General features: G+C 38.1%; 1 protein-coding gene across 2 annotated transcripts; it reads right to left on the bottom strand.

The window, feature by feature from the left end:
• Window positions 1–19,083: 19,083 nt before the first annotated feature.
• Window positions 19,084–63,035, bottom strand: RAB18 (RAB18, member RAS oncogene family). Of its 2 annotated transcripts, XM_043967161.1 has the most exons (7): window positions 62,784–63,028; window positions 56,400–56,455; window positions 35,306–35,367; window positions 23,143–23,215; window positions 21,534–21,652; window positions 21,394–21,460; window positions 19,084–20,403 (listed from the first exon to the last, which is right to left on the bottom strand). In XM_043967161.1, exons 1-7 carry the CDS (start codon window positions 62,849–62,851, stop codon window positions 20,231–20,233), a joined length of 618 nt encoding a protein of 205 aa, XP_043823096.1. In that variant the 5' UTR covers window positions 62,852–63,028; the 3' UTR covers window positions 19,084–20,230. The 2 variants fall into 2 exon arrangements, with proteins under 2 accessions (XP_043823096.1, XP_043823097.1); XM_043967162.1 differs by lacking the exon at window positions 21,394–21,460 and having other exon boundaries at window positions 62,784–63,035.
• Window positions 63,036–72,089: the final 9,054 nt, after the last annotated feature.

Genomic DNA, 72,089 nt, shown 5'->3' with positions numbered 1-72,089 from the left:
GAAAATGATTAAGAATATATAAATTATCATTTAATTACATGTCTACTGCCCACTTCTTTATGGAAAAAAACATGCACATATATTTTAAGCAACCTTGATAAAGGTATTAGAGGATATAGGCTGATTTTTCCTAATGATATTCTATGGCAGATTGCTTCTTTATGCTCATGTAATCAATTGAAAGATGAAGGGAATGCATGCTTACTGTTTATTGACTATAAGAAAGTACAAGGTGCTGTCTTTCACCCAAAGTGTCTACTGTGTTAAAAATGTTTAAAAACTTATGTTACATGTGTTAAAACCACAAAAGATTCCTTGAGAGATGAAATGGAGATGATTTTATTTAATGATCCTCTGGTTATTTATAGCCAATAGGGAACAAAAACTAAGACATGAGCATGTCAAAGGTGTTCATATTGTTTTAGAGGAAGTCCAGTCCAGTTTTCAAAAGGAAAAGGGATTCCCTATGGATGGTGGGGACCTCTAGATCAGTGGTGTGTCAAACTCAAATGGAAATGGGAGCCACTACACCATATATAAGGATTCCTGTGAACCATATGTTAAGTTTTAAAATAAAATATTGTCTATAAAGTATTGAATTTTTATTTATTTATTTTGTGAACCATTTCCCAATTTCATTTGAAACCTCTCTTTAAATGATCTTTTTTTTTTTTTTTTTTTTTTGCAGATTACATTGTGGTAAACGCTGTAAAATCTTGCCAGGGTTGGAGGCATATATATGCCTGTAATCTCTGCTATTCAGGAGGCTGGGGCTGGTGGAATGTTTGTACTCAGGAGTTCTGAGCTGCAGTAGGGCTAAGGCCAAAAATAGGGTGTCCTCACTAAGTCTAACATCAATATGGTGAACCCCAGGAATAGGGAGCCCCACCAAGTTGCCAAAAGAGCAGTAAACTGGCCCAGCTCAGAAACAGAGCAGATCAAAGTTTCTGTGCCAGTCAAAAGTCAAATGGACTCTATTGAACTCCCAGCCTGGGTGAGACAGGGAGATTTAATTAAAAAAAAAAATCTTAGAATATCCTAAATGTGATCCATAATTACTCAGAAGTGTTCAGGACAGCTACCCACACAGGAAAGACAAGTGGACAAAAAATGCTTATTATCCAGGCTATAAGATATAGTGCTGGACAGAGAAGCCATAGAGCTGACATATCTTAAAGAGACACTGCAGGCTGGAATAAAACAAGAAGACAAAAAGGCTGGTTTGCCTTTAAGAAATTGCCTGATGTTTTTTTTTTTTTTAATTTTGGTCAGGCAATTGGGGTTAAGTGACTTGCCCAGGGTCACACAGTTAGTAAGTGTTAAGTGTCTGAGACCGGATTTAAACTCAGGTCCTCCTGACTCTAGGGCCAGTGCTCTATCCACTGCGCCACCTAGCTGCCCTGCCTGATGCTTTTAATGACCACAAGCTGCTCCATGAAACAAAGGATCATTTTTTTAATACCAATAGTCTTCCAATGTGGCTGTGAATTATGGAATAGTAGTCTCCAAAGAGTTAGGTAGAAAATGAAGAGATGGCTGGACTGGGCAGCAACTTTTAAGTGGAGATTCTGGGGGGAGCTTTCCACTTTACTTTCCAATCTGAAGGGCTCTAGGGGCAGAGGGTACTGTTGACATGTGAATACCAGGGCTAATAGTATCTTTTTTTTTAGGGCTAATAGTATCTTGCAGGATGATGAGTTTCCTAGAGATGTGATGGAGAAGTCCAAAGAAGTGCAGCAAAGTGGGAAAAGACAATAGTCCAAGGAATTAATGCTAAAAATTCTTTAATGAAACCTTAATCAGGAAATACTTGCCTAATTGTGTTACAGATATATTTTCCTTATCTTGTCATCAAATTGTTTCCAAACCACTACAAGAGTTTGACATTAGAGTGTAAACTACTTCCCAACCAATGGTCAGACACATGTACATATTCTCATTAGCAGTGTACACACTGCACTAGAATAGCTCTTTCAATCCCCTCTTACACTGTTATCACACATTCAAATTATAAATGTTTGTGTTCTTATAGTACCTGCCTATTTATTATTATGAAACAAAGTCCCTTGGATCAATACACATTTGCATCACTTTTACTAGAATGGTATTATTATATATTTAACAAGTATTAAATATAAAAATGAATTTTTTGTAGAAATATATACATACGTATTTTAGGGGGCAGCTAGGTGGCACAGTGGATAAAGCACTGGCCCTCGATTCAGGAGGACCTGAGTTCAAATCCAGCCTCAGACACTTGACACTTACTAGCTCTGTGACCCTAGGCAAGTCACTTAACCCTCATTGCCCTGCAAAAAAAGAAAAAAGAAAGAAAAGAAAAATATATGTATATATATATGTATATATATATATATATATTTCTAATTAGAGGGACAGCTAGGTGGTACAGTGGATAGAGCACTGGCCTTGGATTCAGGAGGACCTGAGTTCAAATCCGGCATCAGACACTTAACACTTACTAGCTGTGTGACCCGGGCAAGTCACTTAACCCCAATTGCCTCACACACACACAAAAATTAGAGCAGCCCCAATGGATCATTAAATACAAACAGGAAATGTACAAAGAATGTCGAAAAATATGTTAATGAGCAATCTTAAAATATTCATTCAGATTTAGCACACTGCTATCAGAAAATTGGCAAAGGTCATTTGATGGGTCACAGTTCCCAAATCCAACATCCAAAATATCTGTATTACAAGCATGAAAAGGAAGAAATATTGTGAAGAACACACTAAATGTGATCATTTATTTCATAGAGGTAATGAATGTCTTTAACTGAGATATGTAATTTGTGGAGAAGTTCTTACAAATAGAAGCTTAAAATGTTCTCTTTTGTCTTGACATTTTTCAATCAAAACATGAAAGCTATGTTTATAAACCTATTGATTTTTTTTTTTTTTTTGGTGAGACAATTGGGGTTAAGTGATTTGCACAGGGTCACACAGCTAGTTAAGTGTCAAGTGTCTGAGGCAGGTCCTCCTGACTCCAGGGCCAGTGCTCTATCCACTGCGCTACCTAGTTGCCCCTAAACCTATTGATTTTTTAGGTGAGAAAAACAAGCTCTGAAAACACACAATATTGATTTATTTATTTTTGTGAACAAGAAAGTAGAAAAGCAATCAAAATGTCATATTTAGTAAGTTACCAAACTGCAAAAAAATGGAGAAACTCGTTATCACAGAAAATTTAATTTTGCCATGTGCCAAAGCAATTGTCAAGTGTACATTTGTACATTAGAGATAAAAGTCATTTCTACAATTCAATGTCTCATTGGATACGTGATATATTCAATGAAGTTGAATCTATTGCAGAGTTTTAAAAGTTATGTTTACACTTTTCAATTAGATGAAATAACTGATGTTTGTAACCTATCGATTTTAAATTTATTTCTAAGATAGCTACATAATGGTAAAGTGGAAGACTATGCTATTTTGTCATCACTTAACAGGATGTGCAATGGGGAAGATTTTTAAATCTAACAATTCATACTTTGAAGGCAAACAAATCAAATTGGTTCTTTTGTGGTATTTATAGAGGTAGCAAAACTGATGATTGAGAAATTTAGGGGTGTTGTTTCACATATTAAAAAAATTAACATAAATGTAGTATAGTCACACTGCAGCATACACAAGAAGTTTTGGCATCAAAGTATGATGCCAACCAGAACAACTTAAAAGTATATTAGATGATGCTGTCAAAATTATTACTTTTATAAAATCCAAACCCACTAAGTCTCAATTGTTTACCATTTTATATAGAGAGATGGGCAGCAAGCAGTTACATTTCTAATGAATAGAGATGGTAGGTGGTTCTTCCATGGTAGAATTATTACTCATCTATCAGAACTGAGAGCAGAGTTAAGGTCTTCTTCACTGGCCATCTTTTTTTTTTTTTTTTAACGGGGCAATGGGGGTTAAGTGACTTGCCCAGGGTCACACAGCTAGTAGTGTCTGAGGCCAGATTTGAACTCAGGTACTCCTGAATCCAGGGCCAGTGTTTTATCCACTGCGCCATCTAGCCGCCCCATTCACTGGCCATCTTATTCATAGAGTGAGTATACTAGTGATATGACATGGCAACAAAAATGAGTATATTTAGAAGATACCTTTTCAAAAATTAAAAAATTCAACACATCATTACAGGATGCAAATACAAACCCATTCAATGTTTAGGACAAAGTAAAAAAAGTATGATTGAGCAACTAAAAATTTGGAACTGCCCAACTGAGAACCATACCATCATTACATAATTTCTCATTAGAAAATGTATTGTCATTGGATTGGGCTATCAAAAAAGATGTTGAAATTTCAATGAATATTTTCCTGGAATTTTCAATAAATTAAACTGAACTCCTAATCCATTTGATATGTCTTTTACTTCTCTGGCTGATGAACTGGCAATGGATAAAAAAGAAATTTTAATTGACACATCAATGGATTTTGAACCACAAACAATATTTGAAAATGACAGCCATGTACATTTTTTGGCTAAAAACAAAAATTAATTTCCATTTCTCAGCAAGAGAGCTTATGAAAATTCTCCTACTATTTTCTGCCTCATATTCAACAAAATTTGTAAGCATGAGGTCTTGTTGGGTTACCTTTTTTTTTTTTTTGGTGAGGCAATTGGGGTTAAGTGACTTGCCCAGGGTCACACAGCTAGTAATGTCAAGTGACTGAGGCCAGATTTGAACTCAGGTCCTCCTGAATCCAGGGCCAGTGTTTTATCCACTGTGCCACCTAGCTGCCCCTGGGTTACTTTTAAAAATTCTTTCAGAATGTCCCAGGTCTTAAAAATATTTGTCATTCTTTTATAGAATTTTATAATGTTATAATGAACAGTATAGGCAGAATTAAAGTTTATGTTTTATGATTTAAATTACATAATAGAAATATTCATTTGTAGCTTTGAGGCAAAAGTTATCATTAGAGTTATTGTTAACTCTTTAAGGAATAAACCTAAAAGAATATTATGAGTAATATATCAAATTATCTGGGGGGAGGGGTTCACAGAACATTTTGTTCTTGTTGAAAAGGGTTTACCAAAAAAAAAAAGGGGGGGGGGTTACAGAACCAAAAATGCTGGGAACCAATGAGCCATGTTCTCCACCCAACTTTGCCTTATTTAAAGTATTCAAGCATATAAAAGAATGTCATATGAAAGAGGGCAGGAGGAGGAGGAATGAGTGAAAGTTGAAAATCTAAGCTTGATGTCAGGAAAAACATCCTAAGAATGAGATCTGCTCCCCAAGTGCAATGGACTACTTAAGAAAGGATGAGTTTCCCCTCAATGGAGCTGTTCACACAGAGACTCGATGACAGCTTGTTAGGGAAATTATGGTGTGGTTTCCTCATTCAGTATGGCTAGACTAGAGACTGAAGGTCTCTTCCAACTTCAGTCATTCTGTGATTCTAAGCAGAATTTATCATTCATATTTTCACTCTATACTTAGGTATCATACCTCTGCCTCTGTGTGACCTCGAGCAGGTCACATCTTCTCTGGGCCTGTTTTTTCATCTGAAAAATTAGGAGATTGGAATATATTATGTGGAGATTCCCTTCCATCACAAAATTTCTGACTGTATGGTGTGGTTTTTTTTTCCTTTCAAATAGATCCCATTTTAGGTGGGGTGCCTAGCTTTCTGGATGACCTAAATTTAGAACAATTTGATGTGTATTTTATAATTGGCAATTATTTTATATTTATAATATTGTAATAGAATTTATTTTTAAAGAAAATAACCCTTATCCTCTCCATAGTCCTACATGATATGCTTTTTTTTTTTTTTTTTAGTGAGGCAATTGGGGTTAAGTGACTTGCCCAGGGTCACACAGCTAGTAAGTGTTAAGTGTCTGAGGCCGGATTTGAACTCAGGTCCTCCTGAATTCAGGGCCAGTGCTTTATCCACTGCGCCACCTAGCTGCCCCTATGATATGCTTTTTAATGCAGTCTGAGCTCATGTTAGCCTTTTTTAGTGGCCACATCAACTTGTTTTAGTCCACCATAATATTTATGGTTTTTTTTTTTTAATTTTTGGTTGGGCAATGAAGGTTAAGTGACTTGCCCAAGGTCACACGGCTAGTAAGTGTCAAGTGTCTGAGGCCAGATTTGAACTCAGGTCCTCCTGACTCCAGGGCCAGTGCTCTATCCACTGTGCCACCTAGCTGTCCCCCACCATAATATTTAAATCTCTAAATTGCTATCTAGTCATACCTCTCCAATGTTGTGTTTATGAAGTTGATTTTTGAAACCCAAGAGCTGACTTTATGTTTATCCTCAACTTTCATTTTATAGGCAACCGTGGTAAAGTGGATAAAGAGTTCACTTCTATGCCAGAAAAACCTGAGTTTCAGTGACTACCTCAGATCCACATTGGCTTTTGACCCCAGAGCAAACGTGTTCTAGGCAACTCTCTCACACTGTAAGTTGCAGATAAGATGCTGACCTGCTTTGGAAGAGGGAGTTTTCTCATTTGGGAGTTCCCTATATGAATGAAATAATAGATTGAGTCCTTATCTTCTAAACAAGACACTCTATCTCTTGGCTCCAGGCATTTTCAGCATTTTCTTTGGCTGTCCTCCAAGCTCATAATGTTCTCTCACCTCGACTGCCTCCTGCGCTTCCTTCAAGTCCCAACTAAAATTTCATCGTCGATAGGAAGCCTCTTCCAACCCCTCTTAATTCTAGTGTCCACCCTCTTTTAATTGTTGTCGCCGTTGTTCAGTCTTTTCAGTCATGTCTTGCTGTTTGTGACCCTTTTGAGCACCTCGCACTGAATCTTGTGTGGAGTAGGTGCTTAACAAATGCTTTTTTTTTTTTGGTGAGGCAATGAGGGTTAAGTGACTTGCCCAGGATCACATAGCTAGTGTCAAGTGTCTGAGGTCACATTTGAACTCAGGTCCCCCTGAATCCAAGGCTTGTGCTTTATCCACAGCGCCACCTAGCTGCCCTCTTAACAAATGCTTTTTGATTGATTGGTGCCATAATTTTGGTTTCATCCTACATTGGCCGTCCTTGTTTCCATCTTCTGTCTTTTAAAAAATCTAAATGGGTGAATGAGTCTCCTGTGCATTTGCAACTTCCTTGTAGACAAGTTCCCCCTTTCCTTTTCATTAAAATGATTTGTTTCTTCATAATTTCATTCCAGAAAGCACCCTCTCACTCCAGGGCTTCCTCTATCTACTTGAATTTTAGGCCATGGCATTCTACCTATTCATTCTCTGAACCCTTCAAAATCTGCTCTCCAAAAATCTACAGCACATATCAAATCAGACACGGCCTTCAGCCTTCTTATACTTCTCTATCACAATAGTACAAGTTGAAGTGACCACTTCAGTTAATTTCAACAAACATTTATCAAGTGCCTACTGTAGTTAGTGGCCAGTGAGCCAACTCAAAGTTGGGAAGACCTGGTGTCATATCCTGCCACTTCAGACTAGTCACATTAACTCACCAACCCCAGTTCTTTTATTTGTAAATGGAGTTGGACTATAAGACCTGAGATCTCATACACCTATAAATCTATAGTTAGGAAATACACATATACATATGTGTGTATGTATATATGTATGTGTGTGTATAATGCAAGAAAATAATGGGGTTTGGGGACTCTCAAAGACCCCCTCACTCGAGGGCCTAACGGCCTGACCTTTTCAAACTGGCCCAGAGTCAGCCAAGTGGAACCTGCGACTGTGAATGGGAATTAAAACCACCCCCACCTGAAAGCCTTGTTCTGGCCAGAGGATCTGTTCTTCGGGCTCTGCCCTCAGCACCTTCTGATCATGGATCACTCTCAAATCCAGTGAACCAATAGATTTGAATGATGCTACTCAATTAGCTTTAAGTAGTGTGTAAGGGCCGCATCTCTTGCTTCCCTCAGAGAGCTTATGCTCACTGATCTCTCTCTTGGCCCGGGAACTTGGTGAGAGCACAGGTAGCCCACTATGGCTTCCCATTATCTCTCTCTCCTCCCCTAGATCCTAGCTAGGCTTTCCTAACTTTCAGGGCCATGTGCACTCCCTTTACTAACATTTAATATGCTTTAATAAGTGCTTAATGCCCCAAACTGGTACAGGAACCTCTAATTTCTAAGTAACAAATATATTCTAAATCCCAGCTAAATTCCCTAACACTTGGAACAATTATAGGGTGACCACAAATAGTTTTACTCCCCACTATAGATAGATGGATAGATGGATGGATGGATGGATGGATGGATGGATGGATGGATGGATGGATGGATGGATGGATGGATGGATGGATGGATGGATGGATGGATAGATGGAGATAGACAGAGACAGATAGATAGACAGACAGACAGACAGACAGACAGACAGACAGATAGATAGATAGATAGATAGATAGATAGATAGATAGATAGATAGATAGATAGATAGATAGATGTTATACAACTGGGGAAATTAGGAGATGGCAGTTGAATTCCTTAAAGTGAGCCAAGAATACCAAAAGGCATAGATGAGGACAGAGAGTATTTCAAACATGGGGCACAGTCTGTACAAGGGCAGAGACAGCCAATAAGCCAGGCATATTGGAATATGTCAATTATGAGAGAAACCAGTGTGCCCATCTTTTCACAATCATTCAAATTGTGATTTTCCCTTTTGCTCCTTTGTTGACCCCTAAATTGTTTTAATGTGCATTTCGCTATCAGTGATATGGAGCATTTTTTTTTTTTTTGTGGCAGGTGATCACTTGGATTTCTTTGAGAACTTCCTGTTCATAGCCTTTGACCATTTATCTTTTGGAGAATGGCTATCATTTTAATACATTTATGGGCTCCTTACATATCTTAGATATTAGGCCTTTACTAGAGAAGCATTCCGCAAAATTTTTACAGTTGTTTCCCTTCTGATCTTAGCTATATTTTGTGGCAGAGAAATGTTTACATTATCAGTTTGTGAACCTCTCCCCTATTTCTAGTTGTAAAAGATTCCCCCCCCCCAAGCTCCTCTAATTTATGTGGCCTTTTTTGGGACATGTTTTCATTTGAAGAGTATTGTGGTAGATAGTACAACATGTTGGTCTAAACCTAATTTCTGCCAGACTCTTTTCTAGTCTCCCTGCTATCTGTTGCTAAATGGTGGGTCTTTACCCCAGAGTCTTTGGATTTTTTTCACTCTAAGGACCCGCTATACCTGATACTAGTAAACCACCTTCCTCCCTTCCTACTTGTTTTCATTATTTCCCATGAGAATCAAAATATTTTAATGAATTAATTTTTTCTAGCTTGCTAAAGTAATCACGTTAGTTCAGTAGTAACAATTTATAATAATTATTATAATAGCTTATATTCATATATGCCATTTAAGTTTTAAGTTTTGTTAAACTTCACAAACATTTCATTTGATCCTTAAAACAACTCTGGGAGGTAGGTGTGGTTATTATTCCCATTCTAAAAATAAACTGAGGAACACAGAGGTATTGTCTAGCCCGGTGTCACACAATTAAGGGCCTGGAGCTGGATTTGAATTCAGGTCTTTCTGACTCCAGGCCTAGTAATCTATCCGTTGTGCTATTCAGCTGCCTGGGTGTTGATATATCATGGAATACATAATTTTAGGCAGTAGTCATTTTTATCTTGCTGGTATGGCTCAACACGAGCAATGAATACCTTTCCATTTACATAGGCAAGTATTTCTAGTGTTTTGAAGTTGCATCCACATAACTCCTATGTCATGGTAAGTGGACCCCTAAATATTTTATACTTTCTTTTAGATGAAATCTTTCTATCCCTTCCAGCTGGGCTTTGCTGGTAATATACAAGCTGATGATCTGTGCGGGTTTATTTTATAACTTGCTATTTTGCTGAAGTTACTGTTTCAATTAATTTTTATCTCTTTAGGTTCTTTATGTAGATCATATCATCTGCAAAATAATTTTGCCTACCACTGAAATTTGAGCAAGGGAGTGGCATGCTCAGACATGCTTTCAGAGAATCACTAATTACATAAAGGATGACTTGGAGAATGGAGGCTAGGAGATCAATTAGAAAGCTACTGCTTTCTTGTCTTTCTAGATGAGATATTATGAGAGCCGGAATTAAGGTGGTACCTGTGTGAGTGGAGAGAAGAAAGATGTGAGATGTGGAGGTGAAACTGACAAGATCTGGCAACTGATTTGATAAGAGAGGGAAATGGGAGTCGATTGAGGATACCTTCTACATCACAAACCTGAGTCACAAGAAGAATGGTGGGGCCCTTGACAAAAACAGAGTTAGGAAGGGTTTATGGGGAAAATGAGTTCTATTTGGAAAAACGGAACTTGAAATATGTCAGAGACAACAAGGTAGAAATGTCCAATAGAGAGCTGGGATTGTGATACTGAACCTCAAAAGAGAAGGCTGGATAATGGAGATTTGGGAACTATCTTCAAAGTGATAATAGCTGAACCCATGGAAACTGATGAGTTCAACAAGAGTGTGGTAAGGGGAGAAGACCCAGGACAAGAGTCCTAGAGCAGGGTTCTTAAACTTTTTCCATTCATGACCCCTTTTTGCCCAAGAAATTTTTACAAGGTCGTATTTAAACTCAGGTTCTCCCTACTTCAGGCCCAGTGCTCTATCCACTGCTCCAGGAATTAATGTTGGCAAGAAGGGCAACCTTATCCCTTGCAAATGGAACAGATAAGAGAGCAGGGGATGAGGAGGAGAGGTATTGAAGAGTGGGAAAGAGGGAATTTGAAAGGGATGACCCCTGGGGCAGCTAGGTGGCACAGTAGATAAAGCACTGGCCCTGAATTCAGGAGGACCTGAGTTCAAATCCAGCCTCAGACACTTGACACTTACTAGCTGTGTGACCCTGGGCAAGTCACTTAACCCCCATTGCCCCCCCCCAAAAAAAGGGATGACCTCAATTTTTAAAAATGAAATGAGGTGAAATTCACTACTGAGAGAGGGGACAAACTATGTAGATGACTTGGGGGCACAAGATATTTGGGTCAGATATGGGAAGCTCAAGTTGTCAGGCAAGAGTAATAACAATAACCATCATAGCATTTGTATAGCACTTTTAAGACTTGCAATTTATTGTACAAATATTGTTTCATATATGCCTGGAAAGTAGGTGCTATGATTACTTTCATTTTATAGATGAGGAAAATAAGGTAGAGGTTAAGTGACTTGCCCAGGGTCAAACAGCTAGTGTGTAAAAAGCTAGATTTAAACTCAGATATCAAAGTCAGGTAAACAGACTCCAGGGTCCAGCATTAAAGATGATCTTGGGGCAGCTAGGTGGCACAGTGGATAAAGTACCAGCTCTGGAGTCAGGAAGACCTGAGTTCAAATCCAGCCTCAGACACTTGAGACTTACTAGCTATGTGACCCTGGGCAAGTCACTTAACCCTCATTGCCCTGCAAAAAAAAAGATGATATTGTTGAGATTAGATAATAAATTAGTGGTGAACCAATCAACATGATAGTATGACTTCCTTCTCCATGAAGATTCAGCAACACCTGACCAGTAGTAATACAGGCATGGCATTTAGTGAGGTATAAATGACAAGAGGAAAAGAGGTAAGAGCTTCTAGGGTAAAAGATAATTTAATTATAAGATCAAGATTTTCACGAAAGGAAAATGAGACTAGATTAAGGGTGATAGCCTGGGGAAACAAATTTCCTGGCTGGAGAATGAAGGCTGAAGTGAGAATGGAGAATAAGTTCCTGTCATTTCCACCTGCCAACCTGTCCTTCAAGATTGCTTAATAAGGTCCAAAGTACTTCTCCCCTTTGATTCCTACATATTTTCAAGGATGAAATTATTATTAAGTTAAGCAAATAAATTATTAGCTACTCTGCTTTTTGAGGAAGACAAAGATTCTAGTGTATGTATAAATAACTGATATCCCTTATCAATACCACATCATGCCTTCATGCTAGGTTTGATTTTCTTTCCCCACAAAACAAACTCTGGTGACAGACAGTAAGTGCTTGTTTCTGCCTTTGTTGAACTTGATCCAAATGTTTTTCACCAAGTTCACTCTTCTGATTCCTGTCCTTTCTCACAAGCATATAATCATTCTTTAAAAATGTTATTCCCCTCACTCCAACCAATTTAGTTGTTCTGAAGTTTATATCAATATTTTTACAATTCACTCACATTTACATATCTCTTTAAAGATTTATAAGTTCTTTCCACACAACAACCCTGTGAAGTAGGCAGTGTATTAAACCCACTTTACAAATGGGGCAACTGAGCCTGAGAGGTTAAGTATCAGGGCCAGGCCTCCAACTACTCTTGGACCATACTCACACACTCAACTTCTATCATTACTGCCAAATTATAATAACAAGAAAATAGATTTTGGAGTGGCAGAATTCACTTTTTAAAGGTAAAGATTATAAGGATGGGGGGAGGGGGCGGCTTATTTCAGAGAAAGGGAAACCAGGGCCTAGAGACGTGAGGTGATTTGCCCAAGGTTAGTTATACAGTGGTAGAAATGAGATTTTACCACTGGTCTTCTGAGTTCTAGTCAATACGCCAAAGTCTCAGTTATCTGTGAGTTTCGCTCCTTCGAAGAACATCTGTTCAATACACCATGTATTTACTGGCGTAGTTCACATCCATCAACACTAGGTCCAGACGTGGTGTCATTGTTGGGCAATATCATGCCTTCTGACTAAGGACATAGTTAAGAGTGGCAGAGCCAGACTCTGATGAAGAACACAATAACAGAATTGTCTTCTAATGTAAAACACTTGGAGAAAAGAGTCTATTAGAATTAAAATGTATTCAATATCCAGGAATCAAAATCACTGACCAATTTAGTTTTAAAGTTTAGTGGAAAATGAAATGCAATTTGGATTCCGTTATTTTAACTGTTTCCAGAAAATAGCAATCCTTTTCTCTCCCCATCCCCAGAAAAAAACTAAATCCCTCCCTGCAACCTAATTTCCAAGCCCCCAAATACCCTTCAAAAGAAGGGAGAATAAAACTTTGGAATGAAAAATATCTCATAAAGTTAAGTTTTTAAAAGTGTTATTGGCACCTCCATTGTTTAGGTATCACTACTACTCACCGCCCCCCCCCCAAAAAAAAGCTATAACCACAGAAAAAAAACCACCCCCTTCTCCTAAATACAGGATCAATTATGCTTTCATTTTCCCCACATTCAGCACAGTCAACCACTGTGAATGCTGGACTGTAACCTGACACTGAAGGCTGTTGTGAGGTCTGCTTGTTGACATCAGCATCAGCCAGCCAGTTCAGAACAACAGAAAGACTTAGATCAAATAAAAAAGGCGTTACCCTGCTCATCTCTTGCCAAGAAAGACTCCAAGGGAATAAGTGACAAGGGAGCAGAGGCTGGCAAAAGAACGTACAGCCGGTATGAGTTAGAGGAGTCAGAGTTCTCTTCTCTTCCATGCTGCCCTCCCAACAGGCCAGGAGTCTGGGCTCCCCAGGTTACTTAAGAGTTGCTGCCACCTCATGGAAAGATGAAAAACGTCCCAAAATAAATCGGCAGTCATGTCTTAAATCTTTGCCTTTAAAAAAAAATGCAGTTCTTAAGAGGACAAAAAAACAGTTCTTAGGAGAACCGTTCTGAATTGTGATTTCTCTTTTCTAAAGCAATTATGAGTTAATGAGTTATTTTTTGAAAAATTCAAAACAACTTTGTGATTAATCCAAAAGGAATAAAATAAAGTAGTTTTTACAAGGTTCATTATTAAACATCTTCACTCTCAAAACATATCTCCCAAAACACAACTACTTATAGAAACCGCATAATGTGTTTAGGACCTCAAACTACAGCTCACGGCCTAATGAAATCTCATTTGTTGACACCAGATGCAGGGTTCTGGGGTGTGCCACAAATTTGTAGCCAACTAGACCTTTTAGAGACAAGCCAGCTCTATTCCAACACTACTTCTTACCTCCCCTCCTCCCTGCTTGCAAACATATTGTTTGAATAGTTTCTGGATTTTTTATTTTTATTTTATGTGTGTGTGTGTGTGTGTGTGTGTACACTCTCCACACTCTCTGAAATTTTGACAGAAGCTGTGGCTCCGGCAGTGGAGATGTGTTGGCTCACAATCTCATGAGTGATGAGGTCACTGCCAGGAAGCCTGTATCTCTAACTGGCAATGCATGGCAATGTGTTTCTCTGCTCCGTGTCTGAGTTTGATGCACAGGAGCCACCCACAAAGTCCTAAGCCTATGGCACTGCTTTCCACACTTGGCCAGAGAAAGGGCATTCATTGCTTGCAAGTGCAAATGAGTTTGACATGTTTTTCAGATGCATGCAAAACTACTTTGGGTAAATCTATCTCTGAAAAGTGAATCATGCTCCCTTTTAAGTCATCTATACTGGACTAATGTCTGAGAGCAAATCTGTTCTATTTAGTCTTGATACTTCACATTCCAGTTCAAATTAAATATCCTCTGATTATTCCAAGTGCAAGACGAAAACTCAATGTGGGTCCAATTTTCTTCTTCCAAACCACTCTAGAACCTTCTAAAACTCTTGTGTGTGTGTGTTATGGGCTTCACCACCTACCATGGTTCTATAGTTTTAATTCAAAGTAGTAATGAGCAAAAAAGTAGGAAAATGCTAATGAGATACAAATGTTAAATAGACACCGGAGAGGGCAGCTAGGTGGCACAGTGGATAGAGCACCGGCCCTGGAGTCAGGAGTACCTGAGTTCAAATAGAGCCTCAGACATTTGACACTTACGAGCTGTGTGACCGTGGGCAAGTCACTTAACCCCAATTGCCTCACTTAAAAAAAAAAAAAATTAAAAAAAAAAAGACACCGGAGGAGGGAACATCAGAACAATCGAGCATGTGCCTACTGTGAGAAAATAATTGATAATAGATTTCTTGGGGGACACAGGGACCCAGTCTTAGTCAGCTTTCTCTTCACCCCAACTTGAGAGAACTTTAGCTGGTCTCTTTCAGAGATCAGACTAACTCTGTAGATAGAAACCACACCTATTTAAAAGCGCCTTTGCCCTCAGGAGGTTTGTCTTAGCCCTAGACCCAGGTGTCAGCATGGCACAGCTCATTTTAATATGAACCACCCTCAGGTCACGTCAACCAACAGAACTGAACGATTCTAGCCAATTAGCTTTGAGGAGTGTGTAAGAGCCGCCTCTATGAAAGGAGGAAGGCGTCTGAACCCCAAGAAGTTTGCTCTCTGGTGCCTGGGACCTGCTTGAATGAGCCACAAGTTCTCTTCTCTCCTGCCTGGCAAAATTTGCTGGGTATGTAACTAGTGAGGAAGGTAGGCAGACACGAAGCCAATACTTGGTGCAATAACCTTTCATTTATAAGTAGCAATATATTAGAAAAACCCCAGCCAAGTTCCCCAATCATTTAGGTCACAGGCTAGTCCCACAATATTTTAAACAACACACTACCCCAAGGGTTGTCAAGTCAGGAAGCATTTATCTCTTGAATACCCACTGGCTATTCCTTCACTGTGCTACATGTCATCTATATAATATAGAGGAGACCCACAAACATGGAATACAAGTGCTAGATTGTCCGGTTCAGCAACATAGTATAATAGAAGTGAGAAAAACAATGGATCACTGGGATCAAAGGAAGATCACTAGGAAGTCTCTCACTGGAGACTTTTTAGACAGATTACAAATAGACTTGTTTTACTTCATTTTTGAGCAATGTTTTCAACCTCAGTTTCCCACAGACTTTAAAGGAAGTGTGACAACACACATACAGGTCTTGGATCTTGTATTTTCTTCTTTTTCTTTTCTTTTTTTTTTTCAGGGCAATGAGGGTTAAGTGACTTGCCCAAGGTCACACAGCTAGTAAATGTCAAGTGTCTGAGGCCGGATTTGAACTCAGGTCCTTCTGAATCCAGGACCAGCGCTTTATCCACTGTGCCACCTAGCTGCCCCTGGATCTTGTATTTTCTATGTAAAATGGGAATAGTGAATTCACTGGGTTATCCTGAAGCCTGTTTTATAGGTATTAAATTGCTATATAAATATAACTAATCATCATACTTTTGCAAGAGGGTCCAGTTAAGTCACAGAGATCCCATCAAAGGTTGGAAAGAACTGTACACTTATCATGTAATTACAGAGGATATTAACAGATCCTTTTGGATACAGTGCAAATGAAATGGCTTTTCTGAATTCAAAGTCCACCCAGCCCCTTCAATCCCTCAAATCCAAACTAACACATTCTTTATTGGCACCCCTATCTCCAATCCCATACCAGTAAATTCTTAGCTGTCTGGATTCCAAAACTACCACAGAGGTCTTAGATCCCAAAATGGGCTCTCTGTTCATTTTTATGGAACTCCTGTCACCTTTTCTAGCTCCTGGTTACTAAGAAAATCTTGTTTTGTCTTTAAGACATCATCTGTCACCCTTAAGCCAGCCCAGTTAGGGTACTTCTCCCCAAGACATTGTACTTGAATTCCAACTGAGATTTGACGGTTTCTCAGTGGCCCTTACATGAGGACATTTTCTTTCACCACTAACTTTTGTTACTGAGCACAGGATTCCTATCCCACTGCCTTTTTCTAGGTCTGTCATCTATCCCAGAGGGCAGTCTTTGGTGGGTGAAGGCACTATTTCAAATCACCTGTGAAAAGCTAATTAGTTCCTTAATCCACTTTCCACCTGCTTTTTCTTGTTTTTAGCTTTTGCCTTCAGTGAAAGATGTCAAATTATCTTGGATGCCAATGATGCCACATCTTATGACATGGTAGGAAAAAGCAATGAAATGAGAAATCAGAACTGGGTGTTACTCCCAGCTCTGTAACTTTGGATAAGTCACAAACTTCTTGAACTTCTTTCTTCATCTCTAAAATGAGGGAGGGAATGGGAAGAGACAATTTCCAAGGTCCTTTTCACAAGGTGACGAGTTTGATCCTTAGGTCAACCGGCTGAGACAGACTTGAGACAATATTTGTACCAGACACTAACCTAGGATATCAAAGTATCTTAATTAGCAAGCATGCCAGAAAGAAGGGGAATCAATACAGGCTTCAGTCCAGTAGCAGATTATCCCAAGGCTAGCTTCATCAAGAGTAATGTTACTTCAATCAATTAAAATTATTCATTATAAATATCAATAAAAATTGGTAAATACTTATATGTAGTTCCACAAAGTCAAATTATAAACTTAGTATATAGGAATTACTTATTCTCCTACTTCATTATAGCTTTGTTGTGCTGCAAACTGAGATACTACAACCGTAGCCTGACTTTTTTATTACAGACTCCTACAAAATAACCTCAGTGTGATTATGAAGTCAAGCCACTTATACAGTTACAAGATTTTACTTGGGATTTTTTGTGGGGCACCATACATCCACTCATTTTAAACTAATAATGTCCATAGTTTTGAAAAAGAGACATTCAGATTTGAGTCTGAAAATCATCTGAAATTAAGTTAAGCACCTAATTCCAAGCCTTCAACTTGAAACTCAATGGAAAGTCTGATCACATGATAGGTCACTACACTGACTCCCAAAGAATACAGCAGAAGCTCTTGGGGTTTCTTGCCAAGCTGGAAAGACTAAGTACAAGCCTATTGCCATACTGTGTTTCTGGGGTTGGAGGGAAGACCTCAAACTGGGGCTCTATGGGGTTTTTATCCATGATGGGGATGTAATCGACTTTTAACAGATGCCTACAAGGGTAAATTTAAAAATAAGTTCTGAGTTGTCTAGAAAATGAGACCAGGCAAGCTGTTTTATGCTCTAGGTGCTCCAGGTTCCTCATACTTCTATGAGTTGGAACAAATCAACTTTTGGGGGCTTCAGTTTCCTTACCTACAAAATGAGATGGTTTTTGCTAACTTCTTAGGTCCCATCAGCTCTAAATCTATGTTCCAACTGCACTTTGACAAACCTTGTTAACCTTTGAGAGGCTCATCAGTAGAAGGCTAACCACATCAATTCATGAAGTTACATGTCCTAGGGTACGAAGTAGTTTTAATCTGCACTTGTGGAGGGATGACCCACACAAGGGACATACATATCTTCTGAGTATAAGACATAAAAGTATCAACACAGATGTTTTCCTTTGACTGTACCCATGAGTGACCCTAGATTACAGGGACTGCATCTCCTTTTGATATTCAAAGATCTGTATTTAATATATATTTAATTCTCAGATGCTTTTAATGATTAAGAGAGGGATACTGTTTAAACACAATTCTAAGGATAGTGATATAATAAATCCTTAGTTAAATGATTGGTCAAAATGGTGAGAAAAATAGATACCTAAATATTAAAATGACATTAAATTAGCAGCAAAATGTCAACCTTGTAATTTAGAAAAAGTTCACTGATATGCCATCAAGATCACTGATTTCTTATTTGATACTTAGAAACAGAAAAATGTGCATAACCTGCACAGGTACACTGGGGAAAAGCAGGCTATGAATATTTATTTTTTAAAATTGTAAAAGATTACAATATAAATGGTCTTTAAAATAAACAGCTTATAAAAGTTATATGATGCCATAAATAATATGCATCTGCTAAATTCTGGCAATAAAGTTAGGATAAAAACCTAGTCCACAAAAAGACTGTAGTTACAGTTCTTTAGGCAGCAAGAAGAAATTTTAAAAATCATGTCAACACATGCACTGTATAAAGAACTCAATAATATGAACTAAAGTTTTAATGGAACATGAACAAATTACAAGTATACGCCTAGATTATCTACCTTCTTCCAACATTACAATATTAATGATACAATATTCAGTTTTTAAAACCCACCCAGCAAGTATAATGCTATCTAGCAAATGTAAACAAAGTAGAATGTGAGGTTTTATGTGAAGAGAATGCATCTGAGAGACCAGGTTGTAGTGAAATCTACTCTTTAAAAAAAATACACCCATTATGATGTTGAAAATATAAAATGCTTATGAGCTCTTAATTCATATGTACAACAAATTTCCTAGACAAGAAGACCAGTCACTTGCTATCATGTATTATGGCGATTGACTTTAAAGGGAAAATTACCCTTATTCTTGGCATAAAATAGCACAAACTAATATGTAATAAACATGTATGTAAAAAATATACAAGTATACAATAGCAAGAGGTTAGAAAACTGAATATTTTGGAAAAGATTTATTAGTCTGTACAAGTTAATTTTGATAAACCACTGCTACTTGTTACAGTAAATTCAAGATTTTCATTGCAACAGTATTTCCCCACACATCAGAATCCAGAAGCTATAATACCTTTTCTCAAACTGTCACTTCGTGCTTTTCTCCCTGACCCCCAAAACAAAGAAATAAGGTTCAGAATATCAACTAGCCATTTAAAGCAATCATATGGTACATATCTTCATAACATTAAACAAGCTACAGTTGAGATACTTGGACAAACACTACCAACATTTAAGAAAAAGCATTGGTTTTAAAATGTGCTAAGTACTTACATGAACAAGTCACAATGAACACACTAATTTCATATCTCTCTGGAAACAAAGTGGGGGGAAAACCTTGACGGGCACCGTCAGGCACTGCATTACAAAACCCACACAGTGCAAAAGTGCCATGAATCTAATGTATATATCACAGGATTAAAACTCCAGTTAAGCAACTGAGTTATTCATTGAAGTGAATTAAAAAGTAGGTCCCAATTGTGTTATTTCGCTGCTAGTTCAGAAGCATCATCAGACAAATGCAGGCAACTATAAATTGGCCTCAGCCATACTGCATCTTGAGAGTTTTTGCTAAGTACCCCAAAAAATAATAATTTTTTTTCCCTAAAAACCTGTAACATCGGCTTCCTAGAGAAGCTGTAAGAACATGCTGTTAAACCTGCAAAGGAATTCATCAGGAATAGATCTGTTACACATAGCTCCCAGTGTTTCTAGGAGTTATAAAAAGCAATCCAATAATCAGACAAAATGAACCAAAAGGAGACCAAAATGCAGACAGACAGCTTTACAACAAATATTTGTTGGATGGATTAAAAAAAATACATGATGAATGTAGGTCATAAAAGCGAGTGCACTTGGTGATGCACACCCATTTTATGTTCCATAAAAGACTGACGGTTGCAAATTGTGCATGCTTACCATAAACATTTTTATCTGGGAAAGCTGATGAGTGTTTTCTTAGAAATGTTCATCGCCATGATACAAAACAAATATGTGCAAACTGCAAGGTCCCTAAAATAGCAGTTAAGGAGTTTATATACAGAAAGATGACACTATCTGACCAAAAACACAAAAGACAGAGCTTCCCAGAGTTTATAACATCGAACAATATCCTCCACAAGCTCCTCCGTGACTTTCCTCCCTGTGTGATAGCCGGACTCCTTTATGCTGGTTCTCACTCTCCCACAGTCCAGGGGTTTGAATGATCTTTTCAACAAGTTCTTCAAAGGCACACTGTACACCATCACAGGTTTTTGCACTAGCCTCTAAAAAACAGGGGGGAAAAAAATAATGTTCTTTTCTCTTGCAAAAGAAAAAGAAGTGCTTGGAAGTCATGTACAACTTCCTCTCTATTTCTATATTACCAAGTTTTGCTAGGAATTATTTTGGTATAAATCATCTTTCGAAGGTTTATTGTCACAGAAGTAATATTTCTCACAGGTCTCCCATTAGTGTTTCCTGACTTACCCCTAAAAACTATATCATAAAAATAACTGATAACAACCAACGTCTCATAATCTACATTATTCTTAATGTTCAGTAATTTACACTGGGATCCAACCTCCCCTCAAAACCCTGGATATTACATGGATTTGATTTCAGAGAGTGAAATGACTCTGCTTCTAAGTTTGTCATCATTTGTAGTTTTAACTAGTGGCTGGCTCATTCATGGCCAAATTCATGCAAGAAGTTTTCCTTATAAGAAGGATTCAATTATATTGTAAAACGACGATAAAAATGATCTAATTTTTCATTTGGTGTCTGTAATGCTAAGCAAGAAAAAAAAATAAGCCAGGTGACACATTTTAACAAAATTATTGGCTCTTCAACATTTACACAATTTAGAATGCAAAACTGAAGTTGATTTTAAAAACAAAATTCAGGAAATAAAATCCTAGGATGTTCTGTCAATCACCTGAATTCTGATTTAAATACTTACATTTAATTAATATGACTTATTATGACTACTTCATATTAAAGAAGGCTGGTACAAGAAGTTCAAACATTCAGACATAATACCACTGCTATTTATGTAATGCCCTTAGGTTCAAAGGTGTTTCACATCTACTGCCTCATTTGATCTTGACATTATGATGATTCCTGCATTAGACAGCCACCCACAAAATGATTAGAATCCAGATTTCTGGTGTTCCTGACCCCAGAATGCACTCATTTGACACTACCTGAATACTCGAGTATAAAGTGTCATAATTACTTCTTGGCCCTAGTTAGAACATACTTCTCTATAAACCTACCTATAAATAACATGGAATGCTTCCGTGCAAATTTCAGCCCTTCGTTTCTATCAACTTCACGGTTTTCCTAAAAAAAAAAAAATGTATTCATAAAAGTTCTATAACATAGGGTTAAACAGTCAATTTCTCTAACTTCTTACCTTATCAATTTTGTTTCCAACTAGCATTTTTACTATGTCATTTCTTGTGCAGTATGTTTCCAATTCGTTTAACCAATTATCCAGCTTAACAAAAGTATCTCTTCTTGTGACATCATAAACTGAAACAGAAGGTTTAAGAGCCATAAAATACACATTTTTAAAGGGGGGGGGGAGAAGAATTTTTAAATGTTAAAACTTGCAACAAACAGCTCACATCTCTCTTATCTTCAGTTAGGGTCTACTTTATCTAGATGAAAATGTCACAATAAAATTCATCTTTAATGACTATAAAAACCAGACTCTCAATAATGCATTCCACTTGATGGCAAAATAGCAATTGCTTCTAACAGTAATAAGAATTGTGTGCCCTATACTTAAGGAAAATAAATTAGTAGCATTACTTTTAACTTGTTTGTAGGTTTGAGCCGAAGTCAAACCATGTTTAGTTGTAAATCCTCAGTAAAATACTAAGAGATTTCAAATGCATTTAACCTCTCATTAACCTGTTAGCCAGTTTTCTCCCAGTCCTACAATTATTACATTTCAAGGAAAATATGTCCCATGAGTAAATTTATGTTCTTTATTCTGTCCTTTGCTCATTTTCTTTTTACTACCTCTCATTGTTCCTAATAATAATATATGAAAACACAGTCATATAGTGTTTATAGCTTTCCTATTTATTTACAGGTCAATAGAGACTTAGAAAGACTGAGAAAAGTAATGAAGCTGAAAATATTAGGAAGCATTTTCTTGATAAACAAAAATGAAATTAAAGCCCCACAAATGATAAGAATTGTATATTGACACTTTGTAAAAATCCATTTCATTTAACTATAGTACAAATCTTGCTGGGAAAATAAATTTTCATTTGCATATTCAAATGTCCTATACTGAATTTTTTGAACTTCCTGGTAGGAATTACAGCTTCCACTTGGCAGAGGGCCAAAAGCTACTTAGCTAATTTATCTTTACATACAAGGGGAAGTAGGTGGTTTCATCCATGGGCCTCACCTTTTTCCTCTTCCAAACTCCTAGGTCTTTTAGTGTATGTTATTCTTCCTAGGTCATTATGATTTAGGAGTCTGGAATGTTTGAGGTGAAGAGGGGTAAAGAGAAATCATGGGTAATTGGGGTAAATGGTGAACAAAACAGCTGGAAGTGGATTACTACAACATGAAGCCTATTGGGAAACCACTGCTGTCAATAAAAAGCATGTGCTGCCCCCCTACACAAGGATCGATAGCTTCAAATGCTTTGAGTTGTTTTTCTACTAGTGGGAAATAGTTTGCGCTGAGCTATATATTTCGTTCTGCTCATCAACGTTGTGACCAAAGGCATAGAATGAGCAACCACTGGCCCAAACTCAGAGTTTCTATCTACCTAAAGATAGCCAGTCTAATATTTACATTGACCCTGCAATACTGTCTTCATTAATGTGCTGCACTCACCAAATAAGTAAATTAGCATGGATGCTTCAAAATTAAATATGTGGCACTGAAGACTTTTAAATACAAGGCTTAATAAAATAAGAATTTTCTAAAAACACTTAATTCCAACAAAAATCCATACACCCAGAGTCTTATATAGCATAGTGAAACAAAATGCTTACCTAATATAACACCTTGTGCACCTCTGTAATAGCTAGGTGTCAGTGTCCTAAAGCGCTCCTGACCTGCTGTATCCTAGAAAGAACAAATCAAAATTAAATATAAGCAAAAAAAATTTTTTTTAAATTAAATATAAGCCTATCTCATGACTCACAGGCTTATATTATAGTTTAAAGCTGGAAGGCACCTTCCAAACCATCTGGGCTCAACCCATTTATTTTGCAGATGAGAAAATCGAGAGCCAATGAGGTTAAGTGACTTGCCCCGGGTCACACAGGTAGTAAGCATTAGAGCTGAGATCTGAATCCAGGTACTTTGTCTCTGTAATTAGTACTTTTCCCACAGTACCATGTAAAACAGTGTATTTTCCAAATCCATTAAATTAAGTGGTAGAAAGTCAAAATAACACTGTTCTCTTCAATATAGCACCAAAGCATCATCTCCCATAGTAACACTAATATAAAAATTTTCATTAAACACGAAATGAACCAATATTAACACATCTCTCTGGAGAAAAGGAATAAATATTTTATACCATTTTTCTTTCAAAATTTTATTATGAAACGCTTACTTCATTTAGAAGGAATTACAAGGATGTCATGCAATAGTTTGTAAAATATGAACATTAAACAAAGCTGACTAAATATACATTTAAAACTATTTATATTTTTAATATAAACCTAAACATAAAAATATCATTTATCCCTGCATACCCTTCCTTTCTACTTACATGATTATCTTTTTCCTTTGGAATATTTTGTATTTCCATATTTCTTTTATGCTTCTATTTTTTTCACTTAATTATATCATATTCCATTATATTGATATATTATAGGTTTTTTTAGCCATTCCTAAACTTAGATATTTAGGCTTTTTATAATTTTTCACTATTATAAGCAACTGTACATTAAATATTTTTTTAGAGACTTTCCTCTTTTCCATAATTCTACAATAATCCCAATGGCAAAATTATTGAGTCCAAGGGGTAGGATTTTGGGGGATAGTATTCTACCAGACTGATCTTCAAAAGGATTCCACTAAGTGTAATATATAACTATTAACCAAGGAATGTATAAGCATTCCTTTTTCACCTCAAGGACAGAAGGATAGAATTTTATTATTTTTACTAATTTTGGCCATACACGTAGAGCTGGAAGGGACTTGAAAGGTCATCTCACCCAATCCTCTCATTTTACAGGAGAGAAAACCAAGGCTCAGGGAGGTGAAATAACTTCAACCAGGTAACAAAGATAAAAAGTATTAAAAGTAAGATTTGAACCAAGATCCTCTGAGTATAGAGCCAGCACTGTTTCCACTGGAACCTCACGATGGCTTTAAGATGCTTGCCTTTTTTTTTTTTTTAAAGAGAGGTTGAAACAAGTGAGTATTTGTAATCTCCCTCACCCTTTTTAAAAAATAAATTGCAGGGGCAGCTAGATGGCGCAGTGGTTAAAGCACCAGCCCTGGATTCAGGAGTGCCTGAGTTCAAATCCAGCCTCAGACACTTGACACTTACTAGCTGTGTGACCCTGGGCAAGTCACTTAACCCCAATTGCCTCACAAGAAAGAAAGAAAGAAGAAAGAAAGAAAGAAAGAAAGAAAGAAAGAAAGAAAGAAAGAAAGAAAGAAAGAAAGAAAGAAAGAAAGAAAGAAAGAAAGAAAGAAAGAAAGAAAGAAAGAAGGAAAGAAAGAAAGAAAGAAAGAAAGAAAGAAAGAAAAATAAATTGATAAATCAATAAACAGATAGATAAATGAATGAGTGAGTGAGTGAATGAATAAATGAATTGCCTCTTGATCATTTACCAGCTGGGAGTGGATGTTAAACTTGCATTGAATTAGTTCCTTGTACACATAAAGGTCAAGTTTTTCTAACATATGTATCACACCTTCCCCAATGTGCTAATTTATAAATTTTGCTTTTTTGTTTGTATAAAAATCCTGAACAAAAAATCTTCTACATTGTCCCCAAATAATTTCTTTCACTTGTTTGAGAGATCAAAATTTCTCTTTCACAAATAGGTACATTATTCCATTTTACCTTAACCTTTTTGGGGGGGTTAAGTGACTTGCCCAGGGTCACACACACAGCCAGTAAGTGTCAAGTGTCTGAGGCCGGATTTGAACTCAGGTCTTCCTGAATCCAGGGCTGGTGCTTTATCCACTGTGCCACCTAGTTGCCGCCCATCTTATCTTAACTTTAATGTGTTTTTTTTTTATCCTGCAAGTTGCTTTAAAGTAGGAATTTCCTTGCTGTGTTAGTTTAATTAGCACAAGTTATGTGTGGTTTCTTACTATGGAAATAGAATTAATGAATTAAATCAGAATACTAGTGGGATGAGAGGAGAACATATTAAATATCACTCTATCCTCTAACATGAACCAAACTAGGTTTCCCTTTCACTCTCTCTGGGTAACAGGAGCAGCCCTATACATCAGCTGGCAGTGAGTAGTGGGTTGGGTTGGCTGGGAGGCAAAGTAAGTGAAAGCTTCTTTCACTATTTGTTTCTCAAACACCTTCAAGCCTGTACTATGGAGGCATCAGCTGCCTGACTTTCCCCTTGGGGAAGCAAGGAAAATAGTACACTGAGGATAGGGATGTTCGTTTTTGTGTTTCTATCTCCTGTCTAGCAGGGTATGGGATACATAACAGGAGCTTAAGACCTTCAATATTACTTAGTCCAACACCTTCACTTTAGAGATGAGAAACCTGGTACCAGCTAGATTAAATAAACTGCCAAAGGTGACAAAGCTAGTAAATGCACAGGGTACTACCTTCCTTTCTGCCATATGGAACCAACAAGGTTCCTCTCAGTCACACTAGCAGAGCTTCCAGGCACTGCTGCAGATTACATGAGGCTCTGCATTAGTAGAGAGTTTCCTAAATCAAAGAAATGACAGGTCCAAGTGCCCCATCCACCTCCTTCCCCAGCCCAAAAAAGAAATCTACAAAGTTCTCAATCAGAAATTCCCCTTTGTTAATAATTATAATAATTCAGTTGAGAATTATTAATTCTTAATTTCAGTTAAAAATTTTAAATGAATATATAGTTGAGTTAATTTGGCAAAAATCACCAAACCAATGCTATCAAGGATGTTTCTCTAATGGAATCACTGATGTTCTGAATATTCTAATTATGGAAGGGAATAAATTAATTTTCAGGTTGAAGGAGCTACTAGTAGGAAATTTCATATCTATATCACAAACACCCACTTTACAAGTCTTATGATGCCAGTATTGAATTCAAGATTATCTTTTTATTGGTAAGTAATAAACATTTTTATTTATAGTTCTGAGTTCCAATTTTTATCCCTCCTCTTCCCCCGCCTGACACAGTAAGCAACCAGATATGAATTATACATGTATGATTATATAAAACATTACCATATTAGTCATTTTGTACAAGAAAACTTGAAAAGAAAAAATGAAAGAAAGTGAAAAATAGCATGCTTTAGTCTATGTTCCATCAATATCAGTTCTTTCTTTGGAGGTGGAAAGTATGTTTCATCATTTGTCCTTAGGGATTGTCTTGGATCACTGTATTGCTGAGAATAGTTAAGCCATTCACAGCTCTTCAAACAATATTACGGTCACTGTGCTCAATCTTCTCTTGGTTCTCTGCTCACTTCACTATACATCAGTTCATACAATTCTTTCTGAAATCATCCTGCCTGTCATTTCTTAGAGCACAATAATATCCATCACCTGCATATACCAAAGCTTCTTTGGCCATTCCCCAATTGATGGGCATTCCTTTGATTTACAAGTCTTAGCCACCACAAAAAGAGCTGCAAATAGGTCTTTTTCTCTTTTTGGGTATATCTCTGGGATATAAACCTAGCAGTATAATATTGTTAGATCAAAGGGTATGCACAATTCTATAGCCCTTTGGACACAGTTCCAGAATGGATCTTTTCACAACTCCACCAACAGTGGATTAGCATCCCAGCTTTTCCAACATCCAATATTTTCCATTTTTGTTATATTTGCCACTCTGATAAGTGTTATAAGATAAGTGTGATAAGAGTTGCTTTAATTTGCATTTCTCTGATCAATAGTGATCTAGAGCATTTTTCCATAGGATTATAGATAGCTTTGATTTCTTTATCTGAAAACTGCCTGTTTGTATGCTTTGACCATTTATCAATTGGAGAATTTTTATAAATTTGACTCAGTTCTCTATATAATTGAGAAATGAGGTCTTTATCAGATATTTGTTTCAAAAATTCTTTCCCTGTTTTCTGCTTCCCTTGTAATCTTGGTTACATTAGTTTTGTTTGTGCAAAAACTTTTTAAATTTTATATAATCAAAATGATCTATTTTACATTTTGTTTTACTCTCTATATCTTCTTTGGTCCTAAATTATTCCTCTGCCCATAAATCTGACAGATAAACTTTGATTCCATGCTCTCTTAATTTGCTTATGGAATTCAAGATTACCTTAAAAATTCACTAAATTAATATACAGAACTGTCAAAGTAAAACAAAAGACAATATTAGAACCAGCAATTGTCCTCAAGGAACTGCAGCATAAATGCTCCACATAAAAAATACACTACCTACAACACAAGGGCAGCTGGCACAGTGGATAGAGCACTGGGCTTAAAATCAGGAAGACTCATCTTCATGAGTTTGAATCCAACCTCACACTTACTAGGTGTGTGGTCTTGGGCAAGTCATTTAACCCTGGTTATAGCCTGAGTTCTTCACCTGCAAAATGAGCTCGAAAAGGAGATGGAAAACTACTGCTGTATCTTTGTCAAGAAAACCCCCAAAATGAGGTCATGAAGATTCGAACACAACAGTTCAGTTGGCCTATCTGGCACTGTTTACATGTTCCTACGACAAGCTCTACTGCACAGGGATACTGGCACCAAAGGGATACTGACTCTAAAGACTGACCTTATAATTGATACAGGGAAAATAAAATGGATTTTTAAAAATTCTACTGGACTAGGACAGATAGTTGGCTAGATTATGTCATTAAATTAGTACATCTATCTGGGGAAAATACTGCAGAGGAAGCATGATGAGTGGGAAGAGTGCTAGACTTGGAGTCTGGAGAAATCAAAGTTGAAATTCTGACTCTGCCATTCACTAGCTGTGTGACCATGGGGCAAGTAACTGCATTCCCCTGAAGCTCAAGCATCTATCTTATGTGTAAAATGCGACATAAAACACTTTCTGCAAATCTTAAGGCACTACCTAAAAAACAGCCATTGTTATTATCAAAATAACAGTTATGGACAAGAACTACACAGAATGAAAAGATACGGTTGGGTTGTATACATAAGGAATAGTCTCCAAGGCACTGGATTATTTAAGTATATACAATATATGGCAACTCTTTCTGTTCAAACTAGTTCATGACTGACCAAGACACAGTTATTAATAAGGCAATTGCTTAGCTCGGTGTTTGAAGTAGGTAGGGGCATGGTCACCTGACATCTTCACTCCAATGGATAACCAGAAGGTGGGCAGATACCAATCACAGGGCTTGACTCTAAACCACCTCATCCTCACTCTACCCAATATTCCCTCCACAGCCCCTTCCCTCTGCTGTACAACCTCTCCAGGCATAGGCCCGCCAGATCAGTTATAACCTAACCACAACAGCACTTGCATTAGCAGCTACATGGGTGAAATTCTGTGTCCCCTTCACCTCCATCCCTTTACAGCTGCAGCAAGTACCACCCACAGGCAGTGAATGACCAAGAAAGAACCCAGCCTCTCTCCTTTTCATTTTTGGTGGGACAAAGTAATCAGATGAGAAGTTTTGGCTAGCTTGGCTGCAATCTAAATTTTATTACCTTATATTTCTCTCTAAATCACCCTTCTGACCTTCCTTATTTCTAGTGATGACTCGATCATCCTTTGCACAGTCAACCAGATTCATACTTTTCGAGTGATGTAATTCTACATGCTCCCCTATTTCCATATATTTAATTAGTTACCTAGTCTTATAGCTACCTCTACAGCTTCATTCACAAGTCTCTCCTAACTCTAATCCATTCTCTGTATCACTGTCAAATTGCTATTTCTCAAAAGTCCACCCATGTTAACCCCCTACTTAAAAAACCTCCAATGTCTCCCTGTTAACTCTAGAATCATATTTTATTTCATTTATTGCATCCTTTTAATTTCTATCTTTGTGCTTTGTAAATGCATAATTATTACTACATGTTTACTTTATGAGTAAGTAAATTACAAAAATTATTACTTAGTGCACTATTACCTTTCTGGGTCTTGGTTTTCTTATCTGTAAGATAATGGGATGAAGCTAGATATCTCAGACTCCTTCCAGCTCTAAAATTCTATGACTTATGTTGTCAGTTGTCACGTTTCTAGTCTGAAATCAAGAGCTATGTATGTTACAACACTTTCTTAACTTCTTAAAATCAAGCAAATTCCATTTAGAAGGGGAAAGGAAAGAGTCAAATTCTCAAATCACTTCCTTCCACCTCTGCTGATTTCCTTGCCTTTTCAACTCCTGGTGTTCTCTGCTTGCTCCTTCTTTCCCCCAAGAAAGTCACATGGGTGGAATGTTAAAGGACAGACTTCCAAATTATATCAGCCAAAGGGAATAACGAATCTAGTAGCCAAATGCACAGCAGATGGAAAAACATTTTATATACATGTTGTAGTAAATTGATGGCTGTGACTATTTCTCTAAAAAAATAATTGGCAATTAAACCAGATAGCCAGCTCCATTAATGTATATTTATAAATACAAAAAAATAGTTTTCACTTGACTACAAGCTAAAAGTCTGTCTCGTTTTTACTAATTCTATTCAGTTTGTTTTCAACTCTTATCTACAATAGTTAGGAATGCTTCTCATACCAAAGCATAATTTCTACTAGTCAGAAATTAAGCTGGAAGCTATATATGAAAGCCATCTATAAAACAGTATGTGATCTTATTAAAGTTTCATAGTATTTGTCCCCCTAATTACAATGCTAGGAGGGTGGAAAGAATGGGTAGGAGTTAAAGTAAAAGAAATCAAGAACCACTAGAATTTTATCCTGTGTAACAGTAGGAAGACCCAACAAGGATAAATGATAATCAAGGTCAACAAATGGCAGGGCAAAAATTAGTAAATAAGCCTAAGATGACCTCTATAAATGTTCTTTCCTTTATGTCAAATTGCCACAATAACGCCTGAGCTGCGTCCAGAGAAACTGTCCTTGTTCTTCAGTATAAAGCAGCCTACTCCACTCCTTCTATACTCACCCCAGAAACGTTACTGAAATCCTGTGCCCTTACTCAGAAACAGAAAAGGCAGGAGAGGAACTTTTCAAATGCAGCTTCACAGAATTTCAGATTTAGAATGCATCTCAATGGCCATCTAGTCCAACCCACATTTGAAAAATAATTCCCTTTACAACAAACTCAACAAGTGGTCAAATCTTTTCTTAAAGACCCTCCAATAATAAGGAGTTAGCTAATTCCAGTTTTATAAAGCCTTAATTAGGGCTAATAATAATTAATTAATTAATTCCTAATAATTATTAGGAAGCCTAAATTTGTCTCAAGTCTCAACCCATACTTCCTATTCTGCCTTCTGGGGCTAAGCAGACCAAGTTATCTACTTTGAAGATAGCTATTATGCCCCACCTATCCCCATCTGCTATTCTCCAGGATAAATATTCTCAGTTCATATAGCATGAACTCAACACCTGTTCAAGATCCTGGTTACACCACTCTCCTTAATGTCAACAGAAGAACAGTTCTGTTGCTAACTTGGAGTAAAAGCTGAACCAACACATGACTGGCAACAGAGGAGCAGAAAAGGAGTAGGTGGCCTGTGTACAGCACTGCATTACTCATGTGGGCCAGAACACTTGCAAGCATCAAGAATGGTTCAACAAAAAATAAGGGAAATTCAAAAGCTTATAAATGAAAAACAAGAATTCCACAGGGTTTATCAGCAAGATAGTTATCCTTTTTTTTTTTAGTGAGGCAATTGGGGTTAAGTGACTTGCCCAGGGTCACACAGCTAGTAAGTGTTAAGTGTCTGAGGCTGGATTTGAACCCAGGTACTCCTGACTCCAGGGCCGGTGCTCTATCCACTGCACCACCTAGCTGCCCCAAGTTATCCATTTTTTAAGAATTTAACTCCATCAAAAGTAAAGTCCAAATGAAACTGAGAGATGCAGGTTTCTTGGCTCAGTAAGAAGGCAGATGAAATTCAGTTTTATGCTGATAGAAACAATCCAAAGTGCCTTTATAGTGCCCTAAAGGCTATTTATGGGCCAAAGGCCTATAGTGCATCTCAACTATTCAGTGCTGATGGAGCCATACTGATTAGTGATATGGACATGATCCTGAAAAGATGGGCTGAACCTTTGCCTAGTGTTCAACAGATCATCATCAATCAATGCTGAAGCCACTGACTATAATAATACCACAAAAGTTGAAGTCAATCCTTCTCTAGCCAAACTTCCAACTGAAGAAGGGGGGTTCTGAATTCCATCAGGCTCCTCTCCTGTGGCAAAGCACCTCGTGCTGATTCTATTCCAGCTAAGATTTACAAGTGAGGGGGGTCCACCACTTATACAAAAGCTGACTGAAACTTTCTAGGTTATGTGGCAAGAGAAGGCTTTCCCTCAGAAGTTTAAGGTTACTTCCATTGTCTATCTCTATAAAGGTAAAGAAAATAGATTATCCTGTGACAATCACAGGGTGTATCTCTCTCTTAGTCATTACTAGCAAGAATCTTGCCAGAGTCCTAACCAAGGCCTTTGATACTGTCAGTCATGAGGGCTTGTGGAAAATTTATGGCAAAATTTGGTTGCCTGGAGAAGTTCATCAGTACTAGACATCAGTTTCATGACAGCATGTTCACAAGCTGGATAATGGACAATGTTCTTGAGCATTCCCAGTCACCAATGGAGTGAAGCAGGGCTGTGTGCTTGCTCCTGTACTTTTTAGCATATTGTCAGCAATGTTGTCAGATACCTTCAACAAGGAAGTAAAGGGCAATCAAGGCTCAAGTAGAAAGAGCTGGTGCATGATTTTTTGTTTGCAGATGACTGTGCACTCAATGCAGCCTCTAAGGATGAGATGCAACAAAATATGGATAGATTCGCTGCTACCTGTGCTAATTTTAATCTAACAATACAAAGAAAATAGAAGTTCTCCACCAGCTAGCACCACACCATCCAAATGTGGAACCATCAAATACGGCAAATGGACAAATACCAAATACTGCGGATGAGTTCACTTACCTTGACAGTATACTTCCCAGGGATGTACTCATAGATGTTAAGGCTGAAGCAGCATTGCTACAGCTAGCTACAGTTTTGGGAAGGCTCCAAAGGAAAGTGTGGGAGATCAGATATTAAACTGAAGGTCTACAAAGCTGTTGTGCTAATCTCATTGTTATATGCCTAGGAAACCAGGAGAGTATACCAGCACTATGCCAGGAAACCAAACTGTTTCCATCTGAACTGTCTTAGGAAGATTCTGAAGGTCACCTGGCAGGATAAGGTAGCAGATACTGATGTCTTTGAATACCAAACATACTTTTGCCTAAAAGACTATTTTACAGAGAACTCACATAAAGCAAGTGCTCACGTGAAGGTCAGAAGAAGCAATACACTCTCAAGATCTTTCTGAAGAAATCTGGAATCGATTGCATGACATGGGAGACACACTGGCAAAGGACCTCCCAGCATGACATGCCCGTATCAAAGAAGGCTCTGTGCTCCATGAGAAGCCCAATTGCAGTAGCTCCAAAGAAATGTGTGATAAGCAACTGTGAGATGCACATATTTAGGGGCATCTCCACTCCAAATGTTAACATGGACTATTTGTGCAGGACCTGTGATAGACTCTGCTATTCCATTTCCACCCCTGCTCTCACCTAAAGATGAGTTTAGTAACCACATACTGGGGAGTTTAATTTTCCCAAAGGGCACATGATAATATGAACACAACTGTTAACACTTTCATCCTTGAGAAGCTATAGATACTAATACTGAGCAAATAGAGAATAGATGCAATGAAATGAGTTTAGGAACAAAGTATATTACCAAGAAGTTCTAAAATTTAAACTTGGCAATTAATTTATAATTGTTCTGGGGTGACATCTGGAAAAACTGGGGTCAAAAATAATTTATTCCTTAAGGCAAAAGAGAAATTCAACATACTGCATGATCATGTTTCATACAACATAAGTGCTAAGTAACTAAAATGGACATTTCACAATGGTTTTTATGAGCTTTTCTACAATCCCAATGAATTTTTATACTCTACATAATTCTGAATTATATCAAAGAAACAATTTCCTTTTTTTCATCTCTGATTAAAGAAGACAGGAAAGTAGCTTCTAATGTATTATTCACCATACCTTTTCACTATATAGTTTTTTTCAATAGTTATAGTTTCCACTGGTTTGGAGAAATTTAACTAAATCAGCTTTATACACACACACACACACACACACAGAGTATATGTATACTCTGTCCATGATGGCAGATTAACAAGCTTATCTATTTCTCTGGTAGCTATAATCCAATAGTGTCATAACTAGAATCAACATCTTTAACTTCTGTAATTTCATCACTGACATTTTAACGCTGTACTTGTAGAAAAAAAAATTGTTTGTTTTTTTTAAAAGGTGGTGGCGGCATGTAAGGAACAGAGGAAGGAATTACCCTAAACCTTGGCTCAGGACCTAGCAAATTTCAGATTTGGGGAGGACGGGGGTGAAGCAATTGGGGTTAAGTGACTTGCCCAGGGTCACACAGCTAGTAAGTGTCAAGTGTCTGAAGTTAGATTTGAACTCAGGTCCTCCTAAATCTAGGACCAGTGTTTTATCCATTTAGCCACCTAGCTGCCCCCAGTTGCTGCCTATTAAATGAATTTTTTAAATAAAATGTTATTACTATCTTTGCTTTTATATAATCTACATTTCCTACTATCTCTCTCTCCTCTCCCTTCCCAGAGGTAGATAACTTATAAAAACAACACCAGTTCAGTAAAACAAATCACCACACTGAAGTTTGCTAACAGATGAAATGTTTTATACTCATAACCCTTCTCCTCTGCAAATGAGGAGAGATGCTTACTCATCTTTTCCAGTTTGTTTTTATTTAAAAAACAGAACAAAACAGACGTTCCTGAAATATGGGAGCTCAGAAGGGAAAAAAACAATTGAAGTTGTCTAGCAAAGACAACCAATCCCAAGGACAGGGATAAATAAATAAATGGAAGGGGGTTTGGGGGTGGGGAAGGGGAAGCCAGATACTCATCCAGGCATTACCCTCACTTCTGCTAAGTTCATTAAATCCTTCCAAAAACCAGCATATAGATGAGAAGTGATGGATTAACAAAAGTAAAGTCTCTGGAGAAGGAGCCATCTCAGGAAGAACCAACTTACAAGGGCCAAGAAGTATCACAATATAGCTATTCTGTATTACTGAAAGGAATCTCAGAAGTTCTGATTATCTTCTATTGGAGGACACCCATGAAGCTAGGTTGGTTCCATAACACTGAAAAACTGAGGTTCTTGACTCTCTAGGACTACCATGGAAATAACCTTCAATCTATCTTCTACACCAAAGATGATTCACGTCTTTTATTTTCTGGTACCATTTAAGAGTACTTCTTCCAGCAACCTAGAGCAGCCTGTTTTGTACCAGGCAGCCACATTACTAGGTCCTCTTGCTATGACAGTAGCATGAGGAGTTCCAATTAGGATCCTAGTGAATGATATCTATACCCTACAATAAAATAGAAAGAAACCAAATCAAGGAAGAATGTCATATGTCAATAAGAAAGGCACTTGGCAAATCACCAAACTTTACAAAAAGAATGTTAAAATAAATTCTAATTTGATATCCACTGTGCCACTACATTTCTTTCTACCTAGTGCCTTCAGTATTAATCCATACTGAATGGCTTTTCAATACCTGAAACACGCAAGTTGAAAATGTTTGATTTCTTTTCTATTTCTAACTCTATCCTTCCCTGGAGTTCTCACAAATGTCCTAAATAACTTTGAGATCAAATATTTATTACATTTTTAAACTGGTAACAAATTACTACAATATCTGAAACCTAATCAAAATCTGTCTTTTAGAACACTGTAAACATCTTTATTAGATGCCCAAACATTTATGCTTCATAGACAGGATTTCATTAAATATGCACAAAACTTACCCATATTGCAAGCTTAGCTTTATTCCCATCAACTGATATCGTCTTCACCTTGAAGTCAACACCTGGAAATGGTAACATTTAGTTAAGTTACAGTAGCTGATCAATTTTAAAATCAAGCACATACATGTGTACACACCCCTCCACCTCCCAAAAAGTTTTATGCCCAAATGTACAAAATAGCTTAGAGAGAAGAGAGAAAGCCTGGTGTGGTGGAAAGAATGCTAGATGTGGAGCAAGGGGACCATGGCTTGAGGCAGAGAAAAGTGAACAGGGCCAGGAAAACAATTTATATAGTAACAATATTGTCTTTTTTTTTTTTTTTTGGTGAGGCAATTGGGATTAAGTGATTTGCTCAGGGTCACACACCTAGTGTCAAGTGTCTGAGGCCACATTTGAATTCAGGTCCTCCTGACTCCAGGGCCAGTGCTCTATCCACTGCATCACCTAGCTGCCCCAACAACATAGTAAAAAGAAAAAGAAAAAAAGGAAAACTCTGAAAGACTTAAGACCTCTAATTAACACAATGTCCAGTTCACGATCTTGATGAAGCCTACTTTTTACAGAAGGGTTATGTACTCAAGGCGCAAAATGAGGCACACATTTCTGGACATGACAAATGTAAGAATCTGTTTGACTGTGTTGTCTCCTTTGAATAGGGGACTACAGATAATGTTGCCCAAAATATTTGGGGGGGGCGGGTGGTTAGAGAGGGAGATAGCCACTGAGTGTTTTTTAAAATAGACAAGAATAACAATTCAGAAGGAAACAGATGAACTGGACATCTTTGAAATATGTTGATTACATACTTTACTTTTAAAGCAAGCTTTTTTTAAAAAAAGACACATGATTCCATATATAATCCTTTTTCCAAGTCTACAGGATATATTAAAATGTCCTTTTTATTGTTCCTTAAATTCAGAATAAAGATATAAATCTGGAGGAAAAAAGAAAAGCTGAAGCCAAAGTAATGCACAAAAGAAAAAACAAGGTCAGAGTGAAACTGGGATGCAAAGAATAGGTTTGGAACAAATATTCTGGATTTATTATATACTTTTTTAAAAATGTAAACTATATAATATAGATGACAGCTGAACATATAATCACTCTTCTGTTCTACTTTGTATATAGGAATCTTCATGTTGTTCATGTTTGCCAACACAATACCAAAACAAGCGGAGCTGGGCTGGAATCCAGCTGTACCGCTAATACTTCCTACCTGAATGATCTCAGGCACATCAATTACCTTCTCTGGGCCTTGCTTTCCTCATTTGTAAAATCAGAGGGCTGAAGACTCCTAGTTCTAAATCTATGACTCTGTGATATATTCAAGAGGCTTATTTGATTTTTGTTGCCATGCAACATTTTAAAGGGGAGGGGGTCACTAAAGTACAGGAGCAGGGGCAGCTAGATGGCGCAGTGGATAGAGCACTGGCCCTGGAGTCAGGAGGTCCTGAGTTCAAATCTGGCCTCAGACACTTAACACTTACTAGCTGTGTGACCCTAGGCAAGTCACTTAACCCCAATTGCCTCACCAAAAACAAAACAAAACAAAACAAAAACATTACATAAAGTACAGGAGCTTGCGATTTCTTGCTTTTGTGAGAAGTCAAAAGCTTACTGAACTTAAGCCTCAACCATCTGGCCATTTTTTTTTTAATCCTCGTTTAATTTGATATCTACCTTCTCCCTACCCTCTGCCCTCCATCTCATCCTGTACTACAAAAGATAGAGAGTGCAGTATAATACATAGCCCTGACATTATAGGGAGAATTTTGAGAGCTTCTTTACATCAGAGGACCTTTAAAAAGCTGATATTCCATTTGCAGGCTATTTCTCATTCCCAGCCAACAGTCAACTAAGCCCTGACTTATAACTGTTGGAACACATTAACTATCGGCTTCTCTTTTGCCCTATACTCTAGTTTTGACAAAACTTGACAGAACCTTATTATATTCTTTTATTAGAAAGTCACTTCGGGGCAGCTAGGTGGTGCAGTGGATAGAGCACCGGCCCTGGATTCAGGAGGACCTAAATTCAAATCTGTCCTCAGACACACAACACTTACTAGCTGTGTGACCCTGGGCAAGTCACTTAACCCCAACTGCCTCACCAATAAATAAATAAATAAATTTTTAAAATGGAATGTCACTTGACATACAATTTTAAATTACTAGATATGAGTGAAGCAGAGAAGAGTTAATAGCTGTGTGTTCAAATTTCTAAAAATCTTAGAACGTATTAGAATCACAAAACTTTATGAAAAGTTTTTCTCAGAGCTAATTTACACAAAACGGAGCAAGCTCTTCATAAGCAGTCACATAAGGTTTTGCTAAGCTGCTCAACAATGTTTCCCTTTCCAGGAAAAGAGGCTAAAATATGCCATCTGGCTCAAATGAATGGTAAATACCCAAACCTCTTTCATGAATATCAAAAATGTGTGTAGCTTACTTACCCCAGTGACCAGAGGGAAAACATTAGCACACAAAGCTTGGAAAGAAAACTTTCAAAAGATCTTATTAGTTTGTCACAATCCATTTAGAACAACCTCAGCTAAGAAAAATGTATGTTTACAGAGCACCTGTCACTACTATGGAAATAACAAACTCTCAGAGGTTCAGGATGGATCCAGGGAAGTTTTTGCTTAGGGAATATTTATGCATAAATCAAAAATTATACCAAGCCTCTCTCCACACACACTAAAGAATGGTTTGTTTTGCTTTTTTTTAAAGTTTGGGTGGTAAAGATTATGAATTACTTGAGTGGAAGAACCAAGTATACACTAGCTTAGAGCAAAGCTTCTTAAACTGTGGGTTGTGACCTCTTATGGAGGTCTGGGCAACAGTAAAAAGCTATGTTTGCCTCTTTTATATATGTATAGAGCCAGGATCACATAAACATTTCTTGGGCAAAAAGGGCTTGAGGGTGGAAAAAGTTTAAGAAGTCTTGGCCCTTTAGCCCTATCTATATTACACACACACACACACACACACACACACACACACACACACACACACACACACACACTTGAAAGGACTCAACAACTAATAGTTCTAAACCACACTGCCTGGACTCTGGCCCACTTCCTTCTACTTAGAGAATCACTGACATAGATCACTCAGTCCCCTAGGTGTCTATAATATTAATTTTTTCTATTACCAAGCAACCATATTAAACTCTTTAGCAAGTAAACAGAAAAAAATATAACAAATAAATGTAAAACTATATAATTGTAATTCCAAAGATATTAAAAAGGTAGTAACTGGGGGCAGCTAGGTGGCACAGTGGATAGAGCACCGGCCCTGGAGTCAGGAGTACCTGAGTTCAAATCTGGCCTCAGACACTTAACACTTACTAGCTGTGTGACCTTGGGCAAGTCACTTAACCCCAATTGCCTCACTAAAAAAAGGGGAAAAAAGGGTAGTAACTGAAAAAATGAATAGCTTTCAGTACAGCAAATTAAAAAAACACTGTCAATTTAATGTTTTCTGGAACAAATTAAAATATTTAACTTGAAATATGCTTGTTTTATCTATTGTCAAGTCAGAAGGTGTATTCTTCATCACTACTGATTACCATCCATGTTACTCTTTCACAAATTCAAACTTAAAACAGCAATGCTAAACACACATATATTCATATTCTAAAAAATATTTTAAGAGAACTGCATATTACTGTGTGTACTGGGTGTTTTACAGAAGAGCCTCTCTCTCAAAGCGAAAAAGGCCACACAGTGGAAGTAACTGACATCTTGTTAATTACAAATTCCCCCTGGCAAGATAATGGGTGTGGACAGAATTAAACTTAGCTAGCCATGACTTGAGTCACAAAAAAAAACTGTAGTTCAATTTGAAAAGACTATAATTCAATGTGAAATCCAAGTATAGATATATCAAGTCAAGTGACCTAAAAAGTATGTTATAAAGAGGTACGGCTGCTCAAGGTAGTCAACAATTGATTGTGCTGCAGATGTAAAAAAGAAAAGGGGGGGGGGGGGAATCTAAACAGGGCTCAAAAAAAATTACCTAAAAATTAAAAGAATCTGAAGAAACAAAGAAAAATAAAAGACAATATCACAAGTTGATGAATTAGGGAATGGAAAGAATAAACTACAGAGATGAAGAAAACAGATACAACTGTAATATATTTCCCACTCCCTCCCAACTCTTAGAATTTTTATTTTTGATAACTTCATTTCAAAAGATGTAAGGAGTTTATAGCACTAGGTTAGAATTCATAGCTCCATGGGTATCAAAAGAAAAGAGCCATGGAAAATAAAGTAGAGAACAGAGATTTCAGATAAGCAGCCTCATTTATTTAAACTATACCTATTATCTGGATGGAAGAATATCTGTACACCTTTTTAACATTTCACCACTACTAAATGTTTTCTGCCATTAAAAAAAAAAGTAATATAAAAGCTCCTCCACCAAATCATACTTGGATGCCTCATTATGGTAAGGTGGTGATCCCAGGCTCACTACAACAAAAATCCCCAAGTTCTGACAAGTCTGGAAATGTCTTGAATATGGTGATGGACTTCATATCCGCCATCTCAGAAGCATGACAATAAAAAAGACTCATTAGCTGAAAGGCAATGAATTTTTCAGCCACAATTACTCCTAAGGATATTTTTAAACAAGTTGCAAAGCAACCTGCATCTGCATCAGTGGAGGGAATACCCACACGAATGAAATCACAAGCTGTGGATTTAAACATATTAAATGAAGCTGCAACAAATAATCACTCCCCTGAAATAAGATTTTCAAATAGACAAGTTGTTTTTTTTTTTTTAAATGGGACCACTCTGCAGAGAAATACAGTTTGATAATACAGTACAAAATTAAGTAAACTTTTTGGCTCATAGCTTATCCCTGACCACCTTAAAAAGCTTCTGGAAGGGTGCCACTAAATTTGTGGTTTTTCTAAGAGTAGAACAAAGCCTCAATGTTGCACTGTCTTCCAAAGATCCAACACTAATAATAAAGAACCAGTGTGTTAAGTCAAAAGATAAGTATCAACCAGTACAAATTCCTGTGTAAACTTAACTTCTCATTTCTAAGAACTATCAAAAACAAAATAAATGATAGGTAGTCCCAGACCAAAATGAATTTTCTTCCAAAGTAATTCAATAACCAAAAGTTACAGATTATGAAATATAAACCAATCATTTTAATTACATGAAACAGAAAACTTTTTCACAAATCAGTACACTAAAGTTAAGGGAAAGGAGGGGGGCGTATTTACCTCACATCTCTCAGATAAGGCTCTGCTACCTAAGACACATAAGAAATTAGCACAATTATGTAAGATAAAGAGCCATTTCCCAATGGATTTGTTGAAAAATGTGAAAATAGTTCTTTTTTAAAAATCACAAAATTAGACCAACCACATCACTAATAAGAAAATGCAAATGAAAACCATTGAGTGTTGTTCTACTTACACTCAAGCAATAATGACCAAAAAATGATGGAGGGAAGAAAGGCAAATGAATACACTGTTGTTGGAATTGAACTGGTCCAACCAATCTGGAAAGCAATTTAGAATTTAGGTAAAAACATATTGGAGGGCAGCTAGGTGGTACAGTGGATAAAGCACTGGCCCTCGAGTCAGGAGGACCTGAGTTCAAATCCAGCTTCAGACACTTGACGCTTACTAGCTGTGTGACCCTGGGCAAGTCACTTAACCCTCATTGCCCCACCAAAAAAAAAAAAAAAGGAAAGCAAAGAAAAAGAAAACATACTGGCAAAACTCTTTGATCCTGAGATTCTTTAATTAGGCATATATACTTAAGGAAGCCAAAGACAAAAAGATACCATATAAATCAAGCTACTCACAGCAGCACTTTTGTAGTGTCAAAGAACAGCAAAAAAAGGAGATGTCCATCAAATAAAGCAGATGTATATAAAATGTTAGTGTATCATAAGAAATTATTAATATAAAGATAACTGTAAAGCGCTCAGCACATAGTGCAATATAAACATTTGTTGTTCAGTCATTATTTCAGTCATGTCTTACTCTTCATGACCCCATTTGGGGATTTCTTGGCAAAGATACTGAAGTAGTTTGCCATTTCCTTCTCCAGCTCATTTTACAGATGAGGAACTGAAACCACCTGGGTTAAATGACTTGCCCAAGGCCACCCAGCTAGGAAGTATCTGGTCAGAATTGAACTCAGGAAGATTATTAAGTCTTCTTGACTCCAGGCCCAGAATTCTATTCACTGTGCCACATAGCTGCCTAATATGAATGTTAGCTATTAGCCATTAAATTCATTAGTATTTTCTTTTCTTTCATGTTTAGAATATCCCGATAAAAACTTTTTAAAAGATAGCAAAATGGGCATGGGGGGGTAAGGTCAGTATTTATATTCTTATTTGTCTTTGGAGGGGTAATAATTAGGCCAGGGAGTTTTTGTTTTGATTTAATGCCTTTGGTATGTTCCCCTCTTTCAGAAACAGAATCACTACAACAATCTGAACCATTGAATACTTGGTCTAGACAAGCTATTTTTCCCACATGCACTGAGGACATCATTGGTGAAGGTATATCAAAATGATACAGGATTCCTGAAAGGTTTGACAGATAACTTGGTTCCATGACCCTCTAATAATTTATAACAAGTGGGTTTAAAAACAAGGAGATATATGCTCAAAGGTGATTATCATGGAAACTGTCTGGCACGAATGAGTCAAAGTGAAATGCCCTACAAAGAGTAATGTACTTCTATTTATAAAAACAATTACCTTATTTTCAAATCCCAGAACATTAGAGTCATCATATTCACTCAATAAACTTTAACCTATTTATTACACATGGCTAGATCATCTCTATGGCTTATCATTTTTTAGTATATTTATGTTACACAAATGCTAAAAACAGACAGTAAGTCAAATCCAGAATTTAACAGAAGGAAGCAGGCAGGATGAACTACTTTTGGGAAACTGTCAAATTCTTTTAATGATCCCAAACTCCCCAAAACAAATACTTGTCTTCTTAATAACAACAGTGTTGGTCCCAGTGGTAATATATGGCTTCAAGTCCATTTTCAAAAGGCAATGAATGATGAGGCAAAAAAAGTGTGCACATTTTTGGATTATCTACTATTCAAACTATGCCTTCCAATAGCATACTCAAAAACTAAGCAGAAAATGTCAAATACCTCACTTGAAAAAGTATCTGTAGGGGGCAGATAGGTGTTGCAATGGACAAATCACTGGCCCTAGATTCAGGAGGACCTGAGTTCAAATCCAGCCTCAGACCCTTGACACTTACTAGCTGTGTGACCCTGGGCAAGTCACTTAACCCCAATTGCCTCACACACATACAAAAACAAAAACAAAACTAAATTCAGGAAGCTTTAGACTCTCAAGCACTCTAGATATTTCATAACATAACAAAATGTTGCAAGAAGTAATGATTTGGAGGAAAACATGCAACAATACTATAAAATACATAAGAATTGAAACTTAATGCTATGCAATTTTATGACCATGTTTATCCCTAAGAACATAGAAAATTAATGACCTTTGCAGAAATAGTGGACTAGTTACGTGGAATGTGGCATATACTGTCAGACAATGAATATATTACTTAGTTTTGCTAAATACTCTTTTCTGTCATTTCTTTATTAATCTTTAAGGGATGGCTAGATGGGTGGGGCCAGGGAAAACAACATATGTGTAAATGAAGGTGTAAAAACAAAAGATGCCAATAAAAAAGAAATTTTAGAAACAAAGAAATGGTTAGGAGGAAAGTAACTTTTTCAGGAAAACTTTCTCAAGGAAAGGAAGAATTTTTTCAAATGTGGGGTATTCTTTTCTGGAGATATGAATCCCATAGTCAAAATCATTGGATGACTTCTGCAACAATTGTTCAAAAAGTTCAAATGAAAGTCAACAAAAGCAAGACTAGGCAAATTTACAAGGGGGGTGGGAGGGAGGACGGAGGTAGATGGTAGGACAGGAACAAGGGGGGTCAGAGAATGGGGAACAAAAGAGGAATACGACCATCTAGAGCTGTTTGTGAAAAGTATAAACAGAAAGAAAGGGACAACATGCTCCCCAAGGAAGGAGTAGGTTCTTATGTAATGTGGGGACCAATTTTTAATTGGGGAGTGCTAGCTAAGCAGCTTGCCGCAATATTGGGGTAAGGAAGGAGACAGGCAGCCTCCCTCAAAACAGAACAAGATTCATTTTAACAAGAACAAACTTAAAAAAAAAACACAAACAGGATCAGTAGGATCAAGGGAAAGGAAATAAAATGGGGAAAGGGAAATTATAATACCTGAAAAAATACCACCGCCCAGGAATCAGCTGAAAATACCTGTGTAACGATTGGAATGATGCCACCTGCTGGATACTTACTGTAGAAGAGTTCTGCCCATGAAGCGAAGGTCTTTGAGGGCAAGACCAGGAGTCTTTTCTTTGGCGGGAGGAAGTGACGCGGACTAGTGGGAGGAGGAAGGAAGAGACTGGCGCTGACTCTGGGGCTCTTTCCTGAGGACGCTGGCGGAGAAGGGAGCTAGAAATGTGCTCTCCCTTTAATAGATAGGAATCTAGGCCTTTCTCTCTCTCTTTACCAAATTCTTATTCTCCTTAATAAATGCTTAAAAGTCTAACTCTTGCTAAAGCTTGTAATTGATTGGCGACCACTCATTAGATATTTTAAACAGTTTAGCTAGAATTTTAACCCTTAACAGATGGCGACCACGAAGGGACAGCTAAACCTCAGTCTTCTGATCTTCTGGTTGGGTAAGAAATTTCCCCTACACTCTCCCTTTAACTGCTAAGTACTGGCGTATTGGCTGTGTTTTCCCTTTAAATTTTTTCGAATGGACCTTTTAAACTCCCTAATTACCCTATTTTTGATTTTAGTCTGTTTAACCAGACAAATGGGAGATAAGATCATGTTAATGCTTTGTTTTTCTGGATTTTCTATTTTTCTTTTTATTTTTGTTAAAAGAGCCAGCAACTTACTCACACAAGGAAATATCTCTCCCTCTCCCAACCATGCTTTTTCAGAGAAACCTGAAGAGATTCCTGCTGCTTTTCCCAGTTCCAACACTAATTGTTGCTCTAATTTTGCATTCCTGGAGGCAATGACCCACCCTCTAGAAGCTTTTAATCCCCTAGCACCTAGAGGCAAAGTGGGGGAAGAGGAATCCAGGCCTGAGTTCAAAATCAAGTCTGATTCAAATTGCTCTGGTCCCTCCCCTCCTCTCCAGACCCCACCCTCTACTCCTCCTATGGCCAAGCCCATAGCTTCCCCTGCCTGGGAAGTCCAGAGATCTGATGCGCATGCTCAACTTTTTCTACCTGCATTTGCAGCTTCAGGCTCAGCCCTTCCCCGGCCTGGCTGTGCTTTTGAGACAATCTTAGAAAACTCTTTAAATTCCAGATATGCTCGTTTTGTTCATAATTTTGCTAACCTGCTTTTGTCTTTCATTAGTAATCTTATAAAGCATTTGTATGGTGAAAAGACCGACAGACAATATAGAGGGGTTAAAGAAGAAAAACTTAAGCCGAATAAGAATGACAATCATCAACATAGTTCAAGACTCCGATTCTTTTGCCATGGAAGGGTATATATTTTACAGAAATGTAGAAGTAAGCAGCAAGGTATTGATATGAGTATTGGGGATTTTAGATACCGGAATCAAAAGTGTTCTGAATTCACTCAGAGTAATAGTATCAGTTCAGAGGTTACATAGGATTTCTATGCTATTACATATACATTTTGAAATTAATGGTATGGGTTTATTTTCATAGAGATTTTCATGCTTTTGAGATTGTGTCATACTTAGTTTTTAAAACAAGGAGAATATTTGTAAAAGCTTTTTATAGTCATGTGATCAAGTTTATATTTTATAATACTCTTATTAATATTAAATTCATGCTCATTTAGATTTCCTTAGTTTGAATTTCACTGTTTTTATTGTTCCATGTGTATTTTCTTCTATTCATTTATCTAATTTTAAAAAATTGAGAGATGGTTTTGATTTCATAATACAATGTTAATTCTAGGAGTATTGTGCTCCCATATTCTGAGTTATTTGTTTTTGCTATTTTTTCTCAACTGATTATTTGATCAAACTCTTTAAAGCATTTCCCTGGCAAATTGTTTGCCATGGCAAGTGTAAATTGATTCTAGAAGTATTATTTTTGATAAGCATATTCCAAAAAAAAAAAAAAGAGAGAGGAACATTTGTAAAAGTTTTCTTTTTTCAAAAAAAAAGTTTTCTTTGAGATTCTGTTGTGCTTTAACTTATATTTAAATATGTTCTGATTTTTCACAAAAGTGATTGTATACTAAGTAAAAAAAAGGGGTATTATTTGAAATTGTTGCATAAATATATATTGTGTCAAGTCAAGATGTATTCACATTTTTTGCAATCATTTATTATCCTCAATTTTTAAATCCATATGAGACTTGGATTATGGGAACTTATCATTTAAGACACTAATTGCCTTTATTCTGAGTTATCAGATGCCAGTTGGCCAAGATGCCATCCAATCACAAGAGGAATACATGCAAGAGCAGACACTGAACTGTCACATGAGGGGAGACATGCATGAAGTCAAGGTATGGCCGAGGGAACGTCTTTTGACTAATGTTGAGGTTGGATTCTCTTGGTTTAATATTTTATTTTATTTTTCCCCACAATATTGTACAGATGGCTGGAAGTATTCATCCCACCCATCTCACTTCTACACCTGGCTTCTATGCTCCCTCCTATATGCCTGATGCCATGGACATCTCAATCCCATGCATCTGATTAAGTCTGACTCAGTTTCTTCCAATATGTTCGGTGGCATGGACATATATTCCATCCACCTATTTTAAGCCTGGCATACTGTATGGGCAGTACATATTGCTCAAGTGTGGGAATGCTCATATCCCATCATTTCTCTGTTCTTTTATGGTAACCCCCATAATTATCTCAGGTGTCATGATAAATACAGTGTTGAATTTGGCCTTGACACCTGTTACCAATTATATTAGATTTTTTAATTTCTCATAATGGCATGAGGATAATTAGGCAGATGATGCAAAAAGTGATAAAACAAAGATAAAAATTATTTTTATTAATTAATATCGCAGCAATTGTCTTCTCAATTACCCTCCATAAGGGGGGGACTATAGTAATATTATAATTTTAAAGAATGGTTCAATTTTTGTTTTATTATATGTTTCATGTGTAACAACTAAGATTCTGAATTCCCTTAGACATGTTTTTGAGAACTTTCATTGTTTGATTTGATTATTGACAAAGCTATTTTAAAGTTGTGTTAAGCTCAATTTTGTAGGAAATTTTCCTGGCTGATTACCAGCATCCACACATCAACCCCTGAAAAGACTTCCATTCCACGACTACACCTAGAGGACATCTGAGAAAAGACTTTCAGAGACTTTAAATGAACAGTTTTGATTTGTTGTTTTTGTTGTTTTTTTTCTCTTTCTGTTATAATATACACCATCTGTAACATGTATTCTCTGCAGAGGCCCTCCCTTTGCAAGACTAATGTCAAAGCGTCGGTTCATGAGGACAAAAAAAAAAAATCGCCCCTCTAGACAAAACTTTCCTCTCTTCCTTTTCTATATTGTTGTTCACATATTATTAATTATTGTTTTTACTGTTCCGTCAAGGAAACATTTTGTTTCTTGAGGAACAACAGGGGGGACTGTAACGATTGGAATGATGCCACCTGCTGGATACTTACTGTAGAAGAGTTCTGCCCATGAAGCGAAGGTCTTTGAGGGCAAGACCAGGAGTCTTTTCTTTGGCGGGAGGAAGTGACGCGGACTAGTGGGAGGAGGAAGGAAGAGACTGGCGCTGACTCTGGGGCTCTTTCCTGAGGATGCTGGCGGAGAAGGGAGCTAGAAATGTGCTCTCCCTTTAATAGATAGGAATCTAGGCCTTTCTCTCTCTCTTTACCAAATTCTTATTCTCCTTAATAAATGCTTAAAAGTCTAACTCTTGCTAAAGCTTGTAATTGATTGGCGACCACTCATTAGATATTTTAGACAGTTTAGCTAGAATTTTAACCCTTAACACCTGTCACTTTCCAGCTTCCACCTAGAATGCCCAATTCTCCTCCCCCAAACCTAGAAACACCCCACACAGCCCCAGCCAATGGGATGGCCGCTCTGGAGGTCACAGGACTGCCCTCACTAGGCTTCCAATCATTATAATTTTGCCAGGCCCATGTAGGCATCAGCGAGTGGTGAGGTGCCAGAGCCCTGGCAACGCCTACAACCAGTGGGTGGAACACCGTGCAGTTTGCGGAGCCCCAGGCCAGTGTGAGCAGGGGAGCTCCGAGGCATAAAAACCTCAAATAACAATTAATTCTTTACAGTAAGCAGTGTAAGGCTAAAATTCTAACTATACTGTCTAAAATATCTAATGAGTGGTCGCCAATAAATTATAAGCTTTAGCAAGAGTTGGACTTTTAAGCATTTATTAAGGAGAATAAGAATTTGGTAAAGAAAGGCCTAGATTCATCTATCTATTAAAGGGAGAGGGCATTTCTAGCTGCCTTCTCCCCCAGAGTCCTCAGGAAAGAGAGTAAGTCAGAGAGCCAGCCTCCCCCTTCTTCCTCCCACCAGCCAATGCCAAACAAAAGCCACATAGTCCTGCCCTCAGAGGCCTTCTCCTCAGGTTGGAGCTTTCCTACAGTAAGTCTCCAGCAGGTGGTGTCATTCCAATCATTACAGCAGGAAAAAGATCCTACTTAACACCCTAAAATTTATAGTAACACTTTTTGTAGTATCAAAGAACTGGAAGCAAAAAAGATACCCATCAACCACGGAAAGACTAAACAAATTGTGGTACGCAAATGTAATGGAGTATTATCATCCTTGTTCAGTTGTTTCAGTCATGGCTGACGTCGTGGCTCCATTTGGGGCTTTGTTGGCAAAGATCCTGGAGTGGTAACCATTTCCCTTCTCCAGATCATCTTACAGATAAGAATACTGAGGCAAAGAGGGTAAAGTAACTTGCCATGGGTCAAACAGCTATGAAGTATATGAAGCCAGATGTTAACTCAGAAAGATGAGTCTTCCTGATTCCAGGCCCAGCACTCTATCCACTGTGCCACCTAGCCTCCCCAATGGAGAGCAACTTAACTGTAAAAGAAAGGGTAAATATAATGGCTATAGAAAAACATGGGGTGAGGGGGGGGCGCTAGGTGGTGCAGTGGATAAAGCACCGGCCCTGGCTTCAGGAGGACCTGAGTTCAAATTTGGCCTCAGACACTTGACAGTTACTAGCTGTGTGACCCTGGGCAAGTCACTTAACCCTCATTGCCCCTGCAAAAAAGAGAAGGAGAGAGAAGCATGGGAAGACTGATATAAAAATACATAGAACCAGGAAAATAATAATATATAATTACAACAATAAGCAAGCATTTTATAAGGACTTGCTCCAAGCCAGGTACTGGATCTCAAAAGAAAGGCATTCTTAGACATGGGGAATGGGGATAATTAGAAAGGCCTCTTGCTGAAGGTAGGATTTCAGCTGAGTCTTTAAAGGAAGCCAGGGTGGCCATGAGAAAGAAAGGAAGAGGGAAAGCATTCAAAGTATGGGGGACAGTCAATGAAAAGGCTCAATGAAAAGGCATGGAAGATGAAGTGTTGTGTGCAAAGAAGGAGCAGGATTACTGCATTCTAGAGTTCATTAAGGAGAATAAAGAAGACGACTGGAAAGTGAGGAAGGAGCCAGGTTGTGAAGAGCATGAAAAACCAAACAGAGGACTGGATATATGAGGGGAGTGAATGGGGTCCAGGACAATTCTGAGGCTAATATTGTGAGCCTGGGTGACTAAAAGATACTATTGTCCTCTACAACAATAGGGAAGTTCAGGAAAGGAGAGGGTTTAGAGAAAGAATGAGCTCTCTGTTTGAACATGGTGAGGCTGAGGTGTCGATGCTGCAGAGGTCAAGCCCACTGCTGAGCTGTTTGTGGATGGCCCAGTTTGGGGGGTGAGAGGTTTGTGAGTGGGGCTTATAAAAACAAGTCCCAGACCAGAATTTGGCCTTCAGGTGATAGTTTATGGGCTACTCCACACTCCCCAAAGGGTCTATAGAATATCCAGTGCAAAATTCCAAGAAGTAGTTTGTGATATAATACTGGAACTGAAGAGAGTGACTAGGGCAGGATATATAGAGTAGAGATTCATCTGCATAGATAATTAAACATATGAGAACTGAAGAAAACACCAAGTGAGACAGAAGATAGCAGGAATGTTTAACCTGGGGATAGATTTCAGGGGGGTTGTTAATTTGGGATAGGAAATTTTGTGTGTGTTTTAATAATTTTTATAATATATATAATTATATGTTTATTCTTACTAACTGAAAACTAACATTTCCTTCCATTATGAAAGTAAGCAACAAACCAGAGTACTATTAGTAGCATTACCTAGACTGTCGCCAGTAGAAATCACAGATTTTCATATTATATTAGTTATCATTTCTGCTCATACTACTTCAAAATTACTGCATTACATCTATTTGTCACTAGACCATACATGACAGTCTTCGTGGCTCTAGGCTGATTTATACTGGCTTCTTCTGCAGGCTTATGTACTGTATTTTACACATCTAAAAAATTATTCTGAGAAGAGTTCCATAAGCTTCATCAGACTGCCAAAGTAGTTCACAATACAAAAACCCCTGGTGTGTGTGTGTGTATGTGCATGTGTATGTGTATGTGTACGTGTGTGTATATATATATATATATATATATATATATGAAGAGGCAGACAGAGAGACAGAGACAGACAGAGACAGAGAAGAAATAAGAGCCAGGGACCACTTATGGTTAGCAGGTATGACCTGGATGAAATAATTTCTAAGAGAGGTGGGGGGAGCAGTTGGGGGTGCAGTGGATAGAGCACTGGCTCTGGATTCAGGAGGACCTGAGTTTAAATCCCGCCTCTGACACTTGACACTTACTAGCTGTGTGACCTTGGGGCAAGTCACTTAACCCCAACAGCGTCACCCAAAAACCCCAACAACAAAAAGAGAGGTAGGAAAAGAACTAGGAAGGAGAGCGTATACAGGAGGAAAAGGTTGGGATGATAGAGAGGGAAATCTGCTGGAGAAGACTTTCCAACAAGTATTACTAGAAAACTGGAAAGCAGAACAAGTGCAGTAAAATGTGCTAAAAATCATTAACAAGAGAAAGCAGGTTTCAAACATCTCACATCATGCCAATTAAAAAAAGATGAGAACAATAAATGTTGGAGGGACTTTGAGAAAATAGATAGGCACACACAGAGATACACTGTTGGGGGAAGTAAAGTAGTCCAACCTTTCTGGATATCGATTTGAAATTAGGCAAGAAAAACATAAACCATGCACAGCCTTTGAATCAGCAACTCCACATCTGGGACTACGTCCCAAAGAAGTCAAAGACAAAAACAAAGGTCAAATATATAACCAAAAGATTTTGCTGACTTGAGTGACCATCATTTGGGTTATGGATGAAAGAACTATGATATATGAATATAATCAAAGATTACTATGCAATAAAGAAATGACAAGAGAAACATGGGAAGATACGTATTAACTGACTGATGCAGTCAGTAAGCAAAACTGAAAGAATACACACAATCTATTATTATAACCATGTTAGTGCAAATACCATTAAAAGAAAGCTGAGTAATTGAAAAACCAGCTACGGTCCAGAGAACAGATACTGGAACATACTTCCTTTTTCACAGCAGAGAGGTTACTAAGAGTATGTTGTACACATTTTTCAGATCTGATGATAATATTGGGTGTTTCTTTGTTACAGGGTAAGGCTGAATCTGGAGGGCAGTTGAAAGCGGTCTTTTTACAGAAATGACTGGAAAAAGTGAAGAAACATCATTAAAATTTTTTAAAAGTAAATTTCTTGGGAAGCCTATTTGCATCTCATATCTTTATCAAGGACTCCCCTCAATACATGTGACTCATTCTCAATGATTTCATGAAGATGAAAAAACAACCCTATACATAGATGGTTATTGATGTTTTCTAAACCAACCAATAAACAAGATTTATAAAGCAGCAATGTGCCAGATACAGTGTCAAAAGCTAAATGACAGAAGTAAAGCAGTTCTTTCCCTCAAGGACTTGACAATCTAATGGGGTAAAACATATCTGAGTATAAAAGAATATATGCAAAATCAATGCAAGGAGTGAGGAGGAAAAGTACTGATAGCTAGAGGATCAGGAATGTTCATGCAGTAGGCGGCTTAAGCTGAGTTTTCAAGGAAACCAAGGAATCCAAGAGGCTGAGACAAAGGAGAAGAGGATTCATTTCATGCATAGGTGACCAGCCAATGCAAAAAGCATAAAGGTAGAAGATGGAGTCTTGTGTACTCCATGAAGAAGAGCAACTTGACTAGTAGGGCTAGACTGTAGAGAGAAGAAATCATTAACGAGCAAGGAAAGAATGGCCAGATTGTGAGAAGCTTTAAGTGGAAAAGAGAGCAATTTATATGATGCTAGAGAGAACAGGAAACCCCTAGAGTTTAATGAGCAGAGGAGATGATACCGTCAAACCTGCCCTTTAGGAATGGGGGCTTTTTCTTCCACTCCCTAAAAGACTCCTCAGTGTTCTTAAGATTATTACCAGTGGATACTTGGTCTGGCTCAGTTAATTCATAAGTAATCTTAAAAGTCAACTTCTTTATAGATCTGCATATACATATAATCCCACTCCAAAATTCCAGTCCCTCATCACAACTGTTGGATATCTTCAACCAAAAGTTCAGAAGGTTTCTCAAATTCATTGTGCCCAAAAGGCTTCAGACACTATCTGTGTGACTCTGGGCAAGTCACTTCACTGTTTGCCTCAGATGCTCATCTATCAAATGGTCTGGAGAAGGAAATGGCAAACCACTCCAGTATCTTTGCCAAGAAAACCCCCAATGGGGTCACCATAGAGTCAGACACCACTTAAAACAACTGAACAAAAATAGGACTCCTTATCTCCTCATTCCCCCCCCAAAACGTCCCTCTTCCTCACTTATTTCTGTTGTGTGTACCAAAAACCAGATTCACAACCTTGAACCATCAAGTCTTCCCTCTTCCTATACAATTACTTGCCAAATATTGTTGATTGTATTTATACAATAGAGCTCAGATCTGTTCCCTTTTCCCTACTAGAACTGATACTATCTACTTCAGACCCTCATCACCTCTCACTTGGACAAAGCTATTTGAACAGCTAGCTTCCTAATTAGTCTCCTGGCCTCCAGTCTCTTCTCCTTCTCCACTCAATCTACCAAACTGAAACTCCTAAAATATCACTCTGACCATGTTACCCCATTGCTCAAGAAGTCCCCAGTGGTTCCTTCTTGCCTCTAGGATTCATATTAAGCTTCCTTTCTTTGGTTTTTAAAACCCTTCAAAATCTGGGCTCCCACCTGCCTTTCCAGGCCTATTGAACATTAACCACCTTCCTTTTGACACTCTACCTTCCAGCCAAACCATTCTGCTTACTGACTCCTATACAAGTCATTCCATCTCCCATCTGATATCTACAATACACTTCCCCCTCATCACCTCTTCTTAGAAATCCTGGCCTCCCTCAAAGCTCGGTTAAAGTGCTACTCCCTACAGGAAGTCTATACCAATTCCCCCAGTTGCTAGTGCCCTCTTCCAAAAATTACTTTGTACATATTTTTAAAAAATAATCTTCTACATATATGTATTTTTCTGCCTCCTTACCAACCCCCACTATAAAGAGAGATCCCTGAAAACAGGAACTGTTTCATTTTGGGTTTTGCATCCTTATTGCCCAGTATAGTGCCTAACACATAGTAGGCACTTAATAAATGCTTGTCGAGTGAATAAAATTAAGACTATACAGAAAGGTCAATAAATGTTCTTTCTTTTTAGCATCTTGCCAGTTTCATCTACAAACGTTCTTCTGAATGTCCACCACAATCACCAGATGAATTTGCTGATATTCAAATAAACAGATGCTGGTGCTACTCCAAACCCAGAAAGGGCTTTGAGATATGAATAGAAATGTAACTAGAAGCATCTAATGTCCTCCCCAAGTCTGCAATATCTATTGTGTTTATTTCATCTGCCCCAAAGAAGCAGCTTATCTCTCTAGTTGTCAAAGACTGGTTTCAATACCCACTCCCATAGATGAAAAAGGACCACCACCCATCAATGCAATGAAGATACTACTAAGTGGAACAACCACCCCAACCTGGCAATTATATAGCATAGTGCCTTATGAATATTATCTCACTTAAGATACTGATAAGGAATTGTAATAAAAGAAACTGACATGCAAACCAGAATGGTTTTTTTGTTGTTTTTAACCAACAAACTTTTCCTGTTCTGTACAAGTGATTTCATTGGTGTGGCTAACACCCTCTGTGAACACAAGTTCCAAACAGGGAATGCGGATCAGTAACCATAGCTTGGAAGTGCCAGTAACTGACTATCTTAGAGTAGCCTAGAGTATTAAGGAGGGACATGATTGTCAGAGGCAGTTGGAGGGATGACTTAAGTCCAAGCTTTCCTGATTCCAAAGCGATACCTAGATGCCATGCTGTCTCTCATACAGAACTGTGTTAATTATCAAAGAAGTTTTTAGTCCAAGATTTTTTTGGAGGGGTTACCACAGAATATGAAAATCCAATAATACTCAAAATCTCTTTGTCGAAGGGTAAATAAGCAAACATTAACCACCACTTTACAGTGAGGATATTTCGAATTAAGTTTTTGTTATGCCACAGTAAGTTCTATGAGAAGCAAGGTGATGTGTGGATACGCTATGGCTCTGGAGCTGAAAAAACCTGGTTTCAAGTCCTGTCTCTGGCACAGACCATACTTCACGGTCATGGATAAGTCATTTAACCATTCAGTGGCCAGGCAACTCCCTGACCATAAAGATGCCAAGCATCTACTATACCAATGAAATCATAATTAGAGACCCAAGAAAAACACTGTATCATGCACCATGGGTTGGAAGCAGAAAGAGTTGTTCTCTGTTCTTGACAATGATAGACAGCACTTTAATATATCAAAGCACTTTATGTATATTATATCATTTGACTCTCATAACAACCTGGTAAGTTTGGTGTTCTTAGTGTCTGAGGCAGGATTCACTCAAATAGTCCTGACTCTAAATCCAGTATTCTTATCCATTATACCACCTTAAGAGACCATCTTATCCAAGCTGTTCATTTTACGTAAAGGGAAACTGAGCCCCCGAGAGCTGAGCGACTTACAATCTAGTTACCAGATTCATGAGTCAATTAGCTTGCCTGAAAAAACAAACAGCAGTAGAGGCAGGAAGAGAATCTAAATAACTCATTACGTTTGGCGACACTGCTTTTGGTTGAAATGTGTCAGCCCTCTGAAACACTGAGTAAAGTTAGGTGGGTGTTTAATCTCAAAAAGTACCTGGTAATGTGTTCAGAAATAAAGTCTCAGCTCTCAAACTATGTATTACTATATTCAAAAGTTTAATAAAACAAAGCACAACTTTTCAAAAGAAGCTTCTCCTAATTAGTAAGTCTGTCATCTTATACATTGCCAGATACGATGGGCAATCTGCACAAACTGTATAGCTCTCAACTGCTATGCCTGATTTTCAATCAATTCTATCTAGTATCAGCAAAGCTAAGCCAATCTCCATGAGACCTAGCTCTTTTTGATAACCCACCCTGGGGAAAAAAAAAATAACTCTGGTTAATTGCCTCTAAGAAGGGCTTTCTGCCACATCCCACAAGTTGAAGAAACATTCTAGCTATTACTCTATAGCCTTGGTACAAAAAAAAACAACAGCATGTTACTCTCTCCTTTTTGTTCATATGCCTACAGTGTTAAAAATAAAATCGTCCCAAAATAGTTTTGTGCCAGTAAGGAAAAAAAAGAGAGTACTACATAGAAACCAGGAATTTAATAGTTCTAAAGCAGTACTAAGGTCAGTCTATGTTTAGGCAAGTACTTCATTATTTTGTAAATGTTTTCAGATGTCAAATAAGTGAAAGCAACTAAGGCATTCTGGGATATAAAAAATTTTTAAATACCTATGCAGGAGCATATTGTTTACAATCCTTAACAGTAAGCTGAGAACCAATGGTTATAAGAACAGCTTTTGTTTTCAGGAATTCAGGACCCAGGGCCTATCATGGGAATAACTTACACATTTCTTAGCTTTATTTCTTGCCAAAGTATATGTGGTCTCACAACTAGCCAAGATCTATGTGTTATTTTTTTTTTTAATACAGTGCCTTTCTATAATCTACTAAAGACTGAAATAAATCTTTGGGGCAACTAAAGATAATGACTATTCTTTTTGAATATAGATCAATCATTCTTAAAGTTCAATGGATTTGCTCTTAATAAACAGAACTAGCTTTTGACTACTGACAACAAATTCTTAATTCTGGGTTGGTTTACCTTCCTACCACCTAAAACATCCCTGGATGGTCTTGCTTAGCAAGCACTTTAAAAAATTTTTTCATTTTGACCTTACCAAATTATAATGAATAAAGCCACTTAAGAATGAAAAATACCAAGAAAAATGCTATAATATATCCCAAAGTCCAACAATTTTCTTCTGAATTACCCGAAGTTTGAAATCATCAACATTATTTTTCTCTACTCTGTCAATTGAGAGAGAGAGAACTACAAATGCTACTTTGTCAAAAACATCTTATAGAACTACATCATTTGAAGTATAGCTTATATGGAACTGAAAGTCATAAGAATTTGAAAGCTTGAAGGACGGACCTTGGTGGTTACTCTCACATTCTAGCTAAGGAAAGAAAGGTCCAGTGAAACTGACTTGCTAAGCCAGGACTAGAACTCAGGCCCAGTACTCTTCCCATCATAATATGGTACATCAATATTATTGGTCTTGATTGTTGGTTGGTTGTCCTTCATTCTCAAAGAGAACCGTGACATCAGGAAGGTGACAAACAGTACTCAAAACATTTACTTTCACCTTCTACCTATGCAAAAAAATTTGACAAAGTACATGAACTTCTGTCAATACACTTGATTTGAGAAGGTCACAAATGTGAAGTCTTACACTTCACTAATACTATCATCTTTTTTAAACATAGCTTACCGATTGTTGCCGCAAGCTCTGGATCAAAGGTATCATCTGTGAATCTCAACAGAAGGCTGCAAGAGATGTTAAAAATGACATTTAGAAACATTTCCTTTCAAACAGTTTGATTAAGAGTTTATTAGTGGTTCCTGAAATTTGCAATAATATATAAAAAGAAAAATGACAGCAGATCTGTAATGAAGGCTACTCTCACATTCAATGCAATAATCTCTTACCTACAGCAAAAGTATACCTTAACTGTGGAGATATGATGTTGATATGTCCCTTTGGGGAAATCTTATTAGCATCCATCTTTACCTCCTTCATAATCTTTACTCCACAACTCAAAATTTTTCTACACCTTCACCTGTCTTCTCCTTTGCACAAGTCTGAGGAAAAGTTGGCATCTTTACCAAAACTGGCAAAGATGCCAAAGGATGAAAATAGTTAATATGGGAGGTATTGTATGTGGAAAGGCAAGCACACTAACACACTGCTTGTAGGTCTCTGAATCTGTCTAATCATTCTGAAAAGCAATTTGGAATTACTAATAAGGGGTAGCTGGGAACTCATCAGGAATCATCAGGAAATGTTGGTGAGGTCTAAGTAAAAGAGCAATAATGAATAATATACTCTAGATTTTGCTAGGAGTCAAAGTCTAGCTCATGGGACTATAGTTTACATTCTACTTTGCTATCTGCAGTCATCCTTGGTAATATACTTCCTCTTCCCCTTCCCCAAACAGTGGCCAAGGATTGTCAGTTTTACCTACAGAAATTATCTTGCATACATTTACTATCCCCTCACAAACTCTCATTTTCTCATCTAGAAAATGAAGGGAGTCAGTAGGCTGGATGGTCTGTAAGGCTCCTCCTAAAGCTCAATTTATTATCCTCCAATCTTTTCTCCCTTGGCCTGCTAACAATAGTAACTGTAAACCACAAGACCCACAACATTTATGAACACAGCTTTAAAGATGGAAGGGGCTTCCAAGGCCATCACAGATAAACTCCGAGGTGCAAGGAGCTTATGGGACCTACTCAAGGTCACACAGGTAGTAAGCATCCAAGGCAGGATTGGAACTCAAGTACTCTGACTCCAGAGTCAGAACTTTCTATTAGCTCTATGACAAAACACAGACAACTCGGTCTGATTTTTATGGTCTTTCAACATTTGGCTCCAACCTACCTTTGTGGCCTAATTTGATATCATTCCCCCTTCACATATTCCCATTTCTGACAGATCTGACTAGTAGTTTGTCATCATTTCATTCCCTCTTCTCCTTCCTCCCACATTCACTCACTTTTCAGAATTCGTATATTCCTTTGGGAGCCAGAGCAACATTCTACTTCTGTAAAAGTTTCCTTGAATCTTCTCCTTCTCAAATTAACCCATATTCACTTGCATTCCCAGTTGTATAACCCCTGTAAAATGTAATGATGGCTTGGCAACTAATTAAGTGGTGCAATGGATAGAGCACTAGCCTGAAGTTCAGAAGAAAATCTTCCCAAGTTCAAATCTGGCCTCCAACACTTAGTAGCTGTATGGCCGCCCTGGGCAAGATACTTCACCCTGTCTGCCTAAGTTCCTCATCTGTAAAATGAGTTGGAGAAGGAACAGCAAACCACTCCAGCATCTTTGCCAAGAAAGCCCTAAATGGGGTCACAAACAGACAATACTGAACAACAAGAAAACTGAGGGGGAAAATGTATAGCCAGTTTCTCAGATAATAAGCCTCATATCTCAAATAGAGAGAGAACTGAGTAAAATTTATAAGAACATGAGTCATTCCCCAACTGATAAAATGGTCAAAGAATATGGACAGGGAAAAAAAAGGAATATGCATAGGGAATGTTTGGAAAATGAAATCAAAGCTATATATAGTCATATGAAAAAATACTCTGAACCATTATTGGTATCAGCTTACACCTATCAGAGCTCGGGTAAAATGTTAGTAGGGGGAAATGATGAATGTCAGAGGGGATATGGAAAAAATGAAATGCTAATATACTGTTGGTGGAATTGTGAACTGATCCAACCATTTTGGAAAACAATTTGGAATTATATCAAAGAGTTATAAAACTGTATACCCTTTGACCCTGCAATACCACTCCTAGGTCTCTTTCCCAAAGTGATCAGGGAAAAAGGAAAAGAATCTATATGTTCTAAAATATCTATAGCAGCTTTCTTTGTGGTGGCAAAGAAATGGAAAGTGAGGGGACACCCATCCACCAATTGAGGAATGGCTGAATAAGTTGTAGTATATGATTGTGATGGAATTCAACTGTGTTCTAAGAGATGACAAGCAAGCTGGTTTTAGAAAACCATGGAAAGCCTGGCATGAAATAGTTCAGAATGAAAGGAGCAGAACCAAAAGAAAGTAGTATATGGTAACAGCAATACTGTTCAGAGTGACTATAAATGACTAAGCTATTCTGAATAAGATGATCATTCAAATCAATTATGAAGGACTCATGAAGGAAAATATTATTCCACCCGTAGAGAAAGAACTGATACATGAAAGTATTTATTGTATGGTTCCACTTTTATATATCTATAGCAAAATAATATTTTTTTAAAAGCAGCTCATGTTTTGAAATGATTTTATTTACTACTTAGAACTGAAATATATGCACCTCAAAGACTAAAACCCTGTTAGTGACTCCTAAGGTTACCTTACATGTACTCGCTATGTAACCCTTTCTATAAATGTAGGTGCCCATTAGAACATAAGCTACTGGAAGACAAGAACATTTTGCTTTTTCTTTGTATTCCCAGCACAGGGGCAGGACTTGGCCCACAGTGAAAGCTTAATATTGCCTGGCTGATTCTAACTCCCAAATCCAGCCTGCTCTTTACTATACCACAAGGCCTGTTTTCTACAAAGGCAGTTACTATCCAAAATTCCTTTATAGTCTAAAGCAAAACTCTATAAGAAACTAATACTCTCTTGAAGATTGTATTTAATAAACATTTATCTAATGGGATAAACCAAATTATGAACTGCTTTAAAATTGCTTTTGAATAAATCAAATTCTCTTCTCATTAACCTCTTCAAATTTCCTAAGGAAAAAGGACTGGGCAAAGTCACTTAACCCTCATTGCCCCCCCCCAAAAAAAAAAGAAAGAAAAAGGAAACAATACCCTTTGGAAATTTTTTCTGACTGTTGAGTTTTTGAGGGCTGGGGGTAGTACTAAGTAGAGAAGTGAGGCAGATGATGATATATCTGGTAGCCAACAGATTTTCAGTAAAGGATCTTGGGAAGTACATTAAGTGCAAATATTGTTCAAGAACATAGTATAGCAGGCAGAAGCTAACAAATGGCGAGTTAGGAGAGGGTGGGTTCTCATTGGGGATCTATTTTCTAATAAGCACATCATGTTTACTACAAATATTTGTTATTCTTTAGACTTGGTTTGGAAAGAAGCTTTGGAGGTTAACTAATAGAAACCTTTCCTCTCATACAGCAACTGTCCAACAATAGGTGGATTTCTAACCCCACATCACTATCTCAAACAGGAACCCACTATACTTTTAAATGGAATTCATCATACTGAGCTGAAATTTGGCTGCCTGAAACTTTTTAACCCATTCTTTCTATGCAGTCAGACAGAAAATCTAGTCTCTGTAGGGCTCTTCAAATATTTGAAAATAAGTATGATTTCCCCTCCCCCAAATCTTCTCTTCTTTAAACTAGATATTTCCATTTTCTTCAACCATTCTCCATGGCACTAGTCTCTTCACCATTCTGGTCACCCTCCCAACCCCCTCTTTAAAAGTGTTACCCAGAAATCTACGTAATACTCCAAGAGTGAGATGACCAACAAAAAGCTGGGCTTTTTTTCTTTCTTTTACTTTTTCTACTAATGCAGCCTAAAATTTAATCCACTCTGGCAGTTCATGGTAGGACATGGACTCCCATTAAGTTTGCACTCAACTGAAGCTCCTGAATTGTTTCCATATAAACTGCTGTTAAGCCACTTTTCTCCCTTTCTGCATCTGTCTGTATCAAATACTAATTATTGAGAGTTTTAATATTAGTAACAAAGATGACAGAAGACAAGAGGAAATAGGCCGACCCAACATCATAATTAAGATTCGGAAGGGTTGTTATAAATCATCTAATCCTACTTCCTCCTCATTTTACAGATGAGGAAACTGAGGCCCATAGAAGTTAAAGTGAATTGTCCCAAGCTCTCATTAGAACCAGGACTAGAACACTCAGGTTTCTTGACCTCTAGTTCAATGGCCATTCAACACTACTTCAAACAAAGTAGAAATTACAGATCCAACTGATTAACATTGGTTTGGACACCCCAAGTGTCACTCAGGAATTTCTCAACACACTAATAACAACTCATAAAACTGACAGGATTTAAAGCTAGAAGGAGTCTTAGAAACCACCTCCTTCATTTGATTCCACAGTAACTTCAACTTTCAATCCAGAAATTCATCATTGGTATATTTGGTTCAGGCTGCCATTCATGTCAAACTTGTCTAGTATTACTTGCTTTAAAATACCTGACTTTCCATTACAGTAAATTAGGAGACATTATGGTGTCCTGGAAAGGGGAATGCATTTGTAGTCAGAGGAGCTGAATTGGAATCACAGTTATGCCACTTATTACCTTGGGGATGTCATTTTATCCTTTATGTGCTTGAGTTTGCTCATCTTTAAACTGGGATGACCACCACCTACCATACAGCATTGTGTAAACCCTGTGTTTTGTAAACCTTTAGGTGCTACATAAATGTAAGTTATCAATGATTTAATATATTCTGAAAGTGACTTGTGACCTTAGGCAAATCACAACTTCCTTGGGCCTCAGCTTCCTTGTCATTTAGACTAGATGGACTCTGAGGTACTTTTCCAGCTCTATGACCCTATGACCATAGTGAATAATTTCTTCTTTACACTGTTGCAAAGAAAGACAGTAATCAAGGATTAGAGTTAGAAGGGTCCCATGAGAACTTTTAACATTTACTAAATGTAGGATAAAATAAACACAAGCTTACTAAAGCTAATTATTATTACTATATACAATCTTAATTTAAACAAAAAACCCAACACTGATATAGCAGTCCATAAACTTTCAACAGTCTAGCCCTAGGGATGTGGGATATTTCTCTCAGTTCACTAAATTGGATATATTCAAGGAAACAAGATATATGGGTAATGTTGTAACAATTTTAAAAACATATCTCTCAGGAGAAACCACAGAACAAGTTTCAAGGAATCACAGATAGACAAATTAAAGCAAAGATCGCCTTTCTTTTAACTGAGAACCATTCTTATCACCAAGAAAAATCAAAAACACCCCCAAGTATAGAGTTTTAAGAGAAACTTTTTTTGGAGAGGCCCTGAGACTTTAATCTTGTCTAAACATCAAGGCTGCCCACAGGTAACCTTACTCATGATCAAGTGACCAAACGATGACTTCATCTGAATAACTTTGTTCAGGAGTGACGGCTGTAATCACAACATTCCTGCAACATCCCTACAGACCCACATCTGAGGGTGGTTCCAAAAGCAAGCCTCAGCTTATCCTCAACTCAACCAACAGTCAGCATTATTCACGAGGGAAAAGAAGCCCCAAAGAGGAAAGAAAGAAAAGGAAAAATAAAAAGAAAGCACTTGTGAGCTGTGGGTTGTTTTTCCTCTGCTGAAGGAGCCGTTTTCACCCGGATAAGATAAAGGGCTCCAGCCTTGCTGGAACTTGAACTTGGGCAGGAGGCCTCGGCTCGGGCGGAATCTTGCTCACCCCAACCCCCTCCCCTCCCCCGCCCCCCTCGTTAGTTACCCGGGGACAAAGCTGGCTGAGAAACTGACCCGGGGAGTTTAGAAAGACTCTCGGGTCTGCAGCTACGCATCTACCCAAGGCCCGAGGAGACTCGGCCAACGGGGCGGCGGTGACAGCGCCAACATGAACGGGGCCCCGGCGGACGGACGAGGCGGGGGTCGAGGCCACCGCCAGGACCCTTTCCCTCCCAGGCTCGGGCCCGCTCGAAATGGATCGAGGATCGGATGACACCCCGGACCACGCCTTCGGCTTGTTTTCCCTGGGATGGTGGTCCCCCGCCCCCACCTCCCGTGCAAGGCTCTCCAGGGGAGCCCAGCTGGGCCGGGCAGCCGGGCCCGTCCCGGCAGGTCCCGGAGTGGGGGTGGGGCAGCCGAGAAGGAAACCCCTGGGGGCTGGGGGGGGGGCTCGCTACTAGGCGCAGGCCTAGGCCTAGCCCAAACCCAGACCGAGACCCAGACCCGGGCCCGGCCTAGGCTCCGCCGCCCGCCCGCCGGCCTTGCCGTTTACCGTTCCCCGCTCCCCGGCAGGACACAAACAGAATTGGGCAAGCGAAGGGGAGAGGAGCAAACCCGCCGGCCGTGCTCTCCGCGTGCCCCTCACCTGGATTTGCCCACCCCGCTCTCCCCAATGATTAGGATCTTCAGGGTGGTCAATACGTCCTCATCCATCCTGGCCCCCGGTCGCAGCTTCGGATCCAGCTGGCCGCCTTGCTCCGCTCCCCTTCGCTGAGGGGGAGTGGCCTGCGCATGCGCAAGTCGCCGCCGACCGCCGCTTTTTTTTTTTTTTTCAACCGAGGCTATTTAGGTTACGGGTGAAGCTCGCAAAAGTCGCCTTTACCCTCCCCCGCCCGCATACAATTCTGCGCCTGCGCAAACTCTAGTGGCTCGCTTCCGGCCGTCGTGCTGACTCTCTCTTACGCAAGCGCATTCCCAAAGAGAAGCCAGAATGGCTTACTTTGACCTTTGCCTGGCCTATAGCCCCGCCCACGTAGCCTGACCTCTCCCCGCCCCTTTCCTCCACCACCCCATCGGGTGAGGAGAGAGTCCTCAACTCCTACCTGGGGTGATGTAACCCAGAGGTCAAATTGCCCATCTGTTTCACCCCCACATTGCTCGTTATACTAAATTTGGTTAGTTCTATAAGTGTCCCCCTTTTTTCATTTTTTCAATAAACTAACCCAGAAACCTTATTCTTTGTAAACCTTCAAGCACTGCAAAAATCGGGTTGTTTTTACATGCAAAGTGTTGGGGAGAAACTACAAAAAGGTCTCAAACCCAGCCCCAATCAATCCCCTGAGGACCTGCCTTTATTAGTAATAATCCATGCATTCTGGGCAAAGGCCTTTAACAATGTTTGTAATCACTATTTTAATACACATTGGTTTCCTTTGTAATCCCATGGGATAGTTACTACCGTTATTATTTTACAGGTGAGGAATCTGAAACTGGGTTACACAGGTAGTAAGAGAAGAGAAAATAATAACAATTACAACAACAATGATAATAGGCAGCATTCAAATCCGGCTTTAAAGCTTCCAAAGCACTTTACACATATTGTTTCATTTCATCCAGATTTGATGGGAAGGCTCATACACGTAGATATATGGGCGTGCCCATGCAAGATATTCATATCTATGGCAGCTAGGTGGCGCAGTGGCTAGAGCACCCGCCCTGGAGTCAGGAGGACCTGAGTTCAAATCCAGCCTCAGACACTTAACACTTACTAGCTGTGTGACCCTAGGCAAGTCATTTAACCCCAATTGCCTCACTAAAAAAAAAAGGAAAAAAAAGATATGCATATCTACATGGGTTGTGTAAATGCGGCTCCTTTGGAATGCCTCATGATCAATTTGATCAATTAAATCTGTCCCTATTTCAAGGTGAGTGGGATAGATAACCTTGAAATATGACCTACCCCTTTCCAAAGGAGACCACCGTTTTCTCCTTAAGGGTAGCTGGAGAAGGTCTCTGGATACTTTATCCTTTCCTTATTAGACTAAAATTATATCTAACTACTCCCCTTACTTATTGTTGTTTAAGGGTATGATTATTTTAGGGGTTCAAAACAAAAGCTGCTTCCTCAGTCCTGAACCCTCAGCTTTGATTTGACAGTTCGACTCCTTCCTGTCTGACCCTAGTTACACAAAAGACTATCACAAATAACAAGCAGAGAAGTTAATACAGATTAGAAAATACCAAAAAATATACCAGTGAATGAGATCTCTAGCTGGGAACAAGATCTCTCAGCACAAACCAAGAGAGTAGCCTGGATCTCATTCCAGGGAAAATTTCCCAAAAATCTCTAGAGAGATAAGCAGGAACTCAGGGATATTTTGAGCCAGCTTCCTTTACATGTCTGAAACTTCTAAAGTCTTTCTCTCCTTAAGAACCTCTAGAACCCATTTGGGTCTCTCACAAAAATTCTGGCTGACTCTGCTCCTCAGAAAGGTACAGTACTCAGCAATAGTCTTGCACAGAATTCTCTCCACCAATTAGGAGTCTCTTTCCATATACAAAAGTGAAGGCAAAAGTCCCTAGTCTTAGAAACCCATTTTTTAAAATTAATAAAGTATTTTATTTTTTTTTCCGTTACATGTAAAGATAGTTCTCAACCTTTGTTTATACAAGCTTTACAATTTCAGATTTTTCTCCCTCCCTCCCCTCCCTCCCCCCCCCTCCCCTAGACAGCAGGTAATCTGATACAGGTTATATATATATATATACACACACACACACATAATAACATTAATCCTATTTCTGCATTAGTCATGATATAAGAGAAAAAAAATCAGAGCAATGATGGAAAACCTCAAAATAGAAAAAAAAACAGCATCAAAAACAAAAGAAACAGTATGGTTCATTTAGCATCTATACTCTGCGGTTCTTTTTTTTTTTTTTTTCCTGTTTTTGGAGATCCACTTCCATCACGAGTTCCCTGGAACTCTTCTGTGCCATTGCATTGGTGAGAAGAATATAGTCCATCACAGTAGATCAACACTCAATGTTGATGTTACTTTGTACAATGTTCTTCTAGTTCTGCTCATCTCACTCATCATCAGCCCAGGCAAGACCCTCCAGGTTTCTCTGAATTCTTCCTGCTCATTGTTTCTTATAGCACAATAATATTCCATTGTATTCATATACCACAACTTGTCCAGCCATTCCCCAATTGATGGGCACCCCCTCAACTTCCAATTTTTTGCCACCACGTAAAGAGCAGCTATAAATATTTTTGTACATGTGGGTCCCTTTCCCCCTTCCATGATCTCTTTGGGAAAAAGACCCAAAAGTGGTATTGCTGGGTCAAAGGGTATGCACAGCTTTATTGCCCTTTGGGCATAATTCCAAATTGCTCTCCAGAATGGTTGGATCAGTTCACAGCTCCACCAACAATGAATTAGTGTTCCAATTTTCCCACAGCTTCTCCAACATTTATTATTTTCCTTTTTTGTCATTTTAGCCAATCTGATAGGTGTCAGGTGGTACCTCAGAGTTGTTTTTATTTGCATCTCTCTAATCATTAGAGATTTAGAGCATTTTTTCATATGGGAATAGATAGCTTTGGTTTCTTCATCAGAAAACTGCCTGTTCATATCCTTTGACCATTTCTCAATTGGGGAATGACTTGGATTCTTATAAATTTGATTTAGTTCCCTATATATTTTAGAGATGAGGCCTTTATCAGAAGTACTGGCCTCAAAAATTGTTTCCCAGCTTTCTGCCTCCCTTCTAATTTTGGATGCATTGCTTCTGTTTGTACAAAAATTTTTTAATTTAATGTAATCAAAATCATCCATTTTGCATTTTATAATATACTCTATCTCTTGTTTGGTCATAAACTGTTTTCCTTTCCAAAGATCTGATAGGTACACTATTCCTTTCTCTCCTACTTTCCCTATGGTATCACCTCTTATGTCTAAATCATGTATCCATTTTGACCTTATTTTAGTATAAGGTGTCAGATGTTGGTCTATGCCTAATTTCTGCCATACTATCTTCCAGTTTTCCCAGCAGTTTTTGTCAAATACTGAGTTCCTATCCCAGAAGCTGGAGTCTTTGGGTTTATCAAACACTACATTACTAGTGTCATTTACAACTGCATTTCCTGAGCCTAGCCTATTCCATTGATCTACCACTCTATTTTTTAGCCAGTACCAGATAGTTTTGATGACTGCCACTTTATAGTAGAGCTCCAGGTTTGGTACCGCTAACCCACCTTCCTGTGAATTTTTTTTCATTATTTCCCTGGATATTCTTGATTTTTTGTTTTTCCAGATGAATTTTGTTATTATTCTTTCTAGCTCTATAAAATAATTTTTAGGTAGTCTGATTGGAAACCCATTGTTTAATATACAATGGGGCCCAAAAGTTTTAGTTCAGTTTTAAGTTTTATTAGAGTTAATACCTTGAATTTGCCCTAAGACTTTTGGGCTAACACACACACACACACACGTATGTATGTAGATTGTGATATATAAAAACTTTGAATTTCTGGGAAATTAGTCATTTTATTAATTATGGCTAACAAATTAATAAAAAGAATGGTCATGTGGCCATCTCTCATGAGCAAAAGACAGATCATGGTTGCTTCTTGATGTTTATAGGCCCTTGGAAGAGTGGTTCTTGACAAATGACAATCAATTCTGGTTAACAATGAGAGAATTAATATTATAATGAGAGGTAGACTTATTCTAGTGAGGGTGTGGGGAAATGTGACATTGATTATGTCATTTTTACTCCCAGACCACCCCTAGGCCTGGGCAGTCTAGACAAAGGATCTACTCCCCACCTAAATCTGAGTAAAATACAATGGGCTTCCCTTCTTGGGTGGACTGTGAACAAGATTGAGGAGAAAGTTAATCCAGTCTCATTATCAGCATTGTCCTTTAGATGCTGGCTGAATAACCCACAAGGGGCTGATTTCTGAATGAAGGAATAGAAAGAGGAAAAACCAAAGTCCTAATTCAATAATTGGTTATTAATATAAGAGAAATAATCATTTTTTTATTATCAACACAAGGTATATATACATGCTTAGAGCCAAATATGTGGTGCAAACAGTGCTAGAGGAATCCATATGAATGTGATATCACCAAGAATTGTAGTGGGAGGGGAAGAGTTGATGGAGGGGAGGTTGAGACAAGAGATGGACATTACAGGGAGGAAGTAAAAAAAAAAGGGAGGAGGGAATTCCAGGGAGAAGGAATGAGACAAAGTATATAAGCAGGAATACATGTTGTGTCTTCAGGATCCATGAGAAGTGGTTTAGCTGCATCAGAGGATTCAGAGAAGAGAAAGGTAGAAGATAAGGTTGGAAAGGTTGAGAGGAGACAGATTGTGAAAGGCCTTGAATGTCAAGAGTTTGAACTTTATTCTGCAAACAAAATAAGCAACTGAAAGTTTTTGAGTTGAGGGTAACATGTTCAACAGTGTTTTGAGAACAATCTTTTGGCAGAGGCACATGGGGTAGTTTAGACTGGAGAGGGAGAAAGGAAGAATCCATCCATCAATACTTATTTCTTAATACCTATTGGAGCAGCTAGGTGGTACAGTGGATAAAACACCAGGCCTGGAATCAGGAAGACTCATCTTCCTGAGTTCAAATCTAGCCTCTGACACTTAACTAGTCCTGTGACCCTGGGCAAGTCACTTAACCCTGTTTGCCTCAGTTTCCTCATCTATAAAATGAGCTGGAGAAGGAAATGGTAAACCACTCCAGTATCTCTGATGTCACAGAGATTCAGATATTACTGAAACAACAAATACCTACTGTGTACTAAACACTGTGCTAGCCACAGTGATACAAAGACAGTCCTTGGCCTCAAGAAGCTTACATTCTATAATGGAAGAAAACATGCATTTAAATAAGTATGTGCAAATAGATTCAAAATAGATTCAAAATTACTAGCAACTAGGGGAATCAGGAAAGGTCTCACGCACTTGAACCTAGCTCTGAAGGCAACTGGCGATTCTAAGTGGCAGAGGTGAGGAAGGAATAATCCATTCCAGACTGGGAATAGTCAATGTAAAGCCATGTTAGTGGACAGAAGGTAGGGTATTATATGTAGAAGCAGGAAGGCTAGTTTGTGTGGACTATGGAGTATGAGAGTGATGTAGGAGGCAAAAAAAAGGGTTAAGAGGAAAACCTAAGATCCAAGCTCTAATTTATATATGAACTCTAAGAGGGATTCAGACCCCAGTTAATGGATAACTTACAAGTCAGGATGCTAAATTCTCTTACCCACAGTTATCAGTACCTATAACGGAAACAAAGGGAGCTAGGCCATGAAGACCTTAAATAAAATGATAGGCTATAGAAATTTAGACTAGAAATAAATGATAAATGAAGATGTTTTGAAACTAAGCATGGGAACCAGAAAGAGACACGGGCAGAAAAGGCCAAATTTGTCCCCAGATTCATCTTATTACACGTAAACCCCCAAAACACACCTCCACAGAAAAAGGTATCCACCTCAGGGGTTGGCTTAGGACCCCAGGAACTCCAAATTAGGATAAGCCCTCCCCTGTACCTCCCAAAGGTGGGGATTATTATAATGAGACTGATAATCAATTTATCCATACTATAAATATAATTGTCTTTTCTTTCACTATTCAAGAGACACCTTTCCATTATTCTGGTTCTCTCCCTGTGGTCATTCACAGTATTGCAATAAAACTTGGGAAACTGAGTCACTGAGTCTTGTAATTCTTTTGGGATGACTCACAATCAATTTGACCCCAAATTTCACCCACATCGAGAGTAATATATAATAAATCTAAAAAGATAGGTTGTAGCCAGATTATGAAAGATTTTAAACATGAAACAGAAGAATTTTGTATTTGATACTAGAAGTGATGAGGAGTCACTTCAGTTTATTGAGAAGGTCAGAACTGTACTTTAGGATTATCACTCTGGAAATGGTATGGAATGGAACTGAAGAGGAGAGAGACTTGAAGTAGGAGACTTCTGCAATGGTCCAAGAAAGAGGTGATGAGGGGGTGGTGACTATGTGAGTGAGAGTCAGATACAAGAGAGGAAATAGAAGTATAACTTACAAGACTTGACAGATGACTGGATTATTGGGTATGGGGAGTGAGGAGCCATAGCTGTGAACATGGATGACTTGGAAATGTGGGGTGCCTTCAACAGAAAAGGGGAGCTATGTTTGGGGGAAAAGATAATGCCAAGTATGAGAACATTAGCCAGCTGACATTATCTAGATTTGAGATGCTGCAAACCAACACAAGGTCAGTGATAGTTGATAGTTGAGATGGATAGGAAGGGGTGCATGTCAGAAACATGATGGAGGAGAGATCAACAGGACAACTGCCTAGATGCAGTTAGAAAAAGGAAGAAAAAGTGGTGAAGGAAATAAAATGTTTGGAGAGGTAGAAGGAAAACAAATTTCACCACCTTCCTTTGTGGTACATTATACATGGTTGCCAATTTAGGATTTGATGGGACATTCAAAAATGTTTTACAGATGAGCAAACCAAATTTTACAGATGAGTAAACAAAGAGTGACAAAGGGTCAGGAAGAGTCAGACACAACTGAATGACTCTACAACAACAAACAAACAAAGGAAACCAAAGAGGTTAAGGGTCTTGCCCAAAGTCACATGGGTAGTCGCTGACAGAGTCGGGATCTGAACTTAGTTTTTCATACTCTGAATCCAGTAGGTTTTCCACTATACCATTCTACTGAATAGGCATGAAAAAAAAATTTGAAAGTAGAAGATGCCCTGCTTGTCTTTCACCCCACTATTTTCTCCTGGTGTTCCAGATGTAGCACAAAAAATGGCTATGGGATTTCTCATAACCCTCACTTCAACTCAATTTAATTCAACCAACATTTATCAAGTAGTTACTGTGTTCAAGGCACTGTGGGAGGTGCTGAGGATAAAAAGACAAAAATGAAATAATCCCTGTCTCCAAGAACAGGCCTAGGCCTGCCACTTGGCACAGGTATAACTTTGGACCAACCCCTTAACTTCCCTGTATTTTCTACAGATGAAAAATGAGATTAAGTCTAGTCATCTAACTTCTAAGGTCACCTCCAACTCTGACGATAGTCTAGGTTCTTTACAATTACTTTATTCTATCAGCTCATATACTATATTTGTTTAATTATTAAAATAGAAAATTGTGTTGTATTTGTTTAGAGAAACAGAATCACAGAATTTGAAAGTTGGAAAGAACCTCAGTAGCCACCTAATCTGAGCCTATACAAATAGAATCCCCCCAGTATACCAAATCCAGTGATTTGTCATCCAGCATCAGCATCAAGACTTTCACAAAGAGAGGGAACGCACTGTCTCTCTTTTTTTTTTAACATTTTTTTGATGTAATAAACATTTTTATTTATAGTTTTGGGTTACAAATTTTTGTTTCATTTTGTGTTTTTGTTTTTGTGGGGCAATGAGGGTTAAGTGACTTGCCCAGGGTCACACAGCTAGTGTCAAGTGTCTGAGGCCAGATTTGAACTCAGGTCCTCCTGAATCCAGGGCTAGTGCTTTATCCACTGTACCACCTAGCTACCCCTGGGGTTCCAATTTTTATCCCTCCTTCCCTCTCCTCCCCTCCCTAATCCGAGGCAACAAGCAATAAGATATGGTTTATACGTGTATAATTATGTAAAACATTACCATATTTGTCATTTTGTACAAGAAAATTTGAGTAAAAGAAAAAAAATGACAAAAACTGGAAAATAGCCTTCTTCAGTCTGTTCCATCAATATCACTTCTTTCTTTGGAGGGGGATAGTATGTTTCATCAATAGTCCTTTGGAATTGTCTTGGATCATTCTATTGTTGAGAATAGTCGTCATTCCCAGTTCTTCATCAAACAATATTGCTGTCTCTATGCATAGCATTCTCTTGGTTCTCTGCTCACTTCACTATACATCAGTTCATACATGTCTTTCCAAGTCTTTCTGAAGTCATCCTGCTTGTCTTAGGCAGTCCATTACACTTTCAGACAGTTCTAATTGCAGGAAGTTTTGGCTTCCTTGGTTTCCTTCAGTTCAAATCTCACTTTATGCAAAAGGCCTTTCTCTATCCACAGCCTTCGTCTTCCACTCCCTGGTTAGTGCCTTCCTTCTGAGATAACCTCACATTTCCACTTTATCTATCTTATATGTACAGGATTTTTTGCCTGTTGTCTCCCCCACTGGAACGTGAGCTCCTTGAAGGCAGGGCTCATGTTTTTGTCTTTTTTCACATCCCCAACACTTATCATAGTGCAGAATCCAAAGTGCTTAATAATTGCCTGTTGGCCAACTAACATCAAACTTAAACGGGCCATTTTGCAACTTCAATGACATTTTGCTCTGGTTCTCCGTCCTTGGGCCAAACCAAGCAACTAGAAACCAGCCTCCACATGACAGCCTTTTAAATACTTGAAGACATCTATTGTGTCCCAGACTTTTTTCCAGACTAATCACTCCCAACATTGTAGTTGGAAGAAGGAAGATAGTGAAGGAAATAAAGGAATATTTGGAGAGATAGATGGAAAATATTTTCACTGTCTTTCTTCCTGTTACATTACACATGGTTGCAACCTAAAGATTTTAGGATGGAACATTAAAGAGTGCCTAGAATAACATCCTAATTTTATAGATAAATAAAGGAGACCAGAGAGGTTAAAGGTCTTGCCCAAAGTCACATGGGTAGTCACTAACAGAGTCAGGATTTGAACCTAGTTTTTCAGACTCTGAATTAAGTAGGCTTTCTACTATACCATGCTCTTGCATAGGCATCAAAAAAATGTGGAAGTAGAAGCTGGAGGGTGGAGGATGGGGAGAGAGAGCTATCAACCCCGTTAGATACCTTCATTGATTGAAATCCTGACTGTCATTTCCAAGATGTATAATCAGGGACCAGTCAGTTAGCTCTAAACCTCATCTGTA

Source organism: Dromiciops gliroides, chromosome 5 (genome assembly GCF_019393635.1).
Source record: "Dromiciops gliroides isolate mDroGli1 chromosome 5, mDroGli1.pri, whole genome shotgun sequence".
Classification (NCBI taxonomy): Eukaryota; Metazoa; Chordata; class Mammalia; order Microbiotheria; family Microbiotheriidae; genus Dromiciops; species Dromiciops gliroides.
The sequence above is the reverse complement of the archived record's forward strand: the minus strand, read 5'-3'. Positions and strand labels throughout refer to the sequence as shown.

Excerpts from the sequence above, each read along its gene's own strand:
- RAB18 (XM_043967161.1), bottom strand. The coding sequence starts at position 62,851 with ATGGATGAGGACGTATTGACCACCCTGAAGATCCTAATCATTGGGGAG. Across the intron at positions 56,456-62,783 it reads AGCGGGGTGGGCAAATCCAG|CCTTCTGTTGAGATTCACAG; the intron begins GTGAGGGGCACG and ends CATCTCTTGCAG. Across the intron at positions 35,368-56,399 it reads AGAGCTTGCGGCAACAATCG|GTGTTGACTTCAAGGTGAAG; the intron begins GTAAGCTATGTT and ends TACCATTTCCAG.